The following is a 70,950-nucleotide window of genomic DNA, read 5'->3' as shown; positions in this document are numbered from 1 at the left end:
AAGGGGGTGCCACTACCAGCCGCCCACCGGTGAGAAGTCGGGGTTAGCGAACGCCTAAATGAGGATAATCTTCTGTCTAGGAGGTGACACGATGTCCTGGGCCATATCCAGCCTGCGGCAATGTATGAGCATCCGTGCTGTGGCCAGCCAGGTCAGGGAAGGGACGCAGCTGAGGGCAAACCTGGTTAGTTTTCAGCTGGATGATGGGGCAGAACGTGGCTGCTCACGTCCCTGCAGCTGCACCGGGAAGAATGAGGCCCAGCAGCAATGTAGACGAGTCTCATGTACTGCAAGATCATTTTTCCTGGATTCAGGAACCTGTAAAAGTGTTAGATTTATTTTTTTTTTCCACAGCTGTGAGTCTGAAACCCATGATCATCTGGCTCATCTCAGGTTTGCTAGGCTGGGTCTGGTGGAGCAACAGTGATTCTGTTCAACGACGACAAGAACTGTTACAGCTTGGGGAAATAAACTCATCCTCCTTCTCAAGTCATCAATGAGCTCTAGCTTTTATTTACAAGCTTTAAAAAAAATAATAAAAAATTCTGTTTCTTCTTTTTTCCATAGCATCCAGAGAGAGTACTTCCTTTTGTGGACTCATTAAAATATTCTCTGCACAAACCAGTCATGGTTTTTTCATCATCAAATGATGCTGAAATCTTGGTCTCGCTGAAGTTAGTGGGGAGCTTGCTACTGGCTCTGTTGGGAAGATTTGACTCTGGTCAAGTCTTTTTGGATGAAGAGGAACAAATCTGTCAGGAGTGGAGTGTCTCAGCACAACGAACACCTCACACTGCCTTTTACATAGATCATACTGTTATATCATGTGCCTGACCTACTTTGCTTTAATAAGCTCATCTGTGTGCAGTGAAAGATAAGCAAAACCACTCTTCTGACACCAAAAATCTATCCTGCCTATTGATATGTGTGTGCTGCCGTTGGTGGGGGCTGATCGTGTGCTGATAAGGGCTGGTTTTCCCTCTTGTGCAAGCAAAACTTCCCCTGGCACCCAGTGATGCTCAGGCTGGGAGGACTGGACCCTGTTACAGCAGCAGGAAGGATGAACAGCCAGGTTTGGGGCCTGGGCATGGCCAAAGAGCGAGGAGTGGGATCAGTGGCAGGATCTAAGAAACATGGCAGGGTGGTCCCTGTGTTGGGGCATGCCAGGCTCAAGAGAGGCTTTTGCAAAGACCACAGGCTCTGCGTCCATCTCCTCCTGGATGGGCCATGTGCCCATTTCTCTTTGGAAACGTTTGTTTTCAGGGTAAGACCTGAAGGTTTTCAGGCCACCATGGCTCCTTCTCTCATGGGACAACCTGGGCTCTCAGTCCTGCAGAGCATCTTATGTACTTCGGTTTCCCACCAGGCTCCAAGCGAGCAGGGGCCATGCCACCTCCATCGGCTCTGCGTCTAGGTGGGCAGGCTCTCCCATTTTACCCAAAGATACGAGGTTCCCTTTGAAAATTCCAGCCTTTCTTGGGAGAGCTTCCACCACGAACTGTGCTAAATCTGTCAGGATGGGTGTTACGGCTCTCATCGTCAGAGGCGTCCCAGAGACAACCCCTCTGAGTTCAAAGCTTTTCAACAGTAGAGGAAAGCTGGTTCAGCTCCCAGAATAGCTCCTGCACGCGATGTGGCGAATGGCAAAGCTTATTACCTGGGTCACGTTCCCGGGCGCAGCTGGAAAATGCCTCTGTGAGAGAAAATCCTGCCTGCTAAGAAATGCCCTTGACCAGCTCTAAACCTGCTTTCCCTGGGCTGGGAAGAGCCGGCAGCGTGGATAGACCTGGCTGAGCAGTGTGAAGGTGAGCAGGACCCTTGTTGTAAGCATGAACGCAGAATCAGGGTGCAAATATCTTGTATTTCCCCCCCAACCCCTCTTTCTTTTATTTTTGCTTCGTCAGTGAATCTGAGGCAGTATTTTTCCTTCCCTCTCTTTTTCTTCTTCTCTTTGCTTTTTTGAAAAGCAGAGAGAAGATGGAAAAAACCAAATAAATAAAGCTGGTAGCATGGAGGAGAGAGATTTTCTTTTCATGTACTCCCTATTTCAGAGACACAGGGATTTTCCAGATGTTGCTTTGATTGCCTCAGCCTCGAGGGTGAGAGGTGGAAAAAAAGAGCATCACTTCACCCACTGCGAAACAGATAATGGAAAGGGTCTGCATTAGCTTCATACAGGCTCTGATCCTGCACTGATGTACACCACTGCTTACATTTATTTATTTTCTCCACCCTGGGTGGCCGTGGAGCAGCAGTGGCTGCTCTAACACAGTATGACACTATGGCCCAGGGCCTGATCCTGCCTCGGTTGGGCCCGTTGGATAAGCGCCTGTCCACAGGATGGTGCTTCTCCAGCCTGGAGAGCTTCATGCCTTGCACCAGCCCTGCCATGAAAACACTGGTCCATGAGTTCAATGGTTCCCAGTGACAGGACGAGAGGCAATGGGCACAAGTTAGAACATAGGAAGTTCCGTTCAAATACACGGAAAAACTTCTTTACAGTGAGGGTGACAGAGCACTGGAACAGGCTGCCCAGGGAGGTTGTGGAGTCCCCTTCTCTGGAGATTTTCAAGACCCGCCTGGATGCAGCCCTGAGGGATGTGGTTTAGGCAATCCTGCTCTAGCAGGGGAGTTGGACTAGATGATCTCTAGAGGTCCCTTCCAACTCTGAAGATTCTGTGATTCTGTGATTCTGTGATGAGTAAACACAAGGAGCTGGGGACAAGAGGAGTAGAAACTTCTAGATAAGAAGGACACAGCAACATAAATAAGATCGCTGACAGCCGCGGATGGAAATAGCCGCTTGCAGGGTGTCATCTCCGGGAAAGCGGCATCTTTCAGCATCCCGGCAACAGCAGCTGCGACCCACAAGCTACTTCTGCTGCCCAGAGGCCACATTTGGGACGAAGGGTCAGGTTTATTCACGCCGAACCAGTTTAGGTCCCTGTGCAGCAAAATCCCAAAGCAGCAACTGAAAAGTAAGCACGTCTTTTTGTGCTTTGCCGAGTGGGGCTGGAATATTCCCCCCCTTACTTAACGGGCTCTGCTGAATCAAGACCTTGTTTTCCCACCGAACTATGGTGCAAGGTAGTGTGGCATCTGCACGAAGGCAGCCTGGTCTGTCTTTGGTGTTAATGTGCTGAAGCAGCTCCGGAGATGAATTTAACCATTTGTGTTTTACCAGGGAGATGAGGCATGCCAGAAACCAAGTGAATCCACAGAGGTTGGTCTTATTCCTGGGAATAAGATACCAACGTCCCTTCGGGGTCAGCAGCGCCTTTGTTTGCATTTAGTGATGTTAATATTTGGTCCTGTGGGACATCTTGGGTTCATGTTCTTTCTAGTTAATAACAGCCTTTGTGCAGTCTTCCCTTTGCTGGGGGGAAAGGCTAATGCAATACTCACTGCGCTACAGCTGCTGGCTGGGAATTGTCAATAGGTCATAAATAAATCTACCACCGCACAGGAAAGACAATGAGATTATACATCCTCCTACTACTGCCAATTACAGTAAGAGCAACAATTATAAGGTAGCACTCCTACAGCTACCCTAGGGAGAAAATGAGAGGAAAATGTTCCATTAGCCTAATGAAGAGAGTGTGGTAGAGCTACAGTCGAATTTTCTCACTATTAGCCCCGACTGCGTGCCACTAACACACAAGGGAAGCAGGAGTCATAGGGTAACAATTAAAGTTTCTGACAATTAACCCCTACGATGTACATGCCTCTAACCTGATGAGAAAATTAAAAAGAGGCACGGTTACATTTTCTCACCATTAGTCCCTGGAATGTACAATGTGGCATTTGCCGGTGACAATGAAGGTTTCTCGCCACTGAGACCTGGGAAGTGCCATGCGTGTTGCGGATTTGGTGTTAAATGCTCTTGGGAGCGCTGGGGTGACGAGAAGGCATGCGGAGACAGCTTAAACCCCCTCTCTTTTAACACAGAGGAAAGAGTTGCTGGTACATTTCCTCATTAGCCGGAGGAAAGGATGGATTTGCTGTGGGTAATTTTCTGGTGTCCAGACCCTGCAGTATCCCCAGAGGAGAAGAAAGAAGAAAGATCAGCTTTGGAAGTGGCAATGGGAAATATAGGAAATATCTTGCTGGATTCATGTTGGCTAGTAGTGCAAAAGGACAACTTGAGCCCTGGCTTACAGCGGACATTGGCCTCACCAAGAGCTGCTTCGTTTCTTGCTTCTTCTTCGGGGTGACTTGGTCAGTGCAGTTTAAGGACTGCCGCCTAGTATTTACCAAGGTTTACTGCACCGTGCTACCTGAAATATTGTTGGTTCCATGGCTTTTTAAGGCAAGGGAAGGACTATGGTGGCATGAAAACCTGTCTGTAGCGAGTGTTAGATATGCTGATTTTAAATGGTGGCTGCTAAAATGAGTTGCTAAGTCATAGATCAATTTTCACGTCAAAAATTGTGGAGCAAAATTCAAAACCTGCGCTAGCATGGACCCAGGACCTCTTTTCCTATTTTTCATTTCTCCTGTTGCCACTGTGACAAGTTAATATTAGCTTGAGGATCACAGTCAGGAGCCAGATTGGCATCTGGCTGGGGGATTTGGCCTGGGATGTGATTTGGCTTTATTTCCACACCCCATAAAATGTGAGAAGGGAAAAATCTGTTTTCGGACCTCACACAGGCTTGTGGTGCTAGAGTATCCCGATGCCGCCCAGCCTGCAACATAATTATCCTCATAAAGCCCCTCTGTAGAGAATGGCGATACCTTCCTGGGATCACTTACAGATACATCCTCACAGGGGGACAACAGCCAACCCTGAACCGCAAGCGCTCCTGGCTGGTGGGGCCTCGGGTGTCTTTGGTCTGGAAGCCACGTCCTGGAGAAGAAGCTGATATTAGTCCAGGCTTAGCACCGTGTTGACAGATCTATGGGGTCTTCGGCCTGCAGCTGCCTCCTGTCCAGCCTGTGCGGGTCTATTTGCAGTAAAAAGTCCTGCCCCACATCTCGGGAGGGTTTGCGGCACTTTCCCAGCATACGCATGTCCTTGCTGAGGGCTGAGCTAGTGCTCAGCTCACTGGAACATCTCATCTGTGTCGTGGAAGGTGGTTGTAAGGGCAGCCCCTTTTGCTTGAGCTACACATGGTTCCCAAGCACAATTCAGTCCCTGGACATCTCGAGTCTCCTGGGTCTCATAGCATGTGTAGGACCCTGGGTACAGGCTGGGGCCAGTTGCCCTTTCGCTGACAGTCCAAGCAGTGGGATCTGCAGTGCCAGACTCTTCCTCGCTGGGACTGAGATAACCACCCTGAGATGGCTCCTGCGTTGCCATTTTGGGGAACAGCCATGGATTAGGACATGCTAATTCCCTTGTACAGCTTTAGATCATCCTCCCTCAAGCCACACTGAACCACAGTTTTTCTAACTTGCTGCTCAGCAAAAGGGCAAGCACGGTTTTTGCAGCATTGTCATATCTCTTTGCCATGCCTACAAACATAAAAAGACACTCCATCTTTCTCTTTCCCTTTCTTTCCCACTATAAGCTCTCTGCCTTCCTAAATGTCCATCATTACTATATTTTCAGTAACTCATTTCTGAGTCTAAAAAAGAACTTGGCATCCATTTATTTATGTGACATTGGGAATGAGCTTCAGGATGGGACTTTTGAAGCTGGCAGAGAGGTTTAGAAGCACAAAAGAATGATAGCTAAATCCTATGGCTGATTGCAAATTACTTGATCAGAGAGTATGTGCCGGCACCCCCCCTGAATGACTTGCTACCGGAGTGAGACCTGCCTGAGCGCTGCTGTTCTCGAATTTGATGGAAAGAAGATGAAAACATATGAAAGAGATGGGAGCCACATGATCCTCGAATTTAGCCCAGTCTGGCTGGTGAGGATGACCTTGCCAGAGCACAGCGGAGCACAGAACATGGGCAAGTGTAGGTCCAACCTGTGAAACTAACTGGGCTTGGCCAAACTGAGAGTTCCCCTTGCTCTGTGGGTGATGGTGTTGCCCTTCACCTGCTCCTCAGGGTTAAAGCCTTGAATTTGGATGCTTTAGAGATGGCTCTTTTGCTTGACTCCTAGCACTACGGAGCAGAGGGAAAAATCTCAAAGGAAGATGGAAAAATCTCAAATATCCACCCAACTATCCCACTCACTGACAAGGAAAATCATGCCAGGATGGGAAGCTGGAGCAGGAGGGAGCTGGAGGAGGAAGATGAAGGCTATGAGACCACATTGGTCTCTCCTCCAGAGGATCCTTTCCTCACTTCCCATGAGTTAGAGGTGGTGGGGCTACAAACTTCACTGCTCTGAGTGATTTGTGTGGTAATTTCAGAGCTGACAAGCACTACATGGCAAATCTGAATTCCACTTTTAGCCCCGTTAAGAGATAAGGGATAGTGATTATTATAATTATGATGTGGTTACTTTATTGGTTAAATTAACATTTTGGTGTTGGGGTTGCTGTGCAATATACAGTATTATTTTACCTACTGTGCCTTCAAAGTCATCTTGTCACAGCAACAGCATGGCAGCATGGAAAAAGCCTTTTAACAAGTAGGTAAATACATGCCTTTGGGGAAGTCAGAGCGATAATTATGTCAGCTTCAATACATTTGACAGTGAAAAAAAGGCTAAAAATAAGTTGAAACAAAAATTGTAGAAAACATTGAATGCTTTAAAGTCATTGGAATTAAAAGGGTGCAAAGAATTTCATACAGTGACCTTACTCTTTGGACCAGGTGTCAGTAGTCCAACTATTCACACTGCTAGGGTTGCTGTAGGCTTACAAGAGAGTGTGAAGGGATCCTACACCCACTCTCCAGGGATAAATAAAGATTTATTGCTAATCTCATCTAAAATGGGTGGTACAGTTCCTTCCATAGGTGATCATGCTTTTGCAAAAGAAAACCAGTGGACACCTTTCCTCGCCATCCTTCCTTAGTGCACGATGGTGCTCCAAGTTGCACAGCAGAAAACGCTTTAGCTGGATGCTGACAGATTTTTGCTTGAGCAAGTTGTTAAGGTTGTGCATTTGTGAAACTTGCTGGTAGCATTGTGCAAGACACAAAGCAAAGATGGTCCTTGCTTTGGGGCTCCACCATCTCCCAGGCACAAAAAGAGAAGAGGGAACATTGGACAGAAGTCACAGAAAGGATCTTTTATGCCAGTTTTGGGCCATCAGAAGGAAAACAAAGCAACGCCTCCTTGTAGGCACACAAGTCCTGCAGCAGTAGCTTTGCTGGACAGCGTGGTCTCATTGCAGTCCAATCTGGTGCAGCTTTGGAGCTCAAGATGGATCTTGGCCATTATCTCCGATCTTATTGCTGGCTGACTGTGGCATCAAACCTCCAGCATAGGTTGGAGGTGTTATGGCTTGTTCCAGCCTTTGCTGCCTAGGAAGAGCCAGAGTGAACGTGCATATGCTTGCTGCAAGGTGCACCTTGTTGAATGCTTTGGGACTTACTGTCCTGCTGAATCTGGGGTGTGGGGTGGGAGAGATGTTGTTGTCCATGCAGTGCCCCCCTTTGGGACCTACAGGCAAAAGATCACCCCCAAAATGCCCTTGTCCTTCATGACTGTGTTGCCACAGCCCCTGCCTGGTGCCATGACTGCATGCCAAGGCAGGCTGGACAAGTGTGGCATCTCCTCCTGGGGAAGAAGAGTGCTGGAGGCTCACAGCTTTCTAGAGAAGGCAGGGCGTGGGCATGCAGGTCACCAGCAGCCTCGCTGGCCAAGAGGCCCCCCCCCCAAAATCTGAACCCTGGGGTCTGTGGTGAGCCTGGGACTGGGGCCGGCACTCTCCCAACCCAGGGGAGACCCCGAGGCCAGCACTCTCAATCAGGGACTGGCTGCTGCTCTCTCTCTGGGCTTTCCTTCCACTCTGCCCTCAGACATCAAGGAAAAGAGAAGGAAATCACAGAAAAATTGAAAAAAATCTTCCCCTGAACAAGCTCGCCCTTGGTTCTTGCCTGTGGGCCAGCAGGCACGAGCAGCAGGAGAGAGTAAAAGGATTTGGGGCTTAGCTTTCCCAAATAATTGACAAGGACAGAGCTGGATTTGAGGTCTTTACTGCAAAAAGCATCAGCCCCAGACCTGCTCTCTGCTGTGTGCTCCTCACACAAGAGCCGAGGAGGAAGGTGGCAATGGATATTGTTCCTCTATAGCAGCAGTCCCCAAGCTTTTTGGGTCAGACTCTCAGAGATGGTGCCCCCGGCTTGGACATCTGAGGTCAGAGCCCTACCCAGAAACATGAGCCCTGGCGTGGGACCCACTGCGTCGGAGCCAGCAGTGCCCCCAGAGAGAGGAACTGCTGTGCTTCATCGCTGGCATTATTCTTCCAGTTGAAACCATTCACTTGGGCTCTAACTGGGCATGTTTCCCTTTCCTTTCCCCCAACATTTTATTCCACAGATGCATTGGTGCTTTGTTATCTATAAAGTAAAATCTGGGATGTCAGTCAGAAGAAGGATGTTTCATGATGTGGACATGATTTGCTACTTGTCTCTGCTCCCCCAGCTCAGCTTCCCTTCCCTCTCCTTCTCCGCTGCTTATTTAAAGCCAAAAGGTTCAGTGGAAATTGCAGCTATGAACATGCAATTATTCTTTTTACAAGCTAACGAATATCCCATGCATATGTGCTCACTATATTCAATTACACAACCACTTAAACAATACCCACACACTAGTTTGCATCTGTATAAAGCTTTGATTGGACACTTTGAGCGGATTGTTTGCTGTGTACCCTGGCCTCCATGAAGGAAAGCAGCAGGACTTTTGCAGAAAGCACATGTCAAGTCAGCCATATGCATAAAATGACATTATTTTCAAGAGGACTTGATTTGGAATCAGGAAAAAAATCCCCCATACTGTGCTTTTCCTAAAAAGAAGGAGTCCTGGGGGAGGAAAGCTTTTGCCTGAGTGTAATCTTCAAAACCTGAGTTTCCTTTCATTAGGCTGGGAGTGGGAAATATGATTTATTTTTTCCCTCACAGTAAAATGCTTGTTTCCACTAGTCTTCCCTCAGAATGGTGCAGTCCATCCGGAGCGGTTGACGATGAGACTAACCTACCTCCAACACTTCAATAAATAAAATGTAAATGTTTGTCATAATAATGCCTCCATTGTCAGCACCTACCCGAGATTTTTCAACCTCTGACTCCCGGCAGTGACCGGCTGAGTAGCAACAGCCGAGTGCTGAAAGAATTTTTCAACAGCAATTTGCTTGTTCCAATTTGCTTTTCAGGGCTGCTGATCAGGATTGCGGGCCAGCCTGTAAAAGGATCTCGTCCTATTAATTTGGCCCAGCCTCTCCTCTTGTTCTCGTCATATTTAGTTTCTCCGCTAGTTCCAGTGAGTAAGTTAATTGAATTAGAAGTGCCACCAGGAGCTTGCGTGCGGATCTACGGTTTCATGTAGGAAAGCAGCTCCCTTCGGCCACAGAAACAGATACGTGCACCTGTTGAGAAGGTGAAGAAATGTCTGGAGATGGCTTATTCCCCCGGTGATAGCCCATGGTTCTCTTCTCAAATTGGTTGGACAATAAATCTCCCTTCATCTGGCACCAGTTATTCCCCAGCCTGCTCCTTGGACAAACCCAAATGAGACTGAGAAGCATAATCGATGCATTAGAGCAAGGATCGGGAGCGCAGCGGTTGGAAAAGTGGTTTTGCAGGAACGGATTGATGTCGTTTCATGCTGCTTGTTCTCTCTGTGGCTTGAGGCCAAATGTGTCTGGTTTAGCAATGCAAAGTGTTATTTTTTCTAGTTGCCGCAATCTCAGCTCACCCACTGGTATCAAGAAATACAACGATACCAACTGGAGTCTGACCTTGTTTCTACTGGCTTTCAGTTAAGCTCAGGGTTAAGCATGGACACACTTTTTTTCTGCCACTGAGTAGATAAATGGAAACAAAATCATAGTTCATGCTTGCTGTTGCATTTTTAATGAGGTTTAGGGGTGAAAGGTACATAATATTGCACTCCCGCGTCTTGCAGGTGTGACATCTCAGACCTGGAAGAAACCTTGGAGAAGTCCTGCAAGTGGCAAAGTGATTCTATAGCAATGTGCGAATATAATCCTGAGTCCGTTTCAAAGCTTTGCACAGCTTGTCATAGCCATCAGAGTTTTTTTCCCCAGCATGACGTACCTCTGCTCACCTGGACCATCCCAGGGAGCCTGGGATGAAAATGGGTCTGCTGTGGGCTTGGAGGGGATGGGAGCTGCTGGGCATGAAGCTGAGAAGGAGCCTAAATATTTCCAAAGGCCAAACTTGCATAACAAAGTCCTTCACAACCCCCTTCCAGCCCCAAAATTAACCAGACTCTGAGGAAACAACTACCTAGAGGAGCAGTAAATGAAAGAATAAAATAAAAGGGTGAAGACCAGGATGGTCGAATCCAAGGCAGCGGAAGAAAGGAGTTTGCAATGCTCACACGATATAAGGGTGCAGCAAACCAGTTGCACCAGTGACCTGCCCGACACGACGTACACAAGCATCATAAGTAAATGACAAACAAGCAGCCATCCCTTCCCGCAAGGCTGGTTTTTGCAGCTGAAGCGCTGGTTTGGTGCCACCACCGGGGGGCAGAAAAGTCCTTTGAAGAAGATCAGCCTTGCCCATGAAAACTGCAGCGTTGCCGAAGTAAAGTTAGTTCTTCCTTTATTAATAAATCCCTGGTCTTTATCGAAATTAGGAGGTTGACCTATTGTACATTACATTTAACACAGAGCTCTGGGCAGTTGTTTAAGGTGTTTTTCCTCTTGAAATGCTGCTGAGAGCTGAAAAATTATCCGCACAATAGGGATGTTGGAATGCCTTCTGTTTTGTGAACAAACCCCTATTTCTTAAGAAATTAAGCAACAAAGTACTAGAATTAATTAGGAAATAGCTTTTAATGTAATCAGAATAAAATATCATCCTATAATGTGTATTTGGTGAAAGTTTATTATTGCTCAATTTGGGAAAAACAGCCAACAAAACTGGTAAATGCCATTCAGGTATTTTGTCTTAAGATATTTTTCACCTTATTTGTTATATATATACATATATGTCGTACATACATGAACATAGACTCACGCAATCAATGCCAAAAAAGAACGCCCCCTCCACATTGTGCTTAAGATGCAAGTGATGCAGCTGAGGCATTTTCTGTATGATTCTGTATGATGTATTTCTACGATTTTCTGTATCTCGTGCAAATTCAACCCAATCTTCCTAAATAATTCAATGTAGTCATTAGCTAAATCGAGTCATCAATTATCTATCACCAACGAGGCAGTACAGAGACCAGCATGGGGCTGGCAGGGCTTTGCTTTGGTTGCTTGCGGCCACTGTGTTGTATTTGTTATGGTATAACATTAGACAGACAAGAATTTGGGCTTATTTTCAAAGCTTAATTTTTCTCCCTTGCTGGCTGGTTGTGCAGTTCATATAGTCGATACAGTAAATATAGGAAATATTTTAAAATCCCGCCTTTTTATTTTTACTGAAGCATAAGTACATGTAACATTATATTTACCAGAAAGACCCTAAAGCCTCACAAACTATCACGTTACTCCAGATGTTGGCATTTCCTAAAAGGGATTTCTTTCTTAAACGCACTACGCTGTAATGGCTCTTAAGAAGCTGTTACTGTCTCGAGTGCAAATCCTTCTCGGTTTGTGTATTATTGACTTGATCAAGTGCAATGGGGGCCTTCGACGAGCCTTTGGGGGGATTTTGTGGCTCTTGCAAGCAACGAGTCCCCGCAAGGAAACGCTTTGGAAATTTTCATTGGAAATGGGAGTAAATGGGGGGGACCCCAGCGCAGGCTACAGACCCTTCACATGCAAATATTCACCCTACGGAGTTGTTTTTTTTAAAAAAAATCAAAGTATTTTACATAAGGGAATAAGAAAACTAACAACCTATCTGAAGGATGGTTTGAAGGTTGCCTGTGGAACATAGAAATGCCCAAACACAGCCCCGATTCTGCAAAGACATATGTACACGGTTTAGTTTCAGGAGGCTGATTTTAGCAGATCCTATGGACAAGGAATTTGTTTAAGCAAGTTCCTAACATCTCAGGATGGGTAAAGTCCTAAAAGTGGAATAAAATACTTTTTTTTACCCTCTCTTGGGCATATTTACCTACAAACACCCCCTCTAAAATCAGAGAGTTTAGAGACAAAATCCCGGCGGCCACTTTAACCAAAAAAAAGAAAAAAATCCCGCAAATGATATTGTTCTGCCTTTCCACTTGCAGTAAGAAAATACAGCTTTACGCCCAATCCTGTAATCAGCTTCTCAAGGGGCTGACCCAACTAAGCCCTGGATCAGAACCACGATCCCGTGGTGCCGTCTGTGTCTCTGCAGCATTTCTGCAGTTTACGCTTCTACAAAATGATGTCATAATTCAGCAAAAAGACAACACATTGGGGAATGAGTAAGCAAAGAAAAAAATACGTTACTTCAGGTGTCAGGCAGCCACAGATCGGTCGTCTGAAATTTTTTATTTTAGTGAGTGGCTTCTGTAATCTGTCACGATGTGTTTTCCTTCGTAAACAGGTTTTGGCACAAAATATTGTGGAAAAGTAGGAAAGGGATTTTTAGCGAAGAGCAAGGTGAATCGCAAGGAATATTGTTGAATGGATTAAAATTGAAAAATGTTGTGCCTTATCTGCTTTGTCAAGAGCAGAGATCTTTTACACGTGCCACGCGCTCAGCTGAAATAAAGCGTCCGCTTCATAAGAGCGAGGAAAAAACCAGCTGCAGAACAAGGTCTGGGGTAGGGCATAGGAAAAATCACAGTGACGGGGAATATCGTGGTTTTGAAGACGACGTCTCCGCCGTTTGTCCCGTTCCGTCAGGACCAAACACCATTTGGTATTCAATTGACTTTCTAACTTAGGAGACAGGACTTTCCATCTTCAAATACTGAAAATAGATTGCATTCTTGGCCCTTCGCTTTGAACGGTTGGGGAGAATAAACGCACACCCTGGTCGTGTTCTAGTGATCTCCCTAATCTCGGTTGCACTTTGTCAGGACGAGGTAACTGGTAGTTAAGTGAAATACCTTAGATCAAAGGGGGATTAATCGCCAACTGAATCCTTGCTGAATAAACCTGTCATTCAAGAAAATTATTTCCACTGAACTTAGCAGAGGATTGAAAGTATTTGCATAACAGGGACCAACGTACTTCAGCCAGGTTAAAAGGTTCAGAATTCAGGCAGTGTTTAGCTTTTTGGCTCCTTTTCCTTTCAGCAGCCCTGTACAATGGTTTTTAATCTGATAATACAGCTAACTATCTAAATGATGTCAGAACAGGAAAGTATTGCAAAGTTTGGCTGAGGGATGGATCAATTTCACTTTCAGTAACTCCTAAATCTGATTTGTTGGAATTTAAGATGTAATCCTTAAAAAAAAAAAGGTCCCTTTAAACCGGAGGACTGTTTATTAACATCCTTTTTTTATTTGACCTTTGTCTTAGGAACACCGGGTCTCGCCTGCTGCCTTACCCGGGGCTTTTTTGGGCTCGTTTCGGACAGGTTTATACTAGTGGCTGCAAGCGATGCCCGCGGATCAATGTGCCTACTGCGCGGGGGATCTGAGCAAACACACGCACACAAACAGATTTTCAGGCTTTTTTTTTTTTCCTTTTTAAACCCGTCTTTCGGAGGTCACGCTGAATTCGACTGTAAGTGAGACGGAGATAATTAAATAACGGGACCCAACAGCCTGCCATCATTTTCTAGGATGAGCCCTCGGAAGAGACTGAAGCACCGCAGCCTTGTTCAGGGTTTGTTGTGCGGTTGTGGCAATGATTTTAAACCGTACGAATTATCCCTGTTTTATGGCAGTCGCTTTTTGCTGTGACTTTTCATGGAGAATTCATTTCTCGAAGAGAAAAGATGGGCTCTTCCAGGGCCGGAAGGCAATGGCTTTTTAATCTGTGCTATAAAAATTGGGAAAAACATTTAAAAAAATGTAGATTTCTGGAGAATGCTTTATGCCGTCTCCCTCCCCAGCCTTCCTGGGGTTCATTTGCAAGCGCTTCCACCTCTCCTACCTTTTGGGCATCTGGAAAGATGTCAAGCTACATGGCGGACGTCAGGTTTCATAATCAGATTTTGACAATAAATGGAATTTAGCCACTCCTGCATCTAGCCTGCGCCTGACACCATTCATTCTTTCGGTAGGCGCCGTTCATATTCATCGCAAACTCAAAGCATCTTTCAAGTTAAAAAAATCGCAAAGAATGGTTATCAAAGAAAATGAATAAAATCCATATTGAGATAATTTTTTAGAAAATGATTGAAGTTTTAACCCAAGAAAGGACTCTTAGAGTTTCTTATAGCTTAGAATAAGAACATGTCAATCACGATTAAGCTTCTGGAATTGGAATCCCTTTGAAATGCAGCTGTTTCTTCTTTAATTGTGGCAGCGGACTCAAAAGAAAAGAAAGGTCCAGCCTTAAAGATGAGTAAGGAATACAAAATAGCTCAGGATTAGTTGTGGAGTTCAAAGGTCGCTAATTACACTAAGGAGTTCCCAGACACAGGGAAAACATTAAACAGGTCACCTACCAAACGGGAAACAGACTTTGACTTCAAAAAAAAAAAAGAAAAGAAAAAAAAAAAGATCCCGAAGAGATAGGTTTCTAGAGAAAATCAAAAGCGACCAGCTGATCTCATTGGGAAGAAAATGGGTTGGGTTTAGCTCTTTGCTGTTACGAGTCGCTACAGATGGCATCAGCTTTCAAAAAATTAGCTAGAGCTCTGACAGGAAGAAGGGGGAAAGGGGGAAGGCCTTTGCCTTAAAATATCTGATTTTTAGTTGCATTGTGGGTTGCGAGTCCCTGAAAAAAACACCTTGAGGGTTGAGACCTCCCCATTTGGCTTGATTTGTTGAGGATGAGGCATCTGTGTGAATGGGTGCATCTTGGATGGGAAGCCTTTTGGGAGAGCCCCATAGGCCCTTTGTGGGCAGTGAGGTGAGGTTCAGGGCACAGTGGGCCAACCCTTCTCCTGGGAGGAGCACGGCTCCTCTGTTTTCCAGATCCTCTCTGGCCCCATTGACTTGGGATGGACTGGTAGGACTGCTGTCCTTCCAAACATCCCACACAAGCAGCAGCTCCTTATCATAGAATCATAGAATCATAGAATCATAGAATGGTTTGGGTTGGAAGGGACCTTAAAGATCATCTAGTTCCAACCCCCAGCCATGGGCAGGGACACCTCCCACTAGACCAATTTACTCAAAACCCCATCCAGCCTGGCCTTATGGACCATCACGCAAGTTACAAGAATGCTGGTTTCTTCTGAAAGGCTCTTGGGAACAGGCTGCTGGTTGTCCTGTCTCCTGGGAGGGCTGCAGTAAGCAATGAACCTCTGGTCCTTTGAAGCTGGGTGTGGGTGGAGAGAGCCAGTGGCTTTATTGCCAGTCAGCTCACAAGGGAGAGAATTCTTAGGAGAACAGAGCCTATTTTCTCTCAGATCCTGCTACCCTGCCTGAATCATCATCTTATTCCTTCAAAAACTGGCAGATTGGTGCATTGAATGGCAAAATGAGATTTGTGGAAACAATGAAGGAAAATTTTAGATAATTGAGGAGATGCACCTATCCAAGTGGTCTACACTGGGCCTGTACAGGCTCCTACTTGTGCCTGAGGAATTTTTAGCATTGATATTAACAGCAGTCAGACTGAGAGTTAAAAGTCTATTCTCTGTTCCCTGCACTTGAATAACTTGGGGTGGCAGAAAGGGAAGGGAGTTTAGGAACAACGCCAAGCCCACCCTGTGGGCTTCCCACTGACAGCCACATGGTGCTAGAGCAGCTCTTCTAAGGAAGCCTGCACTTCCCAAACTGGGATCCACAAAACTCTCATCTAACGGCTCCTTCGGGATTGAGGGCTGCAGGGATTTTCTGCCATGGTGCTCTCAGGATGGACAGGGCTTCAGGTGGGCTTGGTTCCTCCATCCTAAAAGGTGCTGTTGGCAATACCTTATATTTTGTCCATGCCGACTATTTGGTACATTCTTGCTGCAGATACAATGTGGTCCAGTCCAGTCTCAGATTCCAGTCTGAGGAATGAGGAGACAACGGATGATGGGACAGCAGAAGGCGATGTGGGAGATGGTGACAGTAAAATAAAGCTTGGAGAACTCCAGCCATGGGAAAGAAGGGGAATAGGACCAGATTTCATTATGTTCAGAAAGCTGCTAAGTGGGAACCTATGGGTGATAAGTCAGAGAGACACAGCTGCTCAGGGGAGTGGGTATTTTCTGAAGTGTTGCCATTCTCTAAAGGACGTAGTGGTAGTGAAGGAGACAGCAAAAGTAGAGAAAGACAAACATGAGCTTACTCACAAACTCTGTTATGGCTTGTACAAAAAACTCAGTGGCGCTTGTACAAATAGGACAAAGCGGCAAATTTCTAGGATAGCGTGAATAAACAGAGGACAACTGCCATTAAATGTTTAATGCCTTGCTCATTCGATGTTTACTTGTTAACAAATGGCCAAAGTTAACTAGTTAACACAGGTAAAAGCAGGATAAAAATGCAGAGGAGGGGAGGGCTAAATTATGTAGAAAAAGTAGCTCCTTACAGGTGATCTGAAGTAACAGGATTTACCCCAAAGTATTTGAGGAACTGGCATATACCATCTTGGTGCTGTCACCAAATAACTTGGGACCCTGGTGGGAGGAAAGGGCTCCTAAAAAACTAGAAAAGCACCGAATTACTGAGTAGTGGTAAGTAACAGCTGGCACAGATTTGACAACATCTAACCGCGGGAGGTGGTGAGAGGAACAGGCCCAGTGAATTTGGAGGGGGGGACATTTGCTGTCTCACACATGGCCACTGGTGATGCGTTTGACTTTGTCTCCCAATACGACTGGCAAGCTCAGGAGATATGTTTGAGGTGACTGTGGTGGGAGGGTGTTCCCCAGAGGACTGGGAAGCTCTTCTCCAGCAGTGGTTACCAGTGAAGGGGAGGTGGGCTTCTGGTCCCGTCTCGCTTCTGGTACAATTCAGGCTTTGGAGTGGGAGGAATGCACATCAGACACCTGAAGGGATCCCTCTCCTTACTGTGGCACCTTGGTACAACCCTTTGGACACAACACTTTGAGGGAGAGGCAGGCTACGCCGGGGGCAGCATGGGCATGGGGGTGAAGAACAAGGCAGATTTTGGTGAGAAGCTCAGGAGCTCCAGGGTCTGGATGTTTTTCCTAGAAATGGGGGCCCTGTGGGTTGGTGAGAATGGCACCAGTGCTGGGTACTCCTGCATTTTCATTCCTTGTGCTTTCAGTGGTTACACTGGTCCTTCTGGCCACAGCAAGGCATACCTAAGCCACTTACTAGGTCTTTTGGACACTCCTTGGCCCCCTTTTCCTCTCACCCTGTATTGATGGCATCTGTCTCAGATCCACACCTTTGCCCCTGCTCGTGCTGGAACATCTACTTTTATTTTTTTTAGGCTTGTTTTTTTTCCCCCCGAGACATTCCAACCACCCAGGTTTGAATGAGGGCTTCAGCACCTTCAGTAATTACTGCTTCTCAGCCATTGCACCTTCTGCCAACTTCATCAGTGCAAATTCCCCGTTTCCTTCCACACCTTCCTCAAAGTGTTAAATAACACAGCTGGGATCCAAAACACGTTTGATGATGGTTCCCCAATGCCACTGCATTTGGGAATGTCAGCCAGTTTTCACTGTTTAACGGGTTACACATGGACTTTGGATTATTTTCATTTCTTAGTGGTCCGTTACATCAATTCTCTTCGCCCACTAAATGTGAAGTGTCATTTAAAAAGTTTGTTTGACAGTATATATTTGCTTTAAATTCATGTTAATTGGCGCTAGTTACACTACCCCAAAATTTTAATGACGTGAAGCTAGTTCATTTTATTAATGAAGTGAGTTCTGCGTTAACTTCTTGTTTATACCCATTATTTTGTTTGGGAAAAGTGTTGGGTTGACAAGCCAGTATTCAAGTCCTCCTGGTTATTCTTTTCAAGGGCTTGCATGTTAGTTTTCTTCTGTCCCCCTGAAATCCAACACTAAGCCTGGAGAACTCTTTGGCCACCTCCTTTGAAAGACTTCGTGTAAAGTTATCTGCATAGATCTCATATAGTCGATATTTGTGACAAAATTATAAATATAAGCACTTCAAGCAGCAAGCACTCTTGGAGAAGAAACAGCACTCTATAGCAAAAGAGAACTTTTTCCCTTTAACACAGAGTATTTTTAAAGAAATTGTTGTATTAAACACTTGTCGATTTTTTTTCAAGAGTTAAAGGAATACCACTGACATGGGGCTTAATCACTAGAGCTACCAGAACCACTGTTAGCTACCACCTCTGTCAGGGAGTCCTCAAGCTCATGTGAGCTCTCAATCATATCTTCCTGATATACTTTTTGAGTGTTGTTTTCTCCCTCTTAAAACAGGAAAAATGGTCAGAGCATGCAGAGAAACAGGGAAATTGTCTGGGGAACTGCCAGGGGACGGACACACAGAGATACATAAAAAGGTTTAGTCATTCTAACTCCTTGAACTCTGGCTTCTGGTGTCATCTCCCATGTCCCTAATTGCTGCCCAGCCCTGGAGGCACCTGGAACTTCTACACACATCACTTGCTTCTCCATGCCTTGAGCTCTGCAGGTCATGCTGAAGGTACCTCAGTCATGTTACTAAGCTTAATAGGCTTACTACTAAGCTAACTTTACTGGTCTACTAGCTTACTAAGATTTATGAAGCACCGATGAGAACAGGCCCTTCCCAAAAGGCAAGTGTAGCCATCAGGCCAGGAGAATGGCTTCATCTGACTCTTTCTCCACCTGCGTTACTACAGCGCTCTCCCTGAGCAGGGCACAGCACTGCAGCGAGAGCGTGCTGGAGTCATAATCCAGAGGTTTATGGAGCAAAACCGAAAATAAATCAAAACAGGTGATGGCTTGCATGAAGTTGTAGAGAACTGCTCAGGGTTAGAAGAGAAACATCACCCACCCCCTCCCTCCATCCAGACCTGCATTGAGAGGTGTGTGCAAAGTCATCTAAAGCAGCAGCTCCCTCCCATTCCTCAGAACTGCAGCTCTCCTAACCTCAAGAGAGTGACAGACACACGTACAAGAGGAAAACAAATAAGAACATGATTTGGGAAGCCCCCCCCCAGCTATTAAGTGCAAGGGGATTCTCTTCTAACATGCTGTGAATTTTGACAGTCCCACTCTTTCATAGCATTTTTGGGGGAAATGCTGCGAAGAAGAAAAGCCATTCCTCCAGGGTGCTGCTGTGCAGATAATAAAGATGGCTCCCATCTTTATCGTGGGTAGGTAGAAAGCAAACACCGCATACCAAAATCCTGTGGTGAGAACATGATCTCAACCCTTCCAACAGAGAGACCCCCCCCCCCCCCCTCCCTGCTCACACTATGGCGTACAGGCACATAGACGACTGTAACAGGTAGGGGCTGGATTCTGGACAAGATCATTAATTCACCTTTTGCCTGCTAATCACAAAGGACACATCACCTGTCTGTAATGGATCGTAGCATGCCTGTTTTCAAAGTTTGCATGGCAGTTTCAGTTGAACAGCATGTTTCACATGAATTAATCCACCCTTTAGAACATTTAACCAACCAATTAGATTACTATCTCAATCTAAGCATTTTTTAAATTATAGCATAAAACTTTTCTCCTTACATAATCACTAATCTTATTTATCACACAGCGTACAGTTAAACAAGAGGTACGGCAGGAGCAGCCGGAACGCTCGGTTATTAGATGGCATTCTTCTCTTCTTTTGTGCTGCTCTCCAGGTTCTCTCAGTTTTTCACCAGCCTTTCAGAATTTGCTCATTTCCTGATAACTCTCTTAAAGTCCATTTCCTGTGTTCCTGCAGATACCATTTTTCTTTCCTCAAAATTAGAGGTCTGCCTCTGCTAACTCAGTCCTTTTCTTTTCTGTCTATTTTTTCCAGAGATCAGTGATGGGTTTTGGAACCTCCAGCAAACTTAGCTGGTTTTGCCTGCTCAGGGCTAGTCTTGTGATTTGGAAAAGCAGCTTCACAGCACTGGGTCCTCACTAATGCTAGTTTTCAGCGCAACGCAGTTCACAGGCACATATGGAAGGGAACTCGCCACTTCTGCTGACGGGGCAATACGGACCCCTGTATCATCTCCACTTTTAGAAGCGCCGCTCACGCCATACTCCCTCTCTTGAAATTCTTGTGAATTACTGACTCGTATGTATTCTGTACACATCTCGTTAAAAGAACAGAACTCTTGCTTTTAACTGTCCTGTTAATCTGGGGTCTAATCAGATTCCGGTGACTTCATGACAGGAAGAAGACCCTGAAAGCTTTTGCATCCCGTGAGCTCTGTAGTTTACAGAACCAGTGAAGTAACTGGGAGTTCTCCCGGAAGACATGCCTAATTATACCCGTCTCTACCTGTATCACTAGGCACTAATTTTGTACCAGTTAATGTTAGAAGGGAAAGTAAAAACGGCCACAGCAAGTACATTTCAAATTGACTTCTCTAAGTTCTTATTCAGGACTAAACAATTTAAAACCAACTTAGGTTTTTAAGAGAAGTGACTTCTTTTGTTTTTCTTCAACAGACATTTTTACGCGAACATACGAAGTACAAGTGCTAGAAAGTATTTATTTTCACTGTATTCCACATTATATTCACATTACTCTCATTAGCTGTCTGTTTTGTTCAAATACAAAAATCATTCATAAGCAAATTAGTCTAATAAGGTTTTGTACAGCATAGGTGCTGGTGCTTTGGAATTCCAGATGTAGTAATCAGAAGAAATCAGTTCCCCAGCTAAAAAAAAAAAAAACACGAAACAAACAGGGAAGAAAAATAAGCATTACAGGGTGCCTTACAATCACACATTCCTTCATCCAAGTTAAGAGACTACTAATCCATCCTTACTAGTTTACAGAAAAGCTATAATGGCCTCTTTAAACTGTAAGACTCTTATTATTATTTGAAAATCGTTTCTGATAATGAGACATTTAAAGTCTCAGCTTCAATTACCTTTACTAATGTATCAGTCATGAGCTTAAAATTCAAACAGAGGTTAAGTCAAAAGCAGGTGGATGGCTTGGATTTTGTTCAATGAATATAAATTGCATACTTGATATAAAACATACCGTACAAAAGTGCTGGGTTTTTTATATTACACTTTAGGACTGAATGTGACGTGTCACAAAATTAACAGCATAGATCAGAGTTTTCAAAAGGTATTTATCGACTTCTGATAACACGACTGACAGAAGGCGCAACAGATAGATAAACAGCAACAGATCAAAATGCCTCCATTTAGACAGTACTGCTCAGATTTAATGAGTGCCTACTGTCTTCCCAATTAGTGTATTTTTGGTGCAGACTTGGAAGTAGTCATGTGTTAACTCAAGAATAAGCAGATTTGGTTTCTGCCAGATTCAATGTAGTACCACATCCACCGAGGGACGTTGGTGTGATGACACTGACAGCAACACTCTCACTTTGCGTGCAGCAGTTGAGTTCTGTACCTAGGTAATTCCAAACCACATACGACATCTCTGACAAAAGTGTCCTAAACAAGAGGCCAGACTACGGGGAGGCATTGTCTGCCCCACCAGTAAAAGTTCTGCGATTACGCATAGCAAAACCTCACAGGGTGAAGGGGAGAGAGCCCAAGAGAGAGTTACTGTGTAACTGAGTAATAAGAGCTTTCATCTGCTCCCTACTACAGGGAGGCATTAAGCATCACAAGAAAAAAATATTTTCTTGTGCAGAGAAACAAAATTTCTGGGACATCCCAAGCAAACCAGGAAAAGCCTTTGTCTTTAGCTATATAATTTTAGTCATTGATACCCAGTTCATAACTTCAATACTCAGTTTCAGTTAAATAAATGACATTTTTAGCAACTCACATGCAGTAATTTTGGGTTTTCCTGGTGCAAAGATCTGAACAGAATGCTGGTCTACATAACATCCAGTAAGTGTGAAGTCTGGGATCCTAAAATACAGCTATAGAAAGAACGGGAAAACATGATCAGATGCGTATTGTCATGTCTGCTGCACAAATACTGGCAATCTGTGTTACGTGCTCTTGGTGTGCAAGCGTACTCTAAAATGACAGGATGTCAAATCCTGTAAGCAAGAAAACAGACAACTCCATGCTGAGAACAAAGAGGCTAACAATTATGTCTGATTTAAAATCACGTATTTCATAGTTAATTTGAGATAATAAAAAAATGACTACTAAGGCCTCTTTTCACAGAGCCTGCGACTGACTTACTTTTACATACGCAGTGTTCCCAGTGCAAACATAATCAGTCGGGTGCTCTTTGCCTGCAGTGCCAAAAGACACGGTTCCAGTCAGTGAAACTTCCAAAGATTTAGGGAACTTCTGTCCTAAAGCCAGAAACAGCATCTGTAAGAAATTATACAGCTGTGCCTACGCTATACAAAACTGACTGGACGAGCAAGAAGCACAGGGGTGTTCTGCTTACCAATTATCCAAACTAGCAGGCTCTTCTCTCGTGACAAATCCAGTTGGCCATAACTAACTTTGTACTCTAATTGAGCGATTGGGCCCCTACGGTATGACAGAGAAGTAAAACTATTGGAATTAGTATCATTCAGTATTTGTTACCACCCATTTTGCTAAAGAAAGCAACAAAATGCTGAAAGACATTATTTATGTGCATACAGACAAATCATACCTCGCTGAGCATAACTCTAATTTATGAAAAGAAATTACAGAGCAGGAGGCAATCACCATGGTCTCAACCCAGTAATCATAAAAGAGCTGTTGATATTTTACTGTCTTCAGTTCACTGATAGTGTTTTACTAACACTATCATCAGCAACTTTGTATCATTTCATCTTTAAATTTTCATGATAATTATGTGACAGCATAGACATGGCAGTTGTCAGAGAGGCTTAAACGAAAACTATCGTTTTAATTTTAAATAACTATATTTTTGATAAGCTGATCTGTAGCTAGGATTAGCAGTCTTAAGCAACAGGTAACCCCGGGCTTGAAGTGATCTCGAGACTTAATCCACCTGGAGGATTGTGGCAGGGTCTCACATGAAAAAAATACCAGAGTGAAACAGGATACGCAAGAGAAGTATTCAGAATACTACCCAGTATTCTGGTACAATTCTCTATTCTGGAAATTACAAGAATTCCAAGGGGACTTCCCGACATTTGCAAGGCTGGTGTCTGCTGGTGCTACTTTGATGGAGCACAATCTGTTATATTGACTCCTGACAGGTTAATTTCAGGAACATCACAGACAAATGGAAGAAATTTCTTTAGGATTTCTTTATTCTTACCTGTTGAAAAAAGGTATACGAGCTTCACAGTACTCAAAAGAATTCTTTATGCTTTCATGAAGCTTTAAATTAACTGTTATTTTTAACTGTGATCCCTCTTCAATGAGTTGGTAACATCCCAAAATTGGTGGAACAGGAACCTGGAAAAAACTATATTCATTCTCAAGATAAATTAACACCATCATCGTAAAACCAGTTATATACTGTTTTAAATGCTAAAGTACTTGAAAAAATAAAAAACACATTAATTGCTGACTGGTTTTGAACAGTATATGCCAAGCTCTTCAGGCTGCCTGTGTCACATAGATTTGTGGTACATGCACTTGACATCTCAGCCTGGATTCATTTTGTCCAATTCAGGCATCTAAGTGGTTCATTTAAAGTAAGAGCAGCCATGCCAAGCAGTCAAAGGTACCGGTACCTCCTGAATGTGACTCTGATGACTCAAGTCCTGAAGTGCCTTCCAGGCAGTTTATTATATAAAAAGCATTTTACCTGCCTGAATCAGACTGAAACTCGTTCAGACACATTCAACGGCACAGCTATTTTTATTCCTGTTTGAAGAAAATAACAAGGGTCAGGGATGTTATTACCTGGGAAGTGTAGTAACACAAGTTGAATGAATCTGAAGGAGGAATGAAAGGAAATTTGTAAGGTCCGTTGTACACAGAATCATCCAGTGGCTCAGCACTACTGGACATCAGCATGGCAGGGTCAACAGAAGTCACGCAATGATGGACCACGATATCTTGGAGCGGAGGACCGTTAGTCGGGAGATTCAGACTGAGGGTTACGTTTGGTGCAGATCCCTCTATGTCACACTTGAAAAAAAGAAGTCGAGAAGTTATTCTAAAATCTCTCTCTCAATTCAGAATTAGACGTTCAAAAATCAAATGCAAGCATTAAAAAGAATCACACTAAAAATCTTCAGCTGGCTTCGAACATTAGTACTGACAAATACTTTCACAACAAAGTCCCTTTCCCATTTCTGTAGCCTTTCCCACAGCAGGGCTAGAGATGCAGTCTTAGCTACACGTCTCTTAATTGACACGTATTCTTTTGCAAGAAAACAGCAGATGAGCAAGCCAAGGACCTACTGTATAGCTACATCATTACGAATGTTACATAAACACACTTGGTGACAGCCTAATTAATTCAGTTACTTTTACAACATCCGCTTAATGGATTTGAGCATGCTATTAATGGCCACTGTGGTCCCATGTCAGCTTTCTCATGGCAACCATGTGCAGCGCATCCATTGTCCCGTCCCTCTGTGTGCCAGCTCAGCAGTGCACGATTACACCAGGGCTTTCTTCTTATGCAAGGCCATCCACTCTGCAAGATGACCTAGAAACTTGTCCCTCTGAGAGTGGGAAGCTGTTCACCCACATAATCCCTACCAGCATGGCTGGTGGGAAATAACCCAGTCTTTTGAAGCGCAGTACTTAGGTTGGCTTCCTTCAGAGATGAGTATCCTACCTCTTGCAAATAATTAAATTACCATGATCCACTTTATTATTAGAAGGTCTATCTCCTCTTAAAACACTGGCAGTTAGAAATACAAAGTACTGTGATAATATAGTTTGCTTCATAATTCAGAACAAAGAATGTTAAATATATCAATTATAGAAAATTTTAATGTATTCCATAATTATTATTGGTCTATTTAGTCAATATTCCCCAGTTTTTAGTATTTAACAATGAAAACCATTGTCACACACAAAAACATTCGAAATAATTACACAACCAGTTTCTTTCACCATGTATCAATGGTTCTTATGTCAGCCAAACAAACAGCATTTCTGGATTCAAAATGTTGTTGTAACAGAATAAATTAGCATAGAAGACTGAACTCTCATTTGGTAGGAAAATTAATTAAAAATGCTCACGTAAAGACACTTGTAGAAGACTCATTCAGAAATTCTGTTTCTAATTGTTATTTAACACGTTGCTTATTAGATAGCTGGAAATAAATTTGGCCTTAGCGCTACCATTTCTTAGTCTCTATATGCAAAGACTGCATGAAATGATTTCTCCCTATCTCATTTAAAATAAGAAAAATTTGGTAAAATACATGCAATGTAGCTACTGCTGGAAATTTAAGTCCCATAAATAGTTAGTGAAAAAATGCATGAAGCATGCAGAAAAAAACCAGTAAAGATCCAAATAAAAACCAGTGCTAATGCATCAGTTGAATATTGTAATAGTTCTTTACACTTTGAAATATTACAGTATTAGAAATTCACTGATCACATAGCAGAGTAAAACGGCATATTTACTTTCCCAGTGCACTTGCATGAAAAATACTTTGGCTGGATTTGCACGTAAAATGCTCTCACCTTGCAATTTACGGCTCCATAAACTTGCCACATGTCCACAACATCTCTTTTGTCATACTGCATACACTTGACTTTTTCAGTGATACAGACATTAACCTGAGGTTTGCCTTTGTATGTGTTGGATCTCCAAGCCGGCTGATTCTCATCTGTAGGCATTTCCTGAATGTCATCAAATGAGCTGTTCAAGCTGCGTATATTTGTGTTTAAGGGGGTGCCAAGCGGACAGGCCTGTATAAGCAGATTTCGAAGCTGGCCGATTTTCGCAGTCATCTCCGCTTCATTTTTCCGACTTGGAGAGATGTAGTCCACAATGCCTAACAAAAGAGCGAGTCCTTGAGAGAGCCCGCTAACAGTAAGGAGGGGTGGCCGTGGCTCCAAGGTCTCCTCAACCAGTGGAAGACATGCATATATCAGTCCACTCTTCTGAAAAGCAAGCACAGGCCAGAGATCCCCTCCTTCAGTGCGAACTGAATATACCGATGAATGATTGATTCGAGTACAAGTGTCTCGATGCTCCACAAAAATATGGTCATCTACAAACCTCAGTTCAAAAAGTAAGGCTTTAAGAAAAGCGCTGTCAGATGGTACAGGCACATGTGTTGACGCATTGAACGTCTCGGCGCGTATTTCAACGGTGGGGTAACGTCTGTGACATGGACATAAAAGCACGTTAGTGCTACTCGTCTTTTCCCACCCGAAATATCATACCAACAGAGTTCTTAGAAGCAGAACCACGCAATCCCTTTTCTTGCTGTCAGAGAATGCATAAGTATTATAAAAATCTTTGGAATATTGATACAATCAAGGATTGGTTTCTCTTAGGTATTCAAGTAATTCCCAAAGGCCCCGTGGTCCTGATAGAAACAGTGATGGGATCAGAATCTAAATCCCTGTCAATTAAACTATTTCATGAATAATCAGGATTCATTCTAGCAGTTGGATTTTACTAGAGACTTTGAGCAAATATATTTACTCCTTTTTTTTAATAAAATGTGAATCTGCCTGTCTACCCTTCCTGTTGCACAAAGGTAGAGGGTGTCTAAACGACACTAATGGACCCAAGCATGACTCACACCACTGCAGTGAAACTTCAACAGCAAAATACTTCGACGAGGCAAAATCACACTGAAGACAAGTTTTCAGACATTTAAGAAAACAGATGTCCCACGTAATCAAATTCAACTACAACAGCTTTTTGCCCAGATACAGTATGCTACACGTACAGCTTTGCTACTCTGCTAAATACTATGAGACAGTATAATGTAAGTTACATGCATTGCTGTTCTGAGATCACACAATTGATATGCAGCAGTTGCTTTAACTGATTAACAAGAATAACTAAAAATCTTTACAATATTATAAATACAAAAAGACTTCACAGTACGTTAAGTCCAGTTTTTCCAGCAAAAACTTCATTGCTTTTGGGGGGGAGCAAAATGGATACCCAGTTGCAAGTGCAACATATGTGACTCAAAGCTGTTATGACTGCTTCATAATTTCATTTTTTTACTATTTAAGATGTAATCACGTTACAGAGCATATTTTGAAACTGCTACATTACCATCAACATATGTATTTAATTTCAAATTTCCTACAGATAGTATTTGAGAAAAATCAGCTGTTTAATTCCACATCTGGGATTTTTTCTCTTGAAGCAGTATTACTTTTCAAAGGAAAGCAGGATGAATTTCTTCTCAAGCTAACCTAAGTCTATGAAGAGGAACTGAAGAGTCTCTTTTAATAAATAGCCGAGAGAAGAAAAATTATTACTTCCACCAAAGCATTGGTTTTCATCCTTTTTTGGAACTGCAGAATCACAGATTCCCCTGAGCCTCTCTTACTTTAAGTTTGATGACAGGTTAGCTTTTCTACATTGTCTTTTGTGGATTCCCTTAGTTATCCACGGACCCTCAAAGTGCATATCACAGGTTACACGCCAGGCAATTAGTTAAATCACTTTATGAATCACCTTGTAGCAGATGTGTTCCCAGGCTGCATGTTTGTTTGCACTCAGAGCCACACTTACACACAAACGTGGGAGAAAAAAAACGTGCAGATATATATATAAATGCCTTCATTTATTCTCCTTGTTATACCATCTTTTTCAGGACACATTGACATTCTGTTTCTTAAATTGCCCTAGAATGTGTAATCCCAGCAATGTAGTACTTTGTTTTATCTATGCCCTCCACATGTAGCGTTCCCCTTCTGCTCCTGAACACTTGCATGGTTCTTATCCTGTTGCCTGTAAGTCCCACCTACACCATCTTTTCTTAACTGAGTAGCACAGTCTCTTGCTGGAGGCAGCTACACTTCCTCAGGCTTATTTTCAGTGACTGCTTTTTTGTTTGAGTCTTAATCAGGCATCCAGGGCTTTTTTTTTTTTGTTCCCCCAGCAAGGAAAAAGTAAGCATAGGCAGAAAGAAGCCAGAGCTACGAGATCTGTAAACAGGATACAGATGACACCGAAATGCCTCCCTGCAGTCCCACGTCTACTTTGAAGAGTGGTTCTACTCTGAAGAAACAGTGGTTTTGCAGCTCAAAAATTTACAAGGACTTCCAGAGCAAGGTTGTTGATAAGAGGCTACATGTAACCTTGGTGAGCATCTCTTATTTTTGGTCGACATTTCCAAAACAAAGGAAGAGGAGATATTTCAGTCTAGTTTTGCCTTACTTATGTCCCAATCTGTCTGCTCTATTTGCTGAAGCTGTCCCCACACCACAGCAATCTTCTCCTCCCATGGAATCTTCCCAGCTTTATCTGAGTCATTAGATAATTAGCTAGTCCTTCAGAACTCAGTTTTTCAGTATTGCCTTCTAGAAAGTGATGAAAACTTAAAAAGATGAAAGTTTGCAGGGATGAATTGAGCTTTGGTGAGAAGACCAAGAGAGAGAACCATACTTGTTGCCTGAATTAAGTTATGATCAGCTCAAAAAAAAGTGGAATGCTTTGATGTCCCAGATGTCTTCTCTGAGGTTAAAGATCAGGGCTCACGTATCTCCAGCTGAGTACGTAAGTCCCGAAACCAACAGTTTCCATGTGATCCGACATTCTTTATATTGTCTGTGAGCTTTGTTAAATTTAAGGTCAGTTAGAAGGATAAACCTGGGGTTTCCACAGCCCTATTATTTCCTCTGGGAACTTGAAAGATCTAAGTCTGCAAATCACTTGAAGTATCAAGTATAGTTTGCACTTTTCAAAGGAGCGCTATCCCTTGTCTCTGCCGCTTACTGGGTGACAAGTTACTTCACATATCCCTGTCACCAGCCCCCCCCCCCCAATCTCCGTGGTGATTACACTCTCAGATTTTTTGGGACAAGGCTTTCTCTTTCTCTGTGTTTGTAGAGGGGAGGCCTCATCTCTAGTCTTGGAGGTAATACAAGGACCATAATACTAATCCTAAAACAATCAGAGGAATGTCCAATGTAGAGATCTGTCTGCACCTGAAGATGGAAGATAGTCTACTTGCTCTTTTTTTTTTTTTTTTGCCTCCTTCTAGGTTCTCTTTTCAGTTTTACTGAATTCAGACTAGGATGGTAAATCATGTCTCTTTACCCAGGTCTCAGTATTATTCCTTTCCCTAGCCCCCAGTTATTTTTCCTCTTGTTCTTTGGAATTGAGTCCTCTGAAATCACAGAGAGCCCACGGAAACAGTAACAAATTTTGCCAGACCAACAAAAGCAGCTGGTGTAACCAAAATCTTAATTAAAACTCTGTAAGAGTTCTGAATAAAAAGTCCTCCTTTGGTTCACTAACTTAAAAAAAATACCTTCTTATGCAAAAATTAAAATCAAATGGGAATTTCTGCCTAAAAATACTGTACTTTTTATACAGTTACAGAACAACATGAAGAGAAGATAAGCAAAATACAAACAAAATATATGCTTTTTATTTTGCCCATTTTGTTCATCTGACAGTATTTCACAATCACTACCTTGTCCTTTTTCCATGTAAGAAGAAACAGGTAAAATCTCGACAGAAGCTGACAGAAAGAGGAACAGAGACAAAAAAGTCATGTGCAAAACGCAGAAGTTGTAAAAATACACACTCAGGCGGCCGCTAAAAGCATATTATCCGAACGTAGAAATTTTCAGAATCGGGTTCAGAGGCGTAAAGCGGCCAGCGGTGTTCGGAAGAGGGACGGGATTTATGAGAGCACCAGATTATTTCGGTATTTTCGGGTATATTTAGGGCAGCCCCGGCCGCTCTGGAACCCCCCCGGCGCCCTCCGATCGGGACCTCCCAGCTTTCCTCTCCCTCCTTCCCCCTTACCAGAGCCAGACACTCAGCCCCGACGCTCCCGGCCCCCCGCGGGCCCGGACCAGACCCCCCCCACGCCCCCCGCGGGCCCGGCACGCCCCACAGCCCGCACGGCCTCCCCCTCCCCCTCCCCGCTCTCCTCACGGCCTCTGCCGTTACCTGGAGAAGAGCACGGCGGCGGGGTCGTGCTTGAGGAGCCACAGCGCCCGCAGGGCCATGACGACGGCGGCGGCGGCTCGGCGCTGACGGCGGCCAGGGCGCTGCTGAAGGGTGGCCGCCGCCCTGCGCAGCTCCCGCCCCTCCCCGGCCGCGGCCGCCCGGCGCAGGCCCATTTCCGGCGGGCGGAGGCGGCGCCGCGGCAGCTGTTGCTGCTGCTGCCGGGGGCGGCCGGGACACAATGGGCGGCAGCGGTGGGGCGGCGGCAGGCCGCTGAGCAGCCCCGCCGCTCTCCCTGCGGCCATGGCTACCACGGCCGAGCTCTTCGAGGTGGGTGCGGGCAGCGCCCTGCGGGGTTTCCCCGGGCGGAGGGGGCCGCGCTGGGCCCGGGAGGCGGTGCTGGTTCTCTGAGGGGAAGGGGCGGCCTCACTCCGGCGAGCTGCTGCTCGGGCGGGGAGGGAAACGGGCGCGGGGTGAGGGCGGGTGGGAGCGGCGCGATGCCGGATCCTGAGGGAAGGGGGTGCCCGTGCGGGGGGGCTGAGGCGCTGGGGTGATGCCATGGGAGGAGGCAGGCCCTCGGCTTCCCTCAGGCCCCGGCCTGTGGTGTCCCTTAGGCCGGGGCCTGCTTCACCGGGGGGGTCCCAGGTCTTTGCAGAGGGTCACAGGCCATGCCAAGCCCGACCGCCGGGATAACGCGACCCTCCTTCTCCCGAGGGCACGTACTGAGTTGACCCCAGCACCGCGGTATCTCAGCGCGGCGTCTGCTTTTCTGAAATAAGGAAATAACTTTGCCTGCCCTTTAACCGCTATGGAACTGGGGCACAAGAAGACGAACAGCTTGGCCAAGGCCGTGCACGAGCAGGGCAGGAATATAGCAGGAGCCTGGCGAATTCTTCTCTCTCGGCCTGGGCTGCAGGCTCTCGTGATGTGATTAACAGAAAGTGTTTGTCCCCACTTGCTAGTGCATGGGGATGTGGTATCGTTACCAGGTGTCCTGTGTTTGGTCTCCGAGTCACTCAAGAGCCGGTTGTTCATTTGGTGTCTTAACACAGGGACATGCTTTGCCCAGCCTTCACGAAAGGTCTTCCTGTTTCTCTGGAAGATCCTTTATCTGGTTTATATAAACACATTGTGTGCACTTCTATTTATGAATCACTGTTATGACACATAAGTGTTGTGACTCACGTCTTTTGGCTTGCGTGGTTTAAAAAAATAGCAAGACCAATATACCAGGCTCTAAGTAGTTTAGATACCAGGTTGTATACCCTCTCCAACTGTCCTAGGAGTCCATTGATTTCTCAACATGATGACAGTGTGGTTCTCTTCTTTGTGGGAAGTTAAAGGTGACATAACTTGGATGTGGAAAGAAAACTCTTATGTTTTGGTTGCTTTGGATCATGTAACAATTTTTCCATTTTGCAACAGCAATAAAGATGAAATTGCAAAGTAGGTGAGGCCTTTGCCTAGATATAGGCCTTGAAATTATGTTTTCCAATATGGAAAATGTTTTTTCTTTCTCTCCTCCTCTTGCTTCTCTTTCAGTCCAAAGGCAAGAGAGGTTTTATTGATATTCACTAAATTAACGTTGCCTACTATTTAATTCGAAGACACTGCCAGGAAGGTTAGAACATGAAAACATACGCTTATTATGGGAATAACCCTTAGATGCATACTGAGGGTAGTATTTGTCTGCGATGTTCACATGAAAGTGTGTTTAAAAGTCATTTTCCATATAGATGTGTGACATTGTGTAGAAGGGTCTGTGCTTGAAACTGGGCACAGCATGGACTCAATTCTCCTTCATGTAACTTAAGGTATAATTTAACAATTATTACTTCTAAACTGGATTTTCATGTGGCTAGGTCCAGTGGAGTTTCATTTATACAGACCAGATCAAACCAGGTTATCATCCACTTCAGGCATATCTTTTATTAAATCAGTACTATTGGCTGAATAGCTAGGGTCACGTTAATTCATCTAGAGCTAAGAGGGAAGTTCAAAGCTGTGAAGAAATTGACTGTTAGGGCTCATCTGATAACAGGGAAAGGACTTGCAAATGACATTTGTAATAGCTGATTTTCAGCAATTTCTGCAGAACTGGATAGGAGACTTAAAATGGGAATTAGGCTGTCAGTTAGCTATAGGTAACTCTATTATCAAGATAGCATTAAAAAGAGCAAATGTATATGGAAGATATGATATACAAACAAAACTAAAAAAGTTTTGGATTTGCAGTGGAAGGTGTGAAATCATGTCTTAAAGTGACACTGTTGAACTTCATTTATTCTGTATAAATCAAATAGATTATTTTTAGCACACTCTGTGACAAGTTAGAAGAAAAAGCTCCTTTTGTTTCTCTGGTGGTCAGTATTCTGCACATAATAATGTCCCCTATGGTTACTATTTTTGAAGTAATACAGGACAGGATTTATATGATAAACAAATGAAAGAAAGGTCTCCTACGTAAGTGTCCTTGAAAAACAGATATTTTCCAAGTTATGCCCCTTTAAAATATTAGTACACCTGCACATAGCAGTGATTCTGCCATTGTTTAGGTCTAACTAAACTAATTAACATGTGTCAAATTGTTAAAACAAAATGCAGGTTTATAATTTTTGCAGAATAGCAGACGTTGCAGAAGGAGAGGCAGGCTGGGAGACAGCATGAGTGTTGCGGAAGAGGGGGACACATGTCAGTGCCTGTGCTGTGGGAAGGGCAGTGGAGGGGACTTGGCTGTTGCTGGCTCAGTTTGGCCTTGCAGCTGTTTGGGTGGCACTGAATTTGGGCTCAACCACATTGTTTGTTGCCATGTGCCCAGTTAGTTTTTGGGATGCAGGGGAGGGAACTGCAGGTACTCTGTGTGCACGTGCACTGGAGGGAGCTTTAGACAAGTGTAGAGGCATAATGGATAGAGCAAGATTAGCATTACAATATATTTTTTTTTGAGGGTTCAGGGCATGTGTATCAGATTTCCTTAGGAGAGGAGGCTTTCATGGGCTTGCAGAAAAACTCTTGCCAAAAAAAAAAAAATAGTTAAATTCAAGATCACTATGTGTGTGTATGTATTTATCTCTTAGTGCAAACACCTGAAGGGAGAAATGTCGAAAATGTTATATATGCACACGGAGCATCAGCAAACTGCGCACCCTTTATATAGGGTTCTTCCATAGCGTTGTACTTGGCATTGGTATCCTCGTAACTGGAGTGGTACTCCAGCTGAATTACGGGATCTTCAGAGGAAAGGTTGTGGTTGTGATTTTCATATAAAGGAGAAGTGCTGAGAAGAGCCATAAGGTAATTAGGAAGCTGGAGGACTCCCCTGAAGGGAATGTTACTGTACTGAATGGCTCATTTCACCTATAATTAAAATTGCAAAAATGTTCCCAAACATTTAGATGTAAAGATGACATAAGGGGAGAATTTACACTTGGTATGAAAATGCTGCATTATAACTTTTGATGAAAAGGATTCATGTGAAGGAAACTTAACGGTGTGTATAAGGAAGAACTGGGTTAAGGAGGTGAGCGATTTGTAGAGAAATTGTTTGTATGTGGTGCCATCCAGTTATTTTTGAACCTTAACCAAGGAAGCTGAGCAAAACGCGGTTATTCCCGGCAGTCTTTGAGTGAGGAGTTACTGGGTGATCTGTTGAAAGGGAGAGATTTTTGTCCTGTCTAGCAGGATTCAGCATGTTGCAAAGTGTATTTTGAAAAAACTTTTATATTTCCATTGAGTAGCTGGGCCTGACTGGATAGTGCGTAATGTGTTTTTGAGGAATGACAAAACCTGAACTGGCAATATTTGCTTTCCAACCCTTGTTTTTAGTTATTAAAATAATACTGCAAAGCTGTTTTTTTCCCTCCCTGTTACTTCTGACAAGGTTTTAGACCTATTGATACAAGAACCGTTTTGATACTTGTGGAGGTCTGTTTATTTTTTATTATTTTTGTTTTTTTTAAACCAAGCTTTTATTAAAAACAGTGGTGGCATGTTTGTATGTTTCATTATCAGAAATGAGTTGTGGCAAGTACCACTGTTAACCAGAGCCACTCCCAGCTCTGTGTTGGGTTGTGTTTCACAGTTTCAGAACCATTGCTGCATGTAATTTAAAAGCTTTTCATGAAATCCTGATGGTTGTGAGAATACTTTGCTTACTGATCTTAGATGTGCTGATGTTAGCACCCAGGCAATGCTGCTGAATTACCAATGAAGCTGAAGTGATAAATACTAGTTTTTTGAAGGATAGGTGTTGGACTATGTTTTGAGCATTTGATATTAACTATGTGAAGAAATGTTTCAGCTGGTTCAAGTATTAGCCCAACTAAAATTGGATCTCTTGGTTTTATAAGGAGGTCTCTGCCTTCAGAAAACATTTTTAGGTGGAGAAATAATCTTAACTCTTCATCGTTGTGTGGTATTTTTGTGGACGATCCAGCAAATATTGTAGAAGAAACTTGACTAACCTGGTGTTTTTAGCATCACTCATGCCCTGTTTTTCCTTCTTGGGAAGGTTAAGTCCATCAGCTGTTTTTATGCTTGCTTTGTGTTTTTTCCTTTTTATCTGCTTTGTTTCTGCAGCTGCAGTTTGATGTTGCGTAGTGTCCAGTGGCAATCTCACACTTTTTTTGCAATGGGGCAGTGCCTTGGTCAGTTCTGCTTGCGATGGCATGTTGTGAACTGCACCAGAGAGTTGAGCAACTGCAAAGAAAACTTAACTTTGCCACGTAATTTTTTTTAGGCAGATCAGTTCTATCTGATTTGCTGCAGAACTGACAGCTGGGTCTCATGATGTAATATCTCAAATCACTGTAGCTGCTGCATGGTTCAGACACTTTGTAATGACAAGCCATAGGCTCAGCTGGAAATAAGGACAGGTAATTTAGAGCCAACTCTTCACAGACCTGCAGCAAATTCTTTGCTAGTAGTCTGACAATCTCTAGCCTAGATGTTCAAACCCACCACATTAAGAACGGTGTTCTCTATATTAAATATTTAAACATAAGAGGTGATGGGGTAATTGTCAACACTGTACTTGCTCTTGATTGTAGTAAAGCTTCTAAATGCTTTCCAAATGATGTGTAAGCAGCTGCCTAAGGAACAACCTGCTGTGGCACATTGTAAAGAGTTTTTATTCTGTGGCTAGGAGCCTTTTGTGGCAGATGAATACATTGAACGCCTGGCATGGAGAACACCTGGAGGAGGTTCCAGAGGTGGAGAAGCTTTTGATCCGAAAAGGTAAAATAAAATTGCATAATAGTCAAAGTGAATGTATCTCTAATTGTACTGTTTTACTACACATATAACAAAAAGCCTGTATGTAGTGTTGGTGTGTGTCCAAGGAGGTTTTCATTTGGGAGAATTGCTAGAATTTGTGACCATGAACCAATTATTCAGAACCAATTATTCAGTAACAGGAGTAGGGAAAGTCACTTTCTGATTTAGACCTTTTGAATGAAGGAGAATTGATGTTGTTTGTCCTTGTCAGACATGAATGTTCCAAAGCACTAGAGTTGCCGGATTAAAGCATAATATGAGGCTTCACTGCTATGATAGTTAAGTCAATTTAATGAGTTTCTTGCTAGTTTAGCTCCCTGAGCTGGCTTGTAAGACCCAGTAGTTTACAGTCCTGGTGCAAAGAAAAGGCACAAACAGGTAGGATGGAAAGAAAGGCAGGAATGCAGCAATGTTGACTTAGATGGTTTTAAACTGAGATTGTGTGAATTTGTATAGTCTGAATCAAATGGAACAGCTTTCTGCTGCTGAATGGAGATGGGCTTGTGCCTCTCTTCCTTGCTTTTAGCTGCACACTGTAATGGCTCATCTTGCGCTAGCTCTAGGCATGTGATCTCATGATAAGGTAATCTAACTCACTAAAATGTCAGAAAACTAACCTGACAAGTAAAATAAATCAACTTTTTTTCTGGCTGGGTTAGCAATTTTGGGGGACTGGGAAGGCCTGGGAACAGGTGCAAAGGGAAGAGGCTGTGTGTCTGTGAGCTGGTGGTGAGAAGTTACGTGGGTGTGGAAAGGAGCTAGGGTAGGGAAAGTGGGGAAGGAGGAGGTAGTGCAGGACCTCCTCTTGTGTGTGGTGAGCTCGCTTGGCTTTGTTGAGAAACCTCACCCTGAGAAACAAGCCAGCATTGGGTGGTGCATTGGTAGCTCAGATAGACAGTTTTGTACGGTACTGTTCAACATCTAAGCTTTTGTACTCCAAACTTCTCGATCCTCTTTTATTTTAAAAGAGTCAATCTTTCAAGTAGTGGTACTTTTTAGCTTTTGTACCAGTATTGATAGTCTTTCTAGAGATGTAGTTAACTTACGTGTTTTCACTTTTTGCGTGATTATAACCTGGGAGATGAGCTTGAGCTTCTTCCTGTTTTATGGTTATAGGAACACTGTTGATCTACAGAGTCAACAGAAGTTTAGCTACCTGAATATTAATTTAGATTATGGTGGTATAAATTCAAAGTGCAATAGCTATTCCTTAGTGAGTTCTCACCCACATGGTCTCATTCTAGATTGAGATTGTTTGCAGTAACCAGAGCTAGAACTCTTTAAGAAGTTTAGGAATTACTAACTTCATAGACAAGCTGTTGTTATTCAGAAGCAAATACAAAAAGCTTCACTAGCATGGTCAAAGGATGTTCTTTCTGGAACAGTCTGGCTCTTCGGAGGTGTGTGAGAAGAGGAAGGATCTTGTTGGAGTTGTAGCAAGATGCTGAGCCCTTGATGTTCAATCTGGGACCTGTATCCTATGCAGAGCTTTACATGTGATTTAAACAGGAAGAAGCCTGGAAACATGTAACATTGCTTCCTGTAGCTCTTTCTCCACAGTTGTGCCTAGTACATGCTTTGGAGTAGTTAATGGTTGTACGAATACCAACTCAGTTTAACCTATCTTTTATGTTACTGCTAGTTTGCTTATGTTAACTTCTGTGATACACTTTCACATTTTTCAGGACAAGTGGGAGAATCCTGCAACAGTAAATATTTTTCTTGTGGCATCTTCTAGTATTGGACAGGGAGCCAAAATTAATATCAAAAAGAAACAGACCTTTTGGTGTATGTTTTTTCTCTTCTGTTTTTAGAAGATGATGCTTATGTTTGGTAGAAATAATGTTGGATTCTTTCTGTTCTGAAAAACTTGACCAGCAGCTACCTCTTCTATTTGAGCATTCTTTCTTCTCGCACTATATTGAATACTATTGCTGAATAAGTGCTGAGCTGGCACAATACCTGTTTAAAAAACAAACCCCAAACTGAACAGAATCAGCTTCTTAAAATAGAAACTATCTGTGCTTCTCTGTTTTTGTTTGAAAGTATGCTTTGAGTCACTTACTGTCATTTAAATTTTATTTTAAAATACTTTTGTAAACTTAAGTCTGTTCTTTGTGGTTTTCTGCAGAATCTAATGCAATATGCTTACTCTTGAGCTTCTGGCAAGCAGGAAGTGGAGGAAAGAAGTCATAAACATCTGCCTCAGTCCAGTTTTCTTTAATAAGTTGTGCCTTTAAGTCACTTACTGTTGTAAAGATACCACTTGAAATAGATTTTTAGGCTAATACAGTGAGCAAAAAGGCAGTTCACATGCTCCAGGCAGCAGGGTAAAAGCCAGTCATTTTAGCAGCAGAAGTTAAAACTGAAAATTCAGTGAACCTCCATGCAACTAAAGAGAATCACATTGGTATCACTTAGGTGTGGCTCGGAGAAAGCTCTAGATGTTGGCCAAGAGAGGTACTATAGTTGTTACTGGGAAGGAGCCGTGTGAAAGTAGAATAATACCTTCTACTTTTCCCTTGTGGTTGCTGAAAGTCTCGACCCCGTGCATGGGAAGCCAGGGGAGGGACAGTGCGTGTTCCTTCTGCCTTTCACCAGCACTGCAGGTTGGAAGGGCTTCACCTACTCTGTTCAGAAGGTATACTGTGAATATGTGAAAACGCAGATTCCTGAGTAGTCTAGAAATAACTCCCTGGAAGGTATTCCCATTTCCTCTCCTCTTCTGTTTTGACATTAAACCTGGACAGCAGAGTTCTCAGATCTTTCATGTGTTTTCAGTTATTAGTATGAGTTTTATGGCTGTGGAAGTTCTGGGAATAATCTATTCCTTGAGCATCAGTGACTGGGATGCTTAGAAAAGTATAAGCTGAAAAGATGACTGGAATGGGACAGAATGAACAAAAACAGGAATAAGAAAGAAAGAGATAGTGAGAATACAATGGCAAAGAATAGAGGAAATTTAAAAATGCATTCAGATGTACTGTGTTTGGGGAGAGTAAAATGTGAGTCTGAAAGAAAAATCGAAGTGATGGGAAAGAAAAAAAAACCCACCCTTAAAACGATATATGTTATAGGAAGAAAAGAAGTCAGGAAGCAACATGGTTATAACCAAAACAACATTATGAGACTACGTGATTGTATTTATTGCCCATTAATAGGGTGCTGATTTACAAGTTTATGGTCACATCTACAGTACAGTAGAAAATATTTTCTTGTTACAGCCCTTACATTGAAGGGATGTAGTAGCCTAAGCTCCTTTTGCCCTGATGAGACTTCTTTAGGGAAGGTGAGGATATAGGGATTTTTATACATGTAGCAGAGCCACATTCTTGAGTGATTAGTATTTAGGTATTCCCCTCTCCCTTGGCCTACGATTTGCGTGATCACATAGCTTTTTATTTAGGCGTAGAGTTCTACACAACCAGGGTGATATAGTTTAAAACAATTATTTTTTTTTTTAGATTTTTCAAACTCTCTGCAGAAGACAGTGTATTTTAAACTAAAGTTGGCTTTACTGTATTTTATTTTAAATCAGATTATTGGAAGAATTTGTAAATCATATCCAAGAATTACAGGTAATGGATGAAAGGATTCAGAGAAAGGTGGAGAAACTAGAACAGCAATGCCAGAAGGAAGCAAAGGAATTTGCCAAGAAAGTACAAGAGCTGCAGAAAAGCAATCAGGTAAAATCTAAAAAGTATAGTCAGTGCTAAGCTGCGCAAGTTTTAAAAGCGTCACATGATCTATTAACGTTTCTTGGTACAGCATGCTCCTGTTTGAGATAAAAATAAAGAGGGTTTGATGAAAACGGTTTCCCCTGTCAAAGGGGGCTTATCTGCATGTTCCATTAATGAGTATTAGCTATTCTGAAAGAAGTGAGTCTTTGCAATAGTTTAAAAGAAGACACTAAACTTTAAGCAGTTGTGTGCACTTAATTAGTGGTTCTGAGTAGTTCTGTAGCTCTGAGATACAGCACCTGGAAAACTGATGCCTGCATTCACTGTGCTTCTTACTGAAGTAAATTTAGTGCTTCCTAAAGTAGAGTAAATGGAAATCATGAGTTTTGTGTCCGTGTCTATGTTCTCCCAGGTTGCCTTCCAACATTTCCAAGAACTAGATGAGCACATCAGCTATGTAGCAACTAAGGTCTGTCACCTTGGCGACCAACTGGAGGGGGTAAACACGCCACGGCAACGGGCTGTGGAGGCTCAGAAGCTGATGAAATACTTTAATGAGTTTCTGGATGGAGAGCTGAAGTCTGATGTTTTTACAAACTCTGAAAAGGTAAGAGCTGTCAGCGGGATGAAAGCAGTTCAAAGCAATAAGCAGTACTGCCCTAATTACAAGCTGCTACCATGACTTGCCATGGTCAGACTTCAAACCAGTGAGTGACTGACTTGTTAAAGTTTCATTGTTCCGAAATGTAAATTAACAACACTGGGCTGCAGATTGCTGATAAAGCATTTGTATTCAGTGATGCTTAATGTGGCAATGTTGGCATTTTTCATTTTATGAAATTATCAGAGATTTGAGAAATGCTGGGAGGGCAACTTTAGAGTGCATACAATATCTGCCTTTTTCCTTTGAACCCCTTGCCTCAGATCCACCCTGTAATGCCGAACGTTTCTGAATACAACTTCTTTGTGAAACTTTACTCTGTTGGGTCAGTCCACTGGCCTTGGATACCTTTTTGTCACAGCATGCCTTTGGGCTTTGCGTAGTCCTGCGGTTATGTCTCCACCCTCTGAATTTAGAGGAACTGAGCAGGAAAACTTCAAAGAAATGTTAAAGCATTTTGTTTTTCTTACACTTCAAGAGTATGTTCATGAAGCAAATGTAATCTGAATGGTGTGGCTAACAGAAATAAACTGAAGGAAAGGTGTCCAGCTGTAAGCAAGAAGTCACATATTAAATTTCCCAATGCAGCTTAGAAAGATAAGTAAAGTTGTTGGTTTGGGTGTTGGTTTGTTTGTTTGGTTGTTTTTTTTAAGATATGTCCTGAAGAATTTTCCCACTCTTAAATTCTGTGCGTTGGTATGATTGTAGTCAGGAAAAAATTACAGTATGTGGAAACAGCAAAAACTTGGTTTGCACATTCAGCAAAAAATATGTGCTTGAAATGCAACTCATAAAGGACTCGAGAATAGGTTAATAGTCATCCCCTCTCTACTGAGCTGAAGATATCTCTCAGGGAAATGAAAAACTAATCATTTCATATAGTTGTGTTTCCAAGAAGTCAGTTGCATAGTGACTTTTGACTCATGGTCTGTGGATATATGGTAATTGCCAGTTGACAGTTTGCCCTAGTGAAAGAGGGAGCACATAACTTCTCTGACTTCCAAAGAAAATAGAACAGTTTCAACATAACAAAAGTTCTTCTATGGACAGCTTTTTCCAGATCTGCATAAGTTTTTCTTTTTTTTTTTTTTTTTTTCTTGAAGTAGAAATAAAACATACATTTTTAAAATGTTTAATGGCAACACGGTAAAAAACAAAGGATGAGTTTGAGAGAATTATGTGTTTTCTGCTAAAGAGTCTCATATAAAAATCAACTTTCACTGTACTTATAAAGTTTTGTAATACTTTCTGTTGGACTGTCTGAAAAAATGGTAGATAGATAAGATAAACCTGGAAATTGGTAAACAAATTAATCTTTAAACACCCTGAAGAATAATAAGACATTCAGCAAATCTGGAGGAAGACAAATGTCGTAAAGTAGAAGTTTTGTGCCAGTCTGCAGAGGAAGTGTGTGGGAACACAAACGAGATTTTCTGGATACAAGTTATTGTACTAATTTCAGTCAAGGTGGGTTGGTACTGTTAGTACTGTTCTGTAACTTTTTGCCGCCTAGTTTAAATAGTAAGTAGAAGTAGTATTTATAAAAGAACCTGCCTAGACATGCGCTATCACATCTTAAGGCATCTTTGAACTAAAAATAGGTTTAAAGTATGAGATAGTAACAAATATTCTTAAATGTAAAACCGAAATGCTTTGTCTTCTGATCTTTGAACTGATGTGGATTTTAGATAATGTTTTGGAGGATAATTTTTTTGTACTATGCGATCCCTCATAAATATAGGGTTTTCTTTGAGATGTTGAAGGCAGGGGATACTGTGAAAGGAAAGGCAGTTATTTCCGAGGGAATTCATATTTTTCTTAGTAGTGTCAGTTCTTAAAACTTGTTGGATTCCTTTTTTTCCCTACACTCAAGTTGGTGCTTCCCACATGACTTTCTCCTAGCCATACTGAACAATTTGTAATTTACCGTCTCTGTGAAGGTTTTTGCTTTCTGTCTTCTCCCATGTATTGTGTGTATTCATCTCCGGTATCCTTATAATTTCCCTTGCACTGTCAGCTAACCAGTCCCTCTCCTCTACTGAAGGAAGGTCTCGAAGTGAGCAAATGACTCTAATTAAAAGTTAAACTATCAAAATGATCTAGCAGCTCACTTGTTTAGCATGCACTACCATTGTCTTGTGTTTAATGTGTTTACTATTATTCTTACATACTTTCCTCCATTTATGTTCTGTACTCAACATTATTGCATTATGCCTTTTAACTTGTTCATGAGAATATTTTGTGTGAAAATTTTCCCTTGTCCATGATTTTTCAGGTTTTTTTTCTGGGTATGTTATAGCCTTTAAGTTGTATTTCACAGAATATATACTTATTTTGGTTTAATAGTTTACAGAACGCTGATTCCATTAAAAATGAAATATGTCCAGTTTTAAGTTGAAACTATGGAGAACTGATTTGTCACAGCTTCTGTTGTACGTACGAAAAGGCCTTGAATTCAATAAAATCTAGGTTAGTTAACAGCTATTTTGTGAAGAGAAGACAAAGAAAATGTTGAGTCTGTGGGGTGTTTTGTTCTTTTTCTTTTTCTTTATTTTTTGGCAACATCGGTGAATAACTGCTAGTATATAGACTCTTCTAATGACATCAGTATTGATCATGATCGTTAGGTATTAAGGTTGCTGTAAGCTAATAGAAGTAACTGCTGTTTCATTGGATTTATTTGAGGAGCGTAGCTGCTTTTGATTTAAGAGGCTATTGTAATCTGACAGTTCAAAACATAAGCTGCTCTTAATAAGCAGGATGGATAGACTTTGAGAGCCCCTGTTCTTGCTGAAAAACCAACATAGCGTGATGCCTCTGCTCTGTATTCTTACCTGTGTGTCTTGGTCTATTCTGGAAAAGTTTTAATCCCAACCTGCACTAAGTGGTGAGAGAATAGGATTTTGTTACTTCCTTTCCTCTCACTCCAGTTCCCTGCAACATGACTAACAGGAAGAACAAGATAAACTGCATGTTCTTCGTTGTGTTGACTTACAAAGATTTTGCTTGAATGTAGCTGGAGCTTTCATCACCCCCATCGAGGTGCCTTCCAGTCACCAAGACAGCATAATAAAGCCTGTAAAACCATCCAAGAACTGTGTCTGGTTCGGGCCAGTCAACACTCTGTGCTTAAATCCACTGGACTTCAGTGGCAACTAGCTGCTTTCCCCACATTTTCAAATTGGTGTTTTCTGTAGTTTTAGCCTAGTGAAACAGTCACTAAGCGCTAACTAGGTGCACTTTCCACGGTGACTGATAATGGAAGAATAAATGATAAAAGATCTTGTTGTCCACGACAGAGCAGAAACTTGCAAACTTTTTGTTAGCTTTTGTATTTGTGCAACTATTCCTGTTTTGTAGATGCATGATTAACTGACTTTCATCTTGGTCTTTGCTTTTGACTTCAGAGTTTATAATTTCTAATAAAGCTTCCATTTCTCCTTCCTTGGGAGAATGTGGGGTACTCCAACTGTGCTCTGCTTCAATCCCCTTCCTGCCCGCTCCACACCGAGCATTGCCATGGCTTTTTGGGATACAGCTGTGCAGCTAATTTCATCAATCGCAAAGAATTCCCCAGTGCTTTTCCTGACATATCTGAAAGTGTTGCTAGCCATTTCACTTCCAAGTTCAACAGAGATTTCTTTTGGCTGGGTGTGATTCAGTTAAGACTTTTATCCTAATCCCTTGTAAAGTATAACATTGCAGTTCAGCCAGCTCTGTGTTACAGCTATGTATTTTATTCCCAGATGGAAAGGGTGCAAATTTTCACGAGACTGCTCTAGCCACGTTCTGATCTAATCAGCCCTAAGGAATCTTTGGTCTGCAAGTTGTATAGCAATGTTGGCATAGTGCAGTGATGAGCTGTTTGTCCAGGTAGCTTAAACACCTACACAGATAATAAAAGACTTTTTATCATGTTTTGACCCATATAATTTTATTAAAAAAACCCCAAACCTTAAGCATCATAAAAGTACATAAAGGAGCTTTAAGGGGGTGGTCTCTTCCCCGGGTATATCAACTCAGCCAGCTTTAGAAATAGAAACTACATGTATGAAAATTGACAGTGAGGGGGGGGAAAGGAATAGCTGACAATCAGATCAGACCTTTTTTAATACTTCTGTCATGTTTTACTCTTACCAGATTAAAGAGGCAGCTGACATTATTCAGAAACTGCATTTGATAGCACAGGAACTGCCTTTTGACAGGTAAAATTCTATCTGAACATCTTTTTTTTTAAAAAAAAAATAAAGTCTTCATGTAGCTATAATTTTCTGATGCTTCCCTTGTCTACTTTTTTGGTGCTTTACTTAATGATTCATGTAGCTTTTGAGATGGATTGTGTGCTTATTTCTCTCTCCTCTATTCTCGAATTTGTGTTCGCACGCTCATGTTATGTTGTAGGATCATCTTTACATACACATCCTAAACTGCTTAGCAGACTTATAATGGGATAATTTTGCTGTGCTGACTTAATGCTAGATTTGAATTAGATGCTTGTAGGTTTTTGTGGATATAAAGCATGTAACTTTTCTGCCGTCTTTGTGTTACATGTTTTCATTTTTAAGTAGGGTGTCTGTTACTCATGATCTAGGATGTCTGTGATTTCTCTTGAGATGTGGATTTGAATTTAATCATGGTATTTTTGTTGTTAACAGGTTTTCTGAAGTAAAATCAAAGATAGCAAGTAAGTTATCTATCCAGTTCAATCCACATTCCTATATTTGAATTGTTTAAGATGATTAAAAAAGTATGCAGTACTGTCAGTATTACAGTTTTTGTCAGTGCTGGCATTACATACCCTGATGGATTTTTGTTGTTATCCCTGTTTCCTTTCCAGGTAAGTACCATGATTTAGAGTGCCAGCTAATTCAAGAGTTTACCAGTGCACAGCGGAGAGGCGAAATCTCCAGAATGAGAGAAGTAGCAGCAGTTTTGCTTCACTTTAAGGTAAAAACTGAGGGTTTTCATTTAAGTACATAAATAAAACAACCCACAGTACAATAAGTGTGTGTTTGAAGTGAACATAATTGCATGAGTACAGCCACCATATCATATAATATGTATAACTTTAAAAATACTGAGATGTTCCATCAAAAATCAAATGCAGGGGAGTAAGAGGCAGAAAATGGAGGATTGGAGACCGTGTCAGTAGGGACCATTCAAAGATAATCTTTTCTTGTATGTGTGGGAACTAACTTTCATGCTTGAGAAAGAGTGTTGAAACCTGTGGTGTGTATCCATGTACAGTGGTGATAAGTGATGTTACGTTAGGTTTGTGACTAAAATGGGTTTGAAAGAGTCTATACTTCTGATGAATCTATACTTTTTGCAATAACTTTTTCACGGAGGTTTTATTTACTTGATTTCATTCTATACTGAAAGCGTGGGGGAACCTGCCTTAACATTGAGTTGTTTTGCTCCTTCCATAGGGCTATTCCCATTGTGTTGATGTGTACATAAAACAGTGTCAAGAGGTAATGCATTTTGTTTTATGCATATCAATTTGAGTGTTGATTTATTTAGTTGCATAGGTGGTTGTAAATATGTTTTGAAATGTGCTTCTAAAACCCTAGGGTGCATTCCTGAGGAATGATGTCTTTGAAGATGCAGCCATTCTCTGCCAGAGAGTGAATAAGCAAGTTGGAGAAATCTTTAGCAACCCAGAGACTGTGCTAGCCAAACTCATTCAAAATATCTTTGAAGTTAAACTTCAGGTATTTCAAATTTTAACATGCTGAAGTTCATTGAGGAGACTTGTCATCCAAAAATACTGTATCTAGTAGCAACAGTTAATGAGAATTTACAATATTTGTAATCTTGTATAAGAATGTAGAATCACAGTTGATTGCTCTGTAACAATTCAGACAAACAAGCCTATATCAAATAAAGCTGCTTTTATTCTGAATACAGTGCAACTGAAAATACTCAAATTCAATATGTAAAATTATGTGGGCATCAGTGTGTTCATTAGCTAATTCACAAAATGTCATATGCCTATTTGATTTCTTCTGTATGCCCCCTACCAAGAATATGTCAGGAAAAGAGGTTTCCCATTTAATAAGTATCTTTAATCTGTTCATTCTTGGAATTGGGTTTCGTGTGTGAGGTTGTCATTGAATAAATAAAAATAATTTATGTTGTGAATACTGTCTCACAGCTAATGCAATATTTATATGAAAGTCTGTAATAGTTGAAAATACTACATTTTCCATCCTGTGAATACACGCAGTTAAGTGTATAAAGTCGTCAACATGACTATTTGTTGCAAAAAGCAATTTCCCTGTAGACATTATTCTCGTTATAGTGCAGAGATTGAGCTTGTGCTTCAACCCCAAATCTGTGTGTCAGTTTTGACTTAGTATTTTATGGTAAATGATATTTTTTGTCTAAATACTCAATGACAAGAAGGCTCTAAGCTTGTATCTGCTTTGTGTATGTATTATGATAAGCAAATATGTAAGCATCTCCTTTGCTTACTGTCAACTTTAGAAATGCCCCTAGGCTTCTGGTGCTTTCGATTCTTAAAAAGAGGGGCTTTTGTGTTTGTTGGTCAAGCATATTTTCAAAGCAATCTGTCTTTTGTCTTTGCTTCACACACTACTGCTTTGTATTATTAAATATTTTCTTCTAAAAGATGCATCTAACTATCTGTAGATAGTGCGGGATCTGTAAATTAGAGATTTAAAAACAAAGACTATATGAATTTCCTTAAGAAAGATATACGCTTTACAGTAAACTACATATAATCTAGCAAGTATTGAGTATGACCTGTGGTTGCTAGTTCATCTTCTAACAGATGTACCCAAATCTTACAGAGTTATGTGAAGGACCAGCTAGAAGAACACAGGAAATCAGATGCAGAACAGTATCTTAAGAATCTCTATGACCTCTATACAAGGTATTTATATATCGATGGCGAAATTATTGTTGTAGATATTCTTTTGTAATAGTTTGACGTATTATCAAGATGTAGGAAGAGAAGCCAAAAACGTAAACTCCTGATAAAAACTGAAAACTTTTTATGGCCATTAACCTTTATAATGATTGCTTTCATAAAGAAAAAATTAAAATTGCCATTTTTATTTTTAATGGGAAGTATTTTAGTATACTGATCTTTGAGAGTAATTTTAAAACTGTGCAAAAACCTGTCCTCTGCATCTCACTGGCGACTTATTTGATTGCAATTGTACTGTATGTAATTAAACATGAATTATGCGGAATTCTTTACTTAAATGTAAAGCTGCTAGAAGTCTTAATCGCAATCAGGATTCCGTTGTGCTATGTACTTTACAAACATGTAATGCTGTAATTCATACGAATTCAACCTTTTCCTCCTCTCCCCTTCTTTGTTTCTTTTGCATAAAGAACTACTAATCTGTCAAGCAAATTGATGGAATTTAACTTGGGTACTGATAAGCAGACTTTCTTGTCTAAGCTTATCAAATCCATTTTCATTTCCTACTTGGAGAATTACATTGAGGTGGAAATTGGTTATTTGAAAAGTAGGAGTGCTATGATTCTGCAACGCTATTATGATTCCAAAAACCACCAGAAGAGGTCCATTGGCACTGGAGGGTAAGTTTCTTCTGTGAAGTTTCGTACTTTTAAACGGAAGGGAGGCGGTAAGGGGAGAAACAGTATTTGCCATGTCAGATATGCAGTGATGAACTGCAAAAGAGCAGGCTTCTCAAATGACCTACAGCTTTTTATAATTTGCTATCACTTGATGTTAACTTCTGCTAAAAAGTGTATTGCTCTCAGTACATGTGAAAGGTGATGCATGGTATTTATACGTTCATGGGAAATGAAAAATACCAGTTAAACCTATGTTTCAACTTAGGATCCAGATCCACAAAAGGACTGAAGCAAAATTAAGGTACCTAAAGCATGTATATGTGTGTATCTAAAAGCATACATTTTTTTTCACCTGCCTAGGTCTTGTGGTCCCCTCCCAAGACCTAGGAAGGGGAAAAGACCATAGCAATGTCAGTGAGAAAGCTCTTAGTGAGCCCAGAAGATGCAATGGACTTAGAGAAAGGTAAAAAAAGACTTCATTATCCTCAGGGTAGAGAATCTCTAATAGAGGAGTAGTGAGAAGTGGGAAAGGAAGAATTAAAACTTGTGTGAAGCAGAGGTGATAAGACTACTGCACCTTTCAAAGAGCTACTTGGTTCAGTGTGTCAGGAATGGAAAGTGATTTGGAGAGAACAGCATCAGCAAAGTAATTAAATGAATTAAAAAACAAAGATGAAAATTTAATTTTCTTGGGGAAAATTAAATTGAATGTTGTGTCTGACTTTATGGGTTGTTTTATGCATGGAAATGTGTTGGAGCATGCTTGACTAAATCAGGACTGCTGAGATAGTGGATGAGGATGAGAGGATTTGTAGGTGTGGATGAGATAGAAAGCTCTTATTAGTGTTTTGAAAGTACAGTGTGACAGAATGTATGGAGGCTACGCTTCGTCCACAGAGCATAAGTGCCATAAGATTGAATTGGAATTACTCTTATTCCACAATCGGGAATAGCTGGTCCCATGGTGTGAATGTGCCATGGTAGAACACAGCTGCCCATGGGATCAGAGGTGGTAGTTTTGCATTTACTGGCAACTTTTTAAGCTTGCAAGACTGTCTTAATGCTTGCACATCCTAAACTGTGTCTTGGGTTCTGTTTTTTAAGTTAACAACTACAATATCCTAAATCATTGTTGAATTTGAGCATCAAAATTTCCATCTAGTGACATCTTCTTTTGGTGTATGTTTGTTCTAGTATTCAAGACCTCAAAGAGAGAATAAGGCAGCGTACAAACTTACCACTGGGGCCAAGTATTGACACACATGGAGAAACTTTTCTGTCACAAGAAGTGGTGGTTAACCTTTTGCAAGAAACTAAACAAGCTTTTGAAAGATGTCACAGGGTAAGTTTGCTTCCTGTGATTTCCATTAATGATATAATTTTGTGCGTGAAATTAAATCTTGAGGTTCAATTTTCAGTTGAAGTGTGAAGGGAGGAAAGGAAGGACATTATTAAGCAAATCAATTCTCTTTTGTATTTTTCACTGAATCAGGGTCATGATGGAGGCTAAGGGTTTGCTTTTGAAATGTGGATCTAATTTATTTTCTGGGTTTTAATACTGTCTGCTTTTGGAAGATGTAGGCAGGGTTAAACCTATTGTCTACACTGCTTTTCTTACTAAATTAGGCCCAAGACTTGAGAAACCTTTAGTGTATTTTTTCTGCTTTAAAAATATAGAGAATAGTTTGACAGTTGTTTTCCTGTGTCAAGTGCCATTTCTTCTAGCATTAGAGAATATCACCAGTAAAATGCTGAGAGGAATAATTTTTAACATGCTTTACCTTGGTAGCCCTCTACTACTCTTTAAATGTTTTAGTCTAACAAAAAGAAGTTTTTTCCTTCTGATTAAATCTCTGATTTTACTGCCTGTCAATTATTGTTTGTCTGATACTTCAGTGTAAATGAAAATTCAATTGCAAACTTAAATGGTAGGGATTTTTTATTAGCTAACTACACTGATTTCTAACAAACTTTAACACCTCTAACATTCTAAATTAGCTTAGTGCAGAAAAACTTAACATTTTAGGTATTTAGAAGTTTTAATATTTTATATACTTAGAGGGGCCAAAGATATAACAAAATACAGCTACAGCGCAGTTACCTGTACACACTGGGATGACCATCTTCCTGGTGGTGAAAGTCAGTGACTGCAAGGCAAGCAGGCAGATCATTATTTTTCTCAATATGGTAGTTGCTAGAAATGGTTGTTAAATTCATGATATAAACTAACTTTTTTCCAATTGTTCACAATTTTTTTTATTTTTTCTTTCCTGTCGGGGTCAGAATTTTTCATACTTGATCTGAAAACAATTGTATGTATTGGGGTAGAAACCAGCACTAAATGGTTCTCAGTATATTAGAATTAGAGGTGCGTAACTTGCTGCTAGGGTTTTGTTTGTGGTCAGGGCAACTCACTATGCAAAAGAGAAGTTAAATATGTCCCTGGCTAGCTAATTGTAATATTTATATCGTATGACAGATGCGTGCAGGTACGCTGTGTGTCCCAACTGTGACAGCTTTAGGAAAAATAAAGTTGTAATTCTGAATGTAACTGTATATTGCAACATTTTGGTGTTTGGAAATCTCTGTAATATTTTGTTATTGGGGTTTATTTTGGTTTTTTTTGGAGGGGGGAATACAGCAGAAATCTTTGGGAGTGTTGTTACATAAATTAACTTGATTGCAATCGTAATTTTTCTTACTCCTAGCTTCATAAAGTCTTCATATAATTCCTTAAAAACCAAAGCCATATTTCTTATGTGCAGAAGCCCTGTTGCGTTTTTCTTTAGAAAAGGGATTTACTGACAGGTTGCTGTCCAAAATCCCATGTTGCTTACAGCTCATGAAGGTACAGATGCTCTGTGTATGTGTGCGCATTACTTCACTTAATAAAAATTTTCATGCTCCGTTGACTCCAGCTGAACTGTCATAAATGTAGCTGAAGTTCAGCCTGTATTATTTTTTTTTTTCTGCAGTACTGTGGCAGTGCTAAAAGAACAGCCACACTGGCTGAAACTGAAGGTCCAGCAAACCCAGTGTCCTCTCTCTGACTCTGGCCAGTGGCAGAAGCTTAGTAAAAGAGAAAAAAGGCAGGGCATGGATAAAGTCAGCTTTTCTATGTACATTTTCCCAGCTTCCAGCAGTATGCAGTTTAGGTAATTCCTGAGATTACATCTGGACAATTGTGTTTTGAGGACTATTAATTAATATCTATTATTAATGTTGTTATTATAATAATTATAGTAAACTGTTGATACTTTTGCTTTTTCTAGCATCCTGTGGTGTGCTAGCTTTGGTTTACTCGTTAATGCCAAAGGGTTTATTGATGCTAAAGGCTGTTCCTGAATAGTTCTCTGTATGGACACTTTTAATTTATAATAAAATTCCAATTACTCTGGAATACTTGTTACATTTTAAGCTTATCCCCTACACAATATTGGATAAACTTTCAAATATATTTAGAAGTGACCTTTAGGATAAATTTTTTTTTTTCTTTAAAGCTCTCTGATCCATCTGACTTACCGAAGAACGCTTTCAGAATTTTTTCTATGCTTGTAGAGTTCTTATGTACTGAACACATCGATTATGCATTAGAAACAGGCCTTGCTGGTGAGTTTAATATTTTCTGAGCATTTCATCTCATTGGCCTTTTTGTGCAGATGATCTTTGCAGGTCCTTGCTGTGCCTTATTGATTGGCCCTGTCCAGGATGTATTGGTTAAATTAAATTCAGTTTGTGTATTTGGGAGTCAGCATTTAATGTTTTCTATAGTGTAAGTTCCATTTGGGGAATTGATGCACAGTTGGAAACATGCTACTGTCTTCATTGTATTACAGAAATTGGGACATCAGCACTTCCTACCTCTTTTAATTGTTCTCTGTGCCATAACAATAGAATAGTTCTATATTAAGACTTAATGTCTTATGTTTTATAAGAATTCCATGCTTGTTTGTATACCTGTGCATTTTTAAAAGTGACAGTGAGGAACAAAACTGCTTGTATTAAAGAAGTTAAAATCTTGACGGTGAGAACCTGTCTTTCCTACATGAAAGCATAAAGCTCGTGTTCTGAAGAAATATTTAAATTGGCCATTCGATTTTGCTTTTAGAAATTTTACAAGCAAGATATTTCTATGCTTGTGGTTATTACCCAGTATAGAGAAGTATTCTATGTATGGCACCATGGTAAATTTTTGACACTCTTAAGCCTGTGATTTAAGCATTCATGAAAAAATTCTGCATATTTCAAAAATCATCATGCAATTATAAGAACTGCATATCATTACAATCCTAATGAAACCTTCTTTGCTTTAGGCATTCCCTCTTCTGATTCAAAGAATGCAAATCTTTATTTCTTGGATGTTGTTCACCAGGCCAATACTATTTTCCATTTATTTGACAAGCAGTTCAATGATCATCTGATGCCATTGATCAGGTACCATATTTTGATTAACAGTGCCTTTGTGAATGGTCATTTTTGGTGAAGAAAGCGGGTTTTTTTCATTCTTCATCCCTGTTAAGAGTAGTTTATTGTTGGAGTGGTTCAGCTTGATGTTGTGGGAAGATAAAATGCTGTAATGAGAGGAGGAGGAAGGGAAGTTAAACAAGTTGGTACCTTGGAGAACCGGTGGGAGAGAGGGAGCTCCAAGAGTGTTAATACGAAGGAAAGACAAGTTGTTCCTCAACGACCTCGCTGCTCTATTACAGGCCAGGGCTAGAGGGGGTTTGTGGCTGCACCTGGGTCAGTATCAGGGCTGCTGTGACGCCTGGGGGAACCTCACAGGCTCTGCAGAGGGAGCAGCTGCCCATGCTGAACTACACAAAAGATGCGTGTTGTTGGGAGCTGCAGTTTGGATACACTCAAGGTGGAGCGCACTGATGGGTGCTGAATTAGTGTGCAAGAAAATCTAGGTATGCTGCTCACCTGCCAGGGGCTGGCAGCAGCTGACAGGCACACTGCTCAGGTGACACAATGCTGCCTAAAGCGTATTGCAGCATGGATCAGCCCTCAGGAAATCCTGCGCAGGGTCAGATGGCTCTTCAGGCTGTTGATTTGTTGCCCTGAAGCTAGCTAACTCCATCTAAACTGGTCCTTTCTGATGGGATGGGAAATCTTAACACAGTCCTGTTGCAAGTAGCAGACCCATCAGACAAATTTGTTTCAATATTTTAACTCTGTCACGCCCCCAACCCTTTCTACTGTTGCAGTTCCTCTCCTAAATTATCTGAATGTCTCCAGAAGAAAAAGGATATCATAGAACAAATGGAAGTGAAGCTGGATATGGGCATTGATAGGCAAGTAGAGATTTAAACTTTCTGTTCATCATTAATTCTTCTAAAACTCCTTTGTGATGTATGTTAGCTTTCCTTTTAAGGATTAATTACTTCTGAACACAAAGTCGATTTTTTTATTTATTTTTAAATCCGTAAGTATGGACTGTTGTGGATAGGAAACTTAGATTTAGTTTGTTTAGAGGGTCATATTGTCCATGGTAGATTTCTGGCCCACAAATACTTCTGGAAGGATGCTAAAGGATTTTGCTGATGTTGAAGAAGTGCAATAATTCAGTTTTACCTTACTGTCTCAAACTACTTTTTGCTACTTTAAGTGAAGGAGGAATGATGATTGAAATAGGTTAAAGACTTGCAGGATTTCCACTAGGAGCAAAGTTTGACAAAAATAGGTTAGATGATTTGCTTGAATCTGTGCAGTGCTATGGATTAGACCTAGTCATAGAAGTCTGGAGGCCTGGAATAATTTTGATTCTGACATTGACTTGCTTTGAGGTTGTGACTGACTCATTTAATTTACAATTTTTATACCTATCCCCTCATTTTTATTTGGAGAAGTGGAAAAAAAGAAAAAGATTAAAGTCATACTGTTTTGTAGCAGAGGAAAATAACTAACAAGATTAATATTAGGAAATGGAGCTGTTGTGCGATGCCCTACTTTGGTCTGGAAAGCATGGAGTGTTCCCATATTTCAAGGTGGCATAAGTCAACCTAGAACATGTTACCTAAGCTTTCTATGTCTGGTCTCTCTCTGCAGTAATGGAAATAAGCCATCCTGTGGGTGAGCTACTCTGGAAACTTTTATTCAGGTTTTGGTAAGGATCGCACCATACTGGAGAGAGATGAGAACAGTCACTGTATAGGAAAAACAGGCATTTGTGTCCTACTGGGTACTTTCTGCAGAGACATGAGGAAGAAATTTGATATGTTATTTGCACCTGCGTTTTCTGCAGGTGCAAAAAGAAAGGTGGAGATAGAGGATCTGTAAGTGGCAAGTGAGATTTTAGCTGCTCTTGCTGGAAGGGACCTTTAGAGGTTTAAACACAAAGTTTGAAATACTTGAACCAGTGAGTCTTTAAGCTTAGATCTAGACAGATATGTGTCAGTCATCAGCATTAGAATAGTTTGTAACTGTTTGTGTAAAGTAATTAATCTCTTAAAGTGATAGACTTAGGAGAACAAGTCTCTGTTGGAAAGCGGTACGTTCAAAGGTTTGTGCATGGAGACTTCAAAAACATTTGAGCTTTGGCACATAGAAGAGAGAGATTAGTTTTGAGATGAATGTTACATATCAAATGTGTTTGTGTACTTGCTTACATGCTGCTTTGTGGTGCCACTGATGCTATTGAGAATTGATTGTCTTGCTTAAACTAGATCATTCCTTTAAAATATAAAAGGAAATTCCTAAACGTTGATGGTTTTAACATTATCCAATTTGAAAAAGTCCAATAGCAGCTTCTTGAATGGCATTCATAGCAATGTCTAACTCTGTAAAAGTGATTTATTAGCCAAACAAAATCAGTTCAACTGGTTTTCTTTCAGTGTTTATTCTGTCTAAACAGCCTTGTGGGAGTATCTGTGGAAAATGGAAATTGAAGGGAATGCAAGATATAATTTCTTTATATTTCTGTTGGTATGTGGATTGTTGAATGAAGTACACCTGAAATGCAAGCCTGAGCTCTATGCATAGAAAAGAAGTTTATTCCCTCTTTGGATACATATATTCTTTTCTCCTTCACCCCAAATTGAATCCTTCAAGGCTGTAATGGCCTTGACTGTATTTTCTTTGGGGAGGTTGGAGGGGTGAGGGGAGTGAAGAAAAAGGAGGGGTGGGAGGAGAGACGGAGGTTCTATCAAAGGTAGGCACTGAGAAAGGTATGCAGCCTCTCAGCTGCTTTGCTGTTTGACTTTTTTTTTTTTTTTTTTGGACTTGTGAGTAAGTAAACCAGGACCTTGACCTTAAGTAATGTTCTGTGAAGGTAAATCCTATGAAGGATAAATGACACTGTAAAACTCGATTTAGATTTCTGAGAAATACCAAGCTCTGGCAAAGGAAGAGGTTTTTCCTTTTTGTTCTCTCCTCTCCCCTCACCCCCCGCCCCCCTTCCTTTTCCCAGTGTTTCTTATGCTTACTTCTGAGTAACATGTGATGTGATCGAATTCTTCTACACTCTTCGGAATGCTTCCTTCAGTTTTCTAATTCCCTCTGCATTGAAGAATGCTGTCCAGTTTCTCTGAAGAGCTGGATTTGAATGGATTGCCTTACAATTAATGTGTCCCCTTTAAAACCAGCTGGCCAGCATGCTGTGTGCTGTGCTCCAGGACACCGAACTTGGAGGAAGGAGTTTTTAGAGCTGTTGGGTTTTTTTGGGCTGATTTTTCTTTTTCTAACTGTTTATATAAAATCAAGCATATTTTCTCTAGAGAATTGGATTGCAACTTCAGAAGAGTGCGTATGTGTGTGTGCATGTCTGTTAAATGAAGTGTTTCCTTTAACACGTGCTTGCACTGCTTGCTTATTGTAATAAATGTTTGCTTTTACTATATCTTCTGCAGATTACTCAAATGTTCGGTAGTGGGTTGTTTTCCTCGTTGCTTTATGCTGCTTACTTTTGTATAAAATCATATTAGTTTATGTAAATATAAAAATCAAAGAAATTAAAATGTTCCCTTCAAAACCCAATCTGTATTTGTAACTTTAAAGGACACTGAATTGTATGATTGGACAGATGAAGCACATCTTGGCTGCAGAGCAAAAGAAGACAGATTTTAAACCAGAAGATGAAAACAATGTTTTGATTCAATATACTAATGTAAGTAAACTAAGTCCCAGCTCATCCATATAGCTTCAGATGCTCATAAATGTTACCAGGTACAAGATGTTTCTTATCGAACACGCGTTAGACAACATGTGCATTTGATTAATTTACTTAGCTATTCCATTTTGCACTAAGCACCTCCAAAGTCTGTTGTGGACTATTTTCTCAAGCTGAAAATGAACACGAGCAGTTTTGTACCTAGTGTCAGACACAAGTCAGCAGGTGCTGGACGAACTGTCACATTCTTTCCTGGTCGCAGAGGCCCAGATTCAGAACAAGGTTTTTTGCTGATAATTAGCTTTAAGCTATCAGTTTCCGAAAATCAATTATCGGGTACTCTCTAGTTGCTGGGTGCTTTTTCCCCTTAGGATGGCAGAAGTATGACAAAGCATTACTAGAAAGTAAGTTGCCTAATTCTTTTTTTTCCTTTTTATTATTTAGGCTTGTGTTAAGGTCTGTGGCTATGTTAGAAAGCAGGTGGAAAAGATTAGAAATTCTATGGATGGTAAGAATGTGGACACAGTTTTGATGGAGCTTGGAGTTCGTTTTCATCGACTTATCTATGAACACCTACAGCAATATTCCTACAGCTGCATGGGAGGCATGTTAGCTATTTGTGACGTGGCTGAATATAGGAAGTGTGCCAAAGACTTCAAGGTAAGCATGTACGGGTTGGTGATGTACAGCCATATCAAAATTAGTAGCAGGACTCTATTTTTAATCAGATGTTTTTTATTCATAAAAATAGCTTGCTTCTGTTTGAACAGCAGCATTTTATATACTGATGTTGTATGTTCTGTTACTATACCAGAAGTTCTTTATAATGTCCTAAAGAGCAGTTTCCTGAGACCATTTTATTGCTTGTAGGCTATCTTTGTTTATTGAAGAAGTATTGAGTTGCATTATTATGTGTTCTATGTGTAACTTTGCGTGTGCGCGTATCTCCCTACAGGTGTATATGGGCATGTATCTATATGTATTTATGCACACATGAGGAGAGAATGATGGATGTAAATCCTCTGTGGGGAGGAAGTATTTTGAAAATCTGGGTGGGCATTGTGTTATAAGAGTAACTCTAACTCCTTAATATCTGTCTTTCTCTGTTTTTCTCTTAACCACAGATTGCGCTGGTCTTGCAGCTCTTTGATACCTTGCATGCACTTTGCAATCTTCTGGTTGTAGCCCCGGATAATTTAAAGCAAGTTTGCTCTGGAGAACAACTTGCTAATCTGGACAAGAACATCCTTCACTCCTTTGTTCAGCTGCGTGTTGATTATAGGTCTGCTCGTCTTGCTCGTCACTTCAGCTGAGAGCATGGAAAGAAATGTTGTACCTTTGGGCAGGCCTCAGTTGCTAGAAAGCACAGGGAATGATTTCTTACCAAACCGTGGTTGTAACTTTTGTGGTATAATGACTGTTCAGAATAAAGCAGCAGCCATATTTAAACATGACTATGTAGAAGGCAAGCAGGTAAAAATCTGAATGGTATTTCACGTAAGCTAAAGTTCTCCCGGTGAAGAATTTTGCAAATCTACTTGCTACTGATATTTTTTTTTTTTATTGGAAACATGTTGGTGTAGGAAAGAAGTGGTGCATTGAAAGTCTTTTAGTCTTCAATATTGAATTATCAGATACCATTTGTTAGACTTGAACTACAGAGCATAGCGTAGGTAATGGATTACATAGAATAGACCAGTGTAAAAACATTCTTCATCAGTTTTAATGACTTAGACTTCAGCACAGCTAATCATAATCAAATTATCTTTGATTGGTGTTTCTAAGTCATTTCTTTCATTTAAAACGTTATCCTGCCTAATGTAATTTCTTGCTCTAATTAATTAGCTTGGAATTTCTTTGAGATGTAGGAGCATAAGCAACACTATCCCAGAAAGATGTAATTTATTCATTGTGTAGTATTCTAAACAGAACTAAAGTGGTGACAAGTTTGGGGGGTTTTTTTGGTTCCTTGGCTTTGGATTTTTTTGCACCTAATAGTTGAGGGCCCACTGGAATGTATTTGCCCTTGTATGATCTGAGAATTTTGTCTCTGTTTGATACCGGCACACTGAATTTTATGTATGCTTCTAAAGTAAATGCAGCTGCCTTGTCTAAGACATTCTTTATACAAGGTGAAAGGTGCCCATTGTTGGGTTAATGTAAGAGAACTTTCTCCTGTTTATTGTTTTGTATGTAAATAAATTCAGATTATAACAAAATGAAAGGAAAAAAATGTAGCCCAGTTGTTCATATGTGGGAGGAATGGACCATGGCTCTAGCAAAAACCTAGAGTTGAAAATTCCTGTGCTGAAGATAATTGAGCCTCAGTGCCTGAGTAATAGAAAATGTTGAAGTGTGCAAAAGCTTCTGTTCCACTGATCATAATTTTAATATTGGAGACAGGCCACTTTTGTGTCCGTTTCTGAGATGGACCCATAGTGTGCATATAGTCAACCGAAGCAACAGTGATGTTTGAAACATCTGAAGTAGCTTTTCCACAAGCAGTTGAAAATTGTTGTAAATAGACCTTTATTCAGAGTGAGCTCTTGTGGAAAACAGGTTGCAACTGCTGTGGTTTGTGTCTTCAATCTGGCTTCCATCATCCTTGGACAAATCATCTCTAACACTTTATTTCTTAGCATATGTTGCGGAAACTTCTTTCTCTCCCATCTTCAGAGCAGCATTCTAGAAATCTGCTTTGTGGCTTGGTCAAATAAAATTATTTTCCTCTTTTGTTCCTGACTTCCCAGGAGTAGTCAATATTCACAGACTTGTGTGGAACTTCTCTTGGTTAGTTGAGGTTCAACTGCTTCATTTTCTATTTAGCGGAGCATTGTATGGGTAAACAAGAGAAAGGGTGCCAGACTGTCTCAAAGTATTCGGGCAGACTGGCTGCTGCTTTGAGCTCTGGAGCTCTATTCCTTGGCCATGGCAAAGCCACAAAGATTTTGGACACTGGAGGAGGCACGTGCTTGTACTGTTGCCATTTTTTTTCAAAAGCTCTGATGTGAATTCAGATGATACCTCTCTGTTACCTCTGTAACTGAAAGCCAACAATTTGAAGGCTGTGGTTTTATTAACCAATACAAAATCTTTCTACAAAAAAAAGTGTCAATTTGTAAACACTTCAGAACAGTGAACATCATCTTAAGATTGCAGATCGCAGAAGTGCTTCAGGATTTGTTGTATGATTGAGTTATTTTAAGGTTGTATGAAGTGTATTTACCATATTTCTTGCGTTATTAGCTGTGTTTTCCATGCATATGCTCAGTGCAATATTTTCATTATGCCTGTTAACAGGAGGCAGCAAAAAGTAGGTGAATACTTAAACTTAGATCTGTAAACTCTTAATAAAAAGAATTCCCTCCAGACACTTTTTTCATTTCATTTCCATGTTCTTCAAAAATCTTTATACTCAATTGTATAAACCCTTCTATTTAACAAAAAAAAAAAAAGAATAAAAGTAATTTTACTGACCAAATTTATCACTGGTGTGAGCTTTCCCTTTCCCCTTCCTTTAAAAAACCTCCCCTGAAAGAGTTTCTATTTCCAGAGAAGACTATATTGTCGGCAAGTTTACTTTACAATACACATTGGATTGGGATGGGGCGGGGAACTATAATTTTCACACATTTTTAAGTTTAGAGCTCTTATAGCATGTAATTTGGGAAAATATTTCCAGTGGCTTCTGAATACAATAAAGTACTATCCAAAATACAAATATGCCTTTTAATGTTCATGTAATGAGTTAAAGTATTGCCTTTCTAATGTTCTCTCTTAGAACATAGGCGTTTAACAGGCTGGCAGCCAAATGAATGCCTGAGAGGAGGCGTGTATATGTGTGTGTAATTATGTTGTCTACAGTTAGTGAAAATGGCTTTGCAGTAAGCTGTTGTAGGCTGGAAAATCAGCTGTGTTTTTACAAGTCCTATAATTTATTAACATGATTTGGTATTGTATTCTGTTTGCGTATGCACAGAGGGCAGGAAGGAGTTGGTGTTCTGCAAGACTGCTTTTCGACACAAATAAAAATATGAGAACTTGAGAAATGGAAGTGTTTGGAAAAATAAGATCTAGGTCTTCAGAAACAGAGGGTAAGAAGTGAAGAAGACATGAACTAAAAGGATATGGAGAACAATCAGGTTTAAATGAAGTAGTGTAGCACGTGGAAGGAGGAGGTTAAAATGTGAGTAATTAGAAACCTGACATAGACATCCACCTAGGAGAATAAGCAGGATTGGAATTAAAATCTCTTTACAGCTATGTCCCACTCTGAAATGAAGTGAGTCTCTAGAGGAGGGGGACTCACTAAAATACTTTGCCGTGGAGCTGTTTCTTCATCTCGACACCACTGGATTCAACAGAAGAGGTGATGCATGCATGAGTGTACCTCTGCTGTGGAGGATACCAAGTGATGCTGGAACATGAGGTCTGCTTATTTCCACTGTGAGGTGCAGAAGTGCATCAGCAATATGGAGGGAAGGAGAATTTGCCAGACCTCGGCTTATTTTTTGTCTTTGAAGGCTACGAGGATCTGGGTAATGGTAAGTGACTGCTTGACTTGAGAATGGCATGGTATTGACAGGTGGCAGGTCAGCCTATCTCACCATCAATAAGAGATCTTGGGTTGGGTTTTGGTTGGGATTTTTTTTCCACTCTTAGTTTTCACAAAGTCATTTTAAATCTCTGGTTGCTTCAGTGTTTAACTGCCACAGATAACTCAATTTTAGTTGCCTAAGGAGTAATCCTCTGCCATGTAGCTGGTGCTGGGGTCTTATGATTGAGTGTTGTCTCCATTTCTGTAGGAAATGTTGCAAATATATGGTAAAAATGCTGCATCTTACGAAGTGCCCTGGAGAGGGTGAAGCCCGTTGGGTTCCTTCACGGGTTGGGTATGCATTGACCTGTTCTTCAGAAGCCCATAGTTCCAGGTTTCTCAATCCAATAGGTTCATGACAGTAAACCTAATGTACTCTGTTTTAGATGTCATGACAAATTCTAAAATGGAAGGATGGGTTAAGTTTCAATGGCAATACCTATTTTAATAATACCTATCAGATTAGCGATTGAGTTGAACTGGTCATGAATAGGGAAACAAGGCTGAGATGATGTTTTTTTTTCTTATATGAAGGAAGCAGATATCTAAAAAATTGCTTGTCTAATTTTAGATGCAGGTAGCAGCTCTTCTCCTTTGCGCTTCTTGTCCCAGGAGCAGTAGGCAGGATAAGCCAGCCATCAGTACCAAAAGCTACTCTTCTAGAGGACAACTGAAAGGTAGGAGCACCTTTCCTGTCTTCATGTTCTGCTGAATATTGGTTTCAAGGCATTATCCACCACCACTTCTGTGCTAGATGTAAGCGGAGATAGATTTGTGTTTTGCTGTCTACATTGGAGTACGTTCTGGACATCAAGGCTGGCACGTTTGTCATTTCTTTCCCAGTGTTTCTATATGTGTTTTAAGGAGGGGAGGGAGCCAGATCTCCTGCCCAGTCATGTTCCCTGGTTTGCTTGTCTTTTTGTCCTCTGTCCTCATTTCTTCTGGTGGTAAGAGATTTCTATACCATGTCTTCTGCTTATCTTAGAGTGGGGAAGCAGCTGTGTTTGCCTGTCGTCTTTTCTCTTGTATGGGGCACTGCTTACTCTGTGTCAATACAGCCCTAAGTGTATGTGGAAGCCTTGGTTTCTACTTTCGTTCTATTAGCTTTACATCCCTATGCCCTGTTTTCCTTTCTAGATCTCAGAATTGGGCTATCCCTTTCCCCTCTGTTACCACACTACCAACGAGAGAGAAACCTTTAACTTTGCGATATGGCTTCTAGGAGACCTTGTTCAGTTGATCTTTTAATTTACAATATTATTTGAAAGTTTATACTTTCAGATTTTTCATCTTGAAGAGTTAAAGCTTCTCTCTCTTCTTTCACTGCAACCCAAAACTGTCTATAAGGCTACTGTAGCCAGAGCGTGAAGAAATGCTGGTTTGGGAGACAGGCATCATGGCAGCAGTGGCTGTTGCTGAAGGCTTCCTCATGCTGTGTTTTGTTGTTCTCAGACGTGGATTTAGCAAGGATGGAGGAGAGGACAGACTAAGGAATGTCGGTCCTTTTAATTGCTCCCCTTTGTGTGCACAATGGGGCTCTGTAAGATTTTTGGGCTCTTTCTGCTCCCCACCTCTTTGTCGACTGGCTGTTTGCACCAGTCTTCCCTTGCAATTTATTCACCTTAACCTCACCTCATCTGTTCTTAGGGCTGCCCTTGTCCTCCTCAGCCCTATCCCAACGTCACTTCTAGCCAAGGGGATATCCTGGCACAAACGAGCCCTTGAGGTGTCTTCGTTGTGTGTCTACTTTTCCCATTCTGATCATCAGTTTGTTGGGGACAGGAGCTGCTGTTCTACCAGGCGTTCAACCTCACCAAGGCCACCTCTCTGTTTGTAAAGAAAGGTGAGACTGTGGAGAGAAGGTGTCCCCAGAATCGATTTAGAGGTAGATAAACTGCACGGTGTGAAGGTAAATAGCTCCTGCTGAAAGACATGGTTAAGGTTCGCCTCAGCTGATGCTGCCAGTTGAAGACGGTCATTTTGAACTCTACATTGTTTTGATGCGTGGTATTTGAGTGTTGTAGAGAAGCCAGCTAATACGAGCTTGTGTTTGAAACATTTTTATAAGATTTTACTGTAAACAATTCATTAAAATGACTTGCTAAGTCTTAGACAAGTGGATTTTTGAAGGTTGCTCATTTTACTTATCCACCCAAAGTCAATTTGAGTATGAATATATAACATTTTACTCATAATAGCAAACAACTTCAGAGAAGAGACATTTATTCCGGAGGCAGAGATTCAAACTAGACAGCAATGATGCATTACAAATATATAATTATTTGCACTAATATTTGAGCAGGTGGAATGGATTAGTACATGGTCAACATTGCACTGCTGATAACATGTATTTTTCTATATTAATATGTACTGTGCAACATGTATTAAAATTGTCAATAATTCATTTTAACAGAGATAGCAGTATTTATATTGCTGTGTTCTACAGACAGCAGAGTGAATTGTTAAAATGTGCAAAGCTAGGTTAAATTTAACTTAACTTTGTTTCTCAGTGTGTGTGTGTGTGTTTTTAATTTCTCATTAACAAAAAAATTTAAAAATAACAACACCCTTCAACCTAGAAAGATTTTTACTTTTCTGTGGAATTTCTGATCCAAATAGCTTTCACTCCTGCTCTCCCAAGCCTGTTAGGAAACGTCTTGAAATGAAACCTCGAAGACCCAGCCCAGCCCCTTGTATTAATACTGGGATATAACCATGGTTTAGGTGCTTAAATAGGTGGATTCCCTCTGGGGATCTTCTTGAATTAACTGAAGAGCACTCTTACCTTTTTTATTTTTAAAACCTATTTGTTTTTTGCAATGTTGGCTTTTTTTTCCTCTTAATGCATTATTTTTCTGAAAGCCTCCGAGGGTAAAGTCAACCTGTTTTAACTAGTGAATATATCTACTTTTATAAAGGTGGAGCAAGAGGAGAGTTTTCTTTCTTGTCTCTGTCTCTGGAAAATCCCATGCTAAAGAGAAAGTGCAACACAGGGTGAGCTAGTGAGTTTTAGAGCCATATCTTGAATCTTCTTGTCTGCAAGTGTTTCTTGACAGCTGCTTTGTTCTGAGAGGTAGACATGGGGATGTATTCAGGAAAAAATGGATTCTGTTGCTTTTCCTTCCCAGGGATGCAGGCGGGCAACTAAGTTGCATGCAGCAGCAGAGTTCAAAGCAGGCAGAATCCATGCATCTGAAGACTTTGAAATGACTTCCCTATCCAGCCAGATACAAGTTCAACTGGACTAGTGAATCTTTCCCTTCTTGTGTCTTTTTTTAGCACATGCTGATTTATATTAATTTGAGAAATGGCTGTGGGGATGGATGGCTCCTTCCTCTTGTCTAGGTAACTTGTTTATTCTGAAACAGTGTATTACATTTGAAAAGCTGCTTTAAAAGTGTAATGGCATCCTTCTGTGGTGTCTGAGCATCTGCCATAAATGCCTGCATGAACTGAGGCCCTCGTTGAGACTGAAGACAAGAAAGTCTTGCTTAGCTATTGAGAATCAATTTACTGTTTCTTAATTTACTTTTTTCTTCCTGCAACAGTCAGAGCCTTAAACAGTAATTTTGAGGCAGGGCTTGAAGTCCAGGTCCTCTAAAGGAGACCAGAAATAGCCGGCTTATGTTCGCTCAACATATAGGGCACCGTGCCAAATTCACTGCTGGTGTGAGCAGCTGTAACTTTGCCAGCTTCAATGAAAATATGAATTTTTAAAAGTCCATAAGCACGTTAGACACATACCTTTGTCTTTCCACAATTAGTTTTGTTGCTTACATAGCATGAGGCTTTCTGTAGTACATAATCCAATGCCTAAATATAGTAATTCCAATGCACTTGAGATCAATTAGATTTGTACTTTTAAACTCAGTTTTGTCTATAAAGATAATGTTATATTGCTGAAGGGATTTGGTATTTAAAGTGTCTGAACAAGTCTAAGTGGCTCTTGGGCATTATAATTTTTATTTAGCTGCTTTTAGCCCAATCACTAATCAAATTAAAACCTACCATGACTGGTGTATAACTCAGAGCAGACGGTGGAGCGTGTTTAGCTGATAGCACTTAATTTGTTGGCGAGTGAGGTGCTAAGGTGGTGGTTTTGTTAGCAACAAAGAATTCCAGTTTTCAGAAAAGAGGCAAATAGATTAAAGTGGCTTTTTGTGGGACAAAAAGACATACATCCAAGGTGCTGGTAGTCCCTACAAAGATCCCTTTAAAGTCTTTACACTACGAAGGCACTTAAAGGAAATTACTTTATTTGGTCTTGATAAATAATGATCTTGAAGAATAATACTGCCGGTTATATGTAGGGAGGAGGGGAAGGGTGTGAAAGAGCTGTCAGCTTCCCTCTAGGAAATTACTTCAGAACGTACCCTCAGATCAGACCACCAGAGAGAGAATGCCTCGTGTGGCAGCAATATCATCCAAAATGTAGCTTGTTTCCCATTTAAGACACCGTGCACGTTGAGAAAACCCAAGCTATTCTTTGTGCAACGCGTAATTCTCTCCATGTTGGTGTTTTCAATTCAGACCCACCGTATGAGGTAACGATCAGGAAGGTGGGCAGTTTTTTGTTTTGTTTAGTGTGAAAATGGTACATTTAGCAACGTTAGGGGCCTAGCTTAAAAAGAGAAGGCAGAAAATAATGATTCGATGGGAGTGCTTAGTGCTCAACTGCTCTGTCATGTTGCGAGGGCAGAAATCAACAGCAATATCAGCTAAAGAAGAGAGTTCATCTTTGTTCTTTATTTCCAGGACTGAATAAGGCCCTAATCAGGCCTGGGAAATGTCTGTCCTTTACTCTTAGAAACTTGTAAGAGTCTGTCAACTTGGTTTAAAAAATTGCATGAGTAACATAGTGTGCTGTCAGATATGCTCTTGTCTCGAACTTTGAATTGAAGTGTATTTTCTTTTAATTTTATGTGCCAGCAAATTGCTTAATGCCATAAAAGACGAGAAATGGCTCTCATCCTTGAGCAGAACTTGCTCTGTATAAAATAGACGTAGAAAGAACTAGATATGCTGAGGAAGCTAGGGGAGAGTGACATAACTTTTAAAAATCTTTTTGTTTTAATTTAGTGGGATGTTATTTTTGGATGTCAAGCTGTGTGGATTCCAAGGGGAAAATGGGACGGAGCTAATTCTGTGATGAAACAAGATTGTAGAAGACAACAACACAGCTACTCTGGACTGCCATAAAAGATATAACTGGAGCCAAAAGAGGCAAAAGTGGAGCAGTCGTCAAGGCATGGTGACATCATGAGGGGACTGATATTACTGAATTCCCACTCTGTGAATTTAACTGTGTGCTGTGCTATTTGTGTGGGCTCCCTATGCCAAGGACCAAGAGAGGAGGGAGCTATTCCAAAGTCTGATTCATCCTGGCATATAACTAAAGTAGGACAGATGATTTGCTTCCTAGAAGAGTCTCAGCTGCTTCATCAGTTATAAAGGGATGTGAGCCACTTGCTTAGACCAGCTAAAATGAGATGCCTAAAGGGTAAGAATGCCTCACCTACTTGTAGAGGCCAAGGAAGCCCACTGATACTTGTTATTTTGACCCCTGAAGACTGTCTGTAATGAATTCAGCCCTTTCCGCTTGCTTGGCTCATTGGATTTCATTTTCCCTGGCAAATGGAAGAGTCTAGAGCTGATTTTGTTTCATTTGGAAGTCTGGTGGTAGACTAGAGAACAAAGAATTTGATAGCAGGCAAATGCTGCCTTTAAGTGTTTGGTGGTTGTCTTTGTGAAGGCTGCACAGTAACTCTGGCTGCTATGGCACAGCATTGCTTATGGATTTATCTCCCGTGGCAGTGCTGCATGAAGAAGCATGTTAGCGTACATGGTGGTGCAGGCATGAAAACTCTGCTTCCTAAATTGCTTTGATCTTGGTCTCTTTGGTGATCACAAAGCCAAGAGATGAGTCTCTTCTGGAGTAGCCATTCTGTTGTGACTGATGAAGAAAACAAGCAAATGGAGAAACAAGAGAAAAGAGGTTAAACTGGACAAAAGGCTTGGACTGCAATCTGAAAAATGCTTCCTTTATTTCTCTTTGCTTTACTCTAAACAAGTCTTTGATTTCTTTAATCTGACACTGGCTAACTTCAAACAAAATGAGTTTTCTTCTAGCTTGGTTCCCTTCTGCTTGGCATCTCTCTCCTTCCACACCTGCTGGTCCTTGGCAGAGAAGAACAGGCCCTCTCATTTTGCTCCCCCTTGGATCCCAGCTCTGCCTGCATGAGTGACAGCTGCTGTCTGACCGTTTGCTCGACTGATGATTGTGCATTTGTCTGAGACTGCACAATGAGGTACGATGCAAGTTAGACAATCTACAGATGCCATCCATCTGTTCCATCACTGTCTTCTTGTAGAAATGGACTTTTCTTCAGCTGTCCTTGAAAGTTTCTTTTCTGGATCTCTCTTTTCACACTGAATACAGTGAACTTTCCTTCATAGGTGGAGTTCTGCAGTGCTGGTCTTGGTCTGAGTGGCTTCTCAGGCTTTTTGATATTTTAGAGCTGCTCTGGCAGTCTGTTGGGGTGCACCTCATGTCTGTCTGCTTCCTGCAGGGCTCTGTTTATGAGCTGCCCTCGGATGTCCTCACTATTTTCACTCTCTTGTTTTCTAGGATCCATCTTCTATCTAATGCTTGTCTGCTCTCCTTTCCAGTGAACTGAAGAATTAGGTCATTTTTTCTCTCTGCAACAATGAATGGTATTTCTAGCCATCATATTTGCCCTTCTCTATGTTATGAACCGTGAACCGCAAAACATATTTTTGTCCCATCAAAGGACCACTTGGGCTTCCTGATCAATTTTTTTATTTTATTTTTTTTTAAACCAATTCCTTCAGGTTAGGACTTTGAGAGTCCCTAAAGCTGAAGGCTATCACCACCACCAAGGATAGATTATTTATCTCTTTCTGAAGAAAATTTTGGGTTTGCCTGGATGTTCTCTCAGATGCTCAGTCTCTCCTAGGGTGCTTCCATCTGACCTGCCGTTCTCTTTTGACTCTGCCTTGGGCCTACCTTACCTGGAGGCAGTTTCAGTCCTCAGCACTCCCTCCCCTCCTCTCTCTTCATCCCTCCTCCCAAGCCACGACACACTCTTCAGCCAAGGCATATTTGGCAGGATAGACAGGAACTAGTCCAAGAATAGGATCTTTTTCAGTCAAGCAGTTGCTTGTCGTCTTGTCCCCTCCTGATTCACAGGTGGCTTCAAGCTTCCCCGTCTGGCAACACAGGAGGCAACTGCTAACAGAGCCTAGTTGATTCAACTCAATAAAACAGAAGAATTTGCAATGACAGGATGAAAGATCACCTTTTTACCCTGTGGTACCCTGAAGGCAGGCTTCTTATTCTGCAAAATCTTGGAGATTGTGGTTGACAACAGCCTTGATGGAATGAAATATGGGTCCTGTCCAGCCCAAGGTTGCCTTGTTGTGTTTAATGTTTGATTAGTTGGTTCATGGCACCACTATCTGTCTCTTGTACCTGTTGAGAGTATGCCATAGGCTTGCTGTGCCAGTTTATCGTAGCTGAGATTAATCTGTACTGACTCGGATTTTTCTGTAGTCTAACCTTTGCAATTGGCCAATTCAACTATGGCTGTACTTAGCTGCCTGGCAAGTGTAGGTCTTACTGCTTGTATTCCTAGGTATATAATAGACACGGGATAATTCAGATTGAAAAGAACCTCCGAAAGTCATCTGGTCCACCCCTTGCTTTTAAAGCAGGGTCTACACTGAATTCAGGCCATAAAGAAAAAGGGGTTTAATAGCACTGGAAGGAAGGTGCAGAGGGCTGATTTGCTGATTATGTGTATCTAAGTCCCATTTTGTCAGGGGGGTGTTAATTGTTTGGGTTTTTTTGTGTGTAAGGGTTGCTCTTTGAACGAGGAGTAAACCAAGTCTGGTTTCCTGGGGAATGATGTCCAACAGGTTCCTCCCCCTGAAGACTCTTAACACTCCCTTAAATCACTCTGGAGTACCCTCTGTGCTGTGCTGTGTCCCCCAGCTTCTGGGTGGATGAGTGGCCATCTGTGCTGTGGATCCTTGTGAGATACGCATCTACATTTCCCATCTCTCTCATATATTAACATTTGTGCTAACAAACACCAGTTCACACATTCTGACTGGTTGAGAGATGGGATAAATAACAAACTACTGCTGAGCTCACTCTGTAGCCTTTTAGTGAGGCACTAATTCGTATTTCTGAACTTTGCATTGAATGTTTTGCACAAAATTTATTGGAGCGTATTTTTTTAAAATCTTCTATGTCTCTGCCACATTTGGTTAAAATGGACTAAAAATCCCCACCCCTAGAAATTCAGAGAGAAGAATCAGTTTGGATATATCCATGGTGAGACCCTGAGCTTACATGCTGGTTTCAGTTCTGGAAAAAGCTTTAGGTATGGTCCCTGACATAGGAAATTGTGAAGTCTGTAATGGAGGTGACATGATCTGTGTTGCAAGATCTGTATGTTAAGGGAACAACTAGTCCTTTATCAGGAAACTGCTGAAAAGTGCCTTAATTGGTGCCATTAAGTGGTCTAGAAAAGGCACAGTCTATAGGGCTATTGGATTACGAACTGGAATAAATCACAAATCCTGGTTTAAAGCTTACTGCTTGCAAACTAGGTCCAGTCAGACACTGTCTAAAATAATTGGGGTTTGCTCAGCCAAATAAAACAGACACTGAACTCCTCATAGAAAGTGATACAGGGTTATTCCTGTGCCATGGTCCAAAGGCATATCGACTGCTGGTTCATGTGCCATTGTAACTTACCGAGGTAACTGGTTCCCGATCTTGAGATCTTAATCTTTATTGCAGCAGCAGCATGGAGCTCAGATTGGATTTGTCATGCAGATGTTTGCCTGAAATTCTTCATGGGGCGCTCTGTTCTATGGGTACCCTCCCAAAGAGACAAAGAATACTCCCCCAAAGTCAGAGGATACTAGGTTGGATGCTGTGAATGAGGGGTTTGCTTGGTGAACAGGCTCCCATAACAGTAAAAGCTGTGTTTTGGGGTCTTATCATGCAGAAGGGGAAGTGTAGTTAAGCTGCAGAGTAGGAGTTGTGCCCTCTAGAAGGATTCCTATGGGAGTGGGGCCCTGGTGGGAATGTCTCTTCCCTCCTTCTCCTTGCCCAAGTGTGATCCAGTGCTGTGCTTCTCTCCTGCTTTCTGGCCAGGTGGCAAGTGAGTGAGACTTTCTTGGTCTGTGTTTCTGGTATTCAGGCTAGCTCAGGTGTGTATAGGAACAGAAAAATAGCTTTAAGGCATATTTAGAGTAATAAGTTGGTGGTCCAAGATGGACACTAGCCATTTTTGAAGTCCCTATGCAAGGAAGGAAAATGTGAAACACTTCCCCAAGCGTTTTAGTCATGTAAGTTCCTGATTCTCCAAGGAAAGCATTATTTATTTATTTTTCATTTCTCTGTGAAATTTGTATTTTGCAATGTCTCTGGCATCTGAAGTTGGAGGAGCATGGCTACTGCTCTCTCTTTCCAATATATGCCTTGCTTGTACCCAAGCAGAGAAACAGTTAAGCATCTTAAGCTGTGTAAGCAAAAAAAAGAAGAAAAAAGTTGCCAACATATTTTTGACAAAAGACAGGAAAATGACAGGCTGTTTGGGGTATGCAAAAAATTTTTCCTTTCATACATATTGACAGACAGAGGGGGGTTATTATTGAGAATATGGGTAAAGTTACTGCCAGTTTCTGCTGGTACTCATGTTTAAAAAGAAACTATGGAAACCAGGAGTAGGAATATTAATTAAGTTCAAATTTGGAATGCCTTTGCCAGGAGTGGCTGCATGAATTCAGTGAAGGAGCCTGTTGTGTTGCAATTCACTACGTTGTTTGCAATTTAATAGAATGCTGAACTTTTCATAAATTAACATGTTGTTTCAATAATCTGATTAAAAGGTTATATGTTGATAAGATTAGCCTTAGCTGAGTTTTTTCCCCTTCTTGCTTAAAGAACCAGTGTATATTTTCTTTAATCAGTATGCAGCCATAAACTGTACCTTAGGGGCAAGATCATTGACTCATTTAGATTGTGGAAGTGCAGATGAAGTCAGTGCAGCTGTGACAGTTTACACCAGCTGAGGATATGACCCTTGTCCCCACATTCTGGTGAGCATCGTAATTATAAAGATATTCCAAAAATATGGATTTTGAAAAAGATTTTGATAAGCGGTGGAAGTTGATTTAATCCTAATTTTATAGAATAGGATAGCAGTGATGATACTTTATTCTCTTCTAGTTTGTCTTTTTTCTTCCTTATAACTTGACTATATTACATACCATATGTTTAAAAATGTTAGAAATGTACGTGTGTATGTGCGTATAAACATACATATATGCAGAGAGAGAGAAGGGGAGACACACACGCGTAAACAGATGCAGGAAGACACCTTTGCTTATGGAGGATCCCCTCCTAGGACACTTGAGGTATCTGCAGTGGAAAGCTGAGTGGACTCAGCACTGCAGCATCCAGTTTAGAAGCCCATATCCACAGAAGTATTGGGATGTCTAAATTCCATAGTTTTGAAGAGGCTTTACATGCCTGAATAACTTTAATGGGCCATAATGTGGTGGACCTTAGTGCTTTGCAAGCATTAGCTGAGTCCACGAGGATGGTTGTGAATGATGGGATGTATATTGTCGTCCCTGATAGCCAAAGAAAAGGAAGCACAGAACCACAGATGGAATTAACTTCAAACAGAGCGGGTAGATCCTTGTTCATATAGATGGCTTCCCGCTCTGCCTGATTCCTTGTGTAGCTTCTCTTCTGCATGGATTTAGCCACACTTGAGTCCCACAACTGTTCACCTGTGTCCAGCTCTCTATGTAACTTGCATGTGGGGGTACATCAGTTGGCATGACAGTTGTTGAGCAGAAATAACCAAATGCCAAAGAATGACCTGAGTTTCACATCAAGTAAGGGAAACCATATACCTGTTTGCCTGGAAAATCAGGTACTAAGTGATGAGTCAG

The 70,950-nt window shown here is 41.3% G+C and overlaps 2 protein-coding genes across 9 annotated transcripts; one reads left to right on the top strand and one right to left on the bottom strand.

Moving 5' to 3' along the window:
* Positions 1-14,230: 14,230 nt before the first annotated feature.
* AP5M1 (adaptor related protein complex 5 subunit mu 1) lies at positions 14,231-30,216 on the bottom strand. 6 transcript variants are annotated; one of them, XM_054198861.1, is made up of 9 exons: positions 30,059-30,205; positions 29,574-29,621; positions 25,639-26,284; positions 23,893-24,120; positions 23,300-23,439; positions 22,469-22,578; positions 22,255-22,370; positions 21,887-21,983; positions 14,231-20,789 (listed from the first exon to the last, which is right to left on the bottom strand). In XM_054198861.1, the coding sequence occupies exons 1-9, from the start codon at positions 30,115-30,117 to the stop codon at positions 20,707-20,709; spliced, it is 1,527 nt and encodes a 508-aa protein (XP_054054836.1). In that variant the 5' UTR covers positions 30,118-30,205; the 3' UTR covers positions 14,231-20,706. The 6 variants fall into 6 exon arrangements, 4 of the variants coding, with proteins under 4 accessions (XP_054054836.1, XP_054054837.1, XP_054054838.1 ...); XM_054198862.1 differs by having other exon boundaries at positions 14,232-20,789; positions 22,469-22,554; positions 30,059-30,203; XM_054198863.1 differs by lacking the exon at positions 29,574-29,621 and having other exon boundaries at positions 14,232-20,789; positions 30,059-30,216.
* An 11-nt stretch (positions 30,217-30,227) lies between these two features.
* On the top strand, positions 30,228-58,723 carry EXOC5 (exocyst complex component 5). 3 transcript variants are annotated; one of them, XM_054198858.1, is made up of 19 exons: positions 30,228-30,385; positions 35,199-35,290; positions 38,868-39,015; positions 39,422-39,616; positions 43,811-43,875; positions 44,326-44,354; positions 44,508-44,617; positions 45,100-45,144; positions 45,244-45,384; positions 46,486-46,568; positions 47,036-47,245; positions 47,511-47,546; positions 48,440-48,587; positions 50,746-50,854; positions 51,559-51,679; positions 52,453-52,539; positions 55,241-55,349; positions 55,797-56,012; positions 56,477-58,723. In XM_054198858.1, exons 1-19 carry the CDS (start codon positions 30,359-30,361, stop codon positions 56,663-56,665), a joined length of 2,160 nt encoding a protein of 719 aa, XP_054054833.1. In that variant the 5' UTR covers positions 30,228-30,358; the 3' UTR covers positions 56,666-58,723. The 3 variants fall into 3 exon arrangements, with proteins under 3 accessions (XP_054054833.1, XP_054054834.1, XP_054054835.1); XM_054198859.1 differs by lacking the exon at positions 47,511-47,546; XM_054198860.1 differs by lacking the exons at positions 30,228-30,385; positions 38,868-39,015.
* Positions 58,724-70,950: the final 12,227 nt, after the last annotated feature.

This window comes from Rissa tridactyla, chromosome 4 (genome assembly GCF_028500815.1).
Source record: "Rissa tridactyla isolate bRisTri1 chromosome 4, bRisTri1.patW.cur.20221130, whole genome shotgun sequence".
Lineage (NCBI taxonomy): Eukaryota > Metazoa > Chordata > Aves > Charadriiformes > Laridae > Rissa > Rissa tridactyla.
This window is presented reverse-complemented; position numbering and strand designations above follow the sequence as displayed.

Bases quoted from the DNA above. Each gene is read 5' to 3' on its own strand.
- EXOC5 (XM_054198858.1), top strand. From the start codon at position 30,359: ATGGCTACCACGGCCGAGCTCTTCGAG. The intron at 44,618-45,099 runs GTAAAAACTGAG...CTCCTTCCATAG, and splicing joins CAGTTTTGCTTCACTTTAAG to GGCTATTCCCATTGTGTTGA. The intron at 52,540-55,240 runs GCAAGTAGAGAT...GTAACTTTAAAG, and splicing joins CTGGATATGGGCATTGATAG to GACACTGAATTGTATGATTG.
- AP5M1 (XM_054198861.1), bottom strand. From the start codon at position 30,117: ATGGCCCTGCGGGCGCTGTGGCTCCTCAAGCACGACCCCGCCGCCGTG. The intron at 24,121-25,638 runs GTGAGAGCATTT...CTTTTTTTCAAG, and splicing joins ATGGAGCCGTAAATTGCAAG to TGTGACATAGAGGGATCTGC. The intron at 22,371-22,468 runs GTAAGCAGAACA...TTCTGGCTTTAG, and splicing joins CCTGCTAGTTTGGATAATTG to GACAGAAGTTCCCTAAATCT.